Below are 72089 nucleotides of genomic sequence, written 5' to 3' on the forward strand. Positions count from 1 at the left end.
AAAACCTTTTTTTAAAACATTAAGAGTCAAGTTAAATTTTGTTACATCTGTAATGTGTAAACACAACGGAAAAACACAATTGTGCAATTTTTTTTGTTTGGTTTTTACAGCCTTCATGGTGCAGTAAAAATGAAGCCACTTTATTCTACAGGCTTTAAAAAAAATGAAATGATAAAATTGCTTTTATTTTTTCACCTGTGGGGCTGTCGGCTGAAGGCTTGCTTTTGCAGGGTGGACTATAATTTTCATGGGTACCATATTATTTTATATTTTTCATTTTGAGAGACAGAGTGACCAAAAAATGCAGCTCTTGCATTGTGTAGCTTTAATTTTATGGCGTACATTGTGTGGGATAAAAAATGAAGTATTTTTAATAGTTTGGACTTTTACAGATGCAGCAATACTAATTATGTTTATTTTTTTAATTGTTTGTACTTTTATGAAAAAAATGGGAAATGGAGTTATATTTTAACTATCAATATTTTTCAAGAATTTTTATAGGGATTTTAATGTGTGATTCTTTATGCAATACACTGCAACATTTTTGTATTGCAGTATATTGTTACATTAATATCCTTGTGTGGCGCAGAGTGCTAAGGGCTCATTCAGGCAAGCGTGTATTCGAGTGCACACACACGCCTGCACAAAAGCGTGCATCCACAGACGTGCCAAAACATGCATGAATGAAGGTTCATACCCATTGCTTTCAATTGGGCTGCTGTTGAGTTTAATGAATGGCTGAGCGCTCCCTGTGATTGGCTGAACGCTTAGCCAATCAGATACAGTCCTATCAGCAGGCGAGGATTTTAAGACCCTGCCTGCTGAAAGAGATTCAGTACAGTGCCAAGGACCAAGAAGAAGACACACCTGACCCCCGACAGTGGTGGAGAGGCGAGTGTATATATTTTTTAATTTTTTACACATGCTAGGGATGATTTTCAGGGCTTATATTTAAAGCCCTTCCCCAAAAAGCAGCCGCAGCCCATTGAAAGCAATGAGAGAACATCGCAATCCTCTGCTACAGCTGTCACAGCTGTGGCAGGAATTCTTTACTCCCCACTGGGAGTGCCATCATTACTGAATGCTGTAACAGTGCTGTAACAGTGTTCAGTGACAAGGGGACTCCCCACGGGGAATATTTACATGCACCATGGGCCTATGCGGTGCATGCATGTCCTATCTTTTGCAGGTGCGCGCATTTGTACGATTGAAAAACAGACATGTGAATACATCGTAGCAAACCAATGTTTCTAAGTCGACACCAGTTTTGTGCACACCTATGTATGCACATAAACACGCTCGTCTGAATAAGCCCTAAGGCTACGTTCAGACGAGCGTATTTACGCTGTCATTCAATAGCTGAGAGCTGCCCCTGATTGGTCCCTGTGCTCAGCCAATCAGAGGCAGCACTCACTCACCCATTCATGAATAGGTGAGTGAGAGCTGCCTCTGATTGGTGAGGGCTGTGACCAATCAGAGGCAGCCCATTCAGCAGGTGGGGATTTTAAATCCCCGCCTGCTGAATACTACACAGAGCAGTTCAGGAGAACTGCCAGCCGAATGCGGCTGAACTCCGGCTGCAGGGAAAAGGTGAGTATACTTTTTTTTTTATTTTTACACATTTTCAGGATGTTTTTCAGTGAAGGGCTTATATTTTAAGCCCTTCCCCGAAAATTCATCCAGCGCTCGCCGGCAGCCCATTGCTTTCAATGGAGCCGGCTGTATTACCGGCTCCATTGAATTCAATGGGTGAACATCGTTCTTCTCTGCCACAGCTGTAACAGCTGTGGCAGAGGAGAATGATCTTTAAAGGGGTGGTCTCGCGAAACAAAGTGGGGTTATACACTTCCGTATGGCCATATTAATGCACTTTGTAATATACATCGTGCATTAAATATGAGCCATACAGAAGTTATTCCACTTACCTGCTCCGTTGCTAGCGTCCCCGTCTCCATGGTTCCGTCTAAATTCGCCGGCAGCTTGCTTTTTTAGACGCACTTGCGCAGTCCGGTCTTCTCTATTCAGCACGAGCCGCTTCAGTGTGCTCCCCGCTACAGCTCTTCTGCGCATGCGCAGACGAGCTGTCACTGCTCGGGAGCGCGCTGGAGCGGCCATTCTGTACCTTCCTCTGTTAGAGGAAGGTGCAGAGCTGCCGAGCTGTCCGGAGAAGCCGCCCAGCTGTCCCGCCGTCCAGCTGTCCTGGTAAGTGATGGGCCGGGGGGGCTGCCGCTGCGCCGGGCTGCGCCGGGGGGGGGCTGTCGCTGCGCCGGGGGGGGGGGCTGTCGCTGCGCCGGGGGAACTAGCGCTGGGCCGGGGGGGGCTGCCGCTGTGATGGGGGGGGCTGTCGCTGCGCCGGGGGGGCTGCCGCTGTGATGGGGGGGGCTGTCGCTGTGATGGGGGGGGCTGTCGCTGCGCCGGGGGGCTGCCGCTGTGATGGGGGGGGCTGTCGCTGCGCCGGGGGGGCTGCCGCTGTGATGGGGGAACTAGCGCTAGGCCGGGGGGGCTGCCGCTGTGATGGGGGGGGCTGTCGCTGCGCCGGGGGGGCTGCCGCTGTGATGGGGGGGCTGTCGCTGCGCCTGGGGGGGGCTGCCGCTGTGATGGGGGAACTAGCGCTAGGCCGGGGGGGCTGCCGCTGTGATGGGGGGGGCTGTCGCTGGGCCGGGGGGGCTGCCGCTGTGATGGGGGAACTAGCGCTGGGCCGGGGGGGGCTGTCGCTGGGCCGGGGGGGCTGCCGCTGTGATGGGGGGGGGGGGCTGCGCCGGTTACCTTCTGCCTGGCGGTGGGTGACAGGTCGGCTGTGTTCACTCCAGGGGTCCGGTCGGCGGCTGCGGGGCGTCTGGTTGCCATGGAGACACAGCTGGTAGCGTCTCGGGAGCGCGCACGTCGGGCTACAGCAAGCGATGCGAAAAGAGCTGGCGGCCATCTTGGGAAAAAGTTTTATAAGTTGCTGAAACGCTGGAACGGTAAGTAGAAACCAGCTAGGAAAGTAATTTACAGGGGTAATTAGTAATGTATGTTTAATTAGGGGGACTGGGCAAAAAAAAAAAATCACTGCTTCCTCGAGACATCTCCTTTAAGTATATGTTCTCAATGCAGTCGCCGCTGCTGCTGCCGGCCCCATTGAGCGCATATATAGAACACAGTGATGCGCAGAACGCAGATAGGCGTGTTCTGCGAATCGTTGTGTCCTATAATTGATTGCACATCCACATAAAAAGCGGACATGTGACCGATCCCATTGGGATGCATTTGGTCTATAGATCTGCAGATCGCAAGCGCGTCTGCAGATCGGACCAAAAAACGGTCGTGTGACCGAGGCCTAAGTTGGCGCTATCAAATAACAAGACTTATTTATTGATTTTTAAATACAATAAAATATTTCTGTCTATTAAAAAGTGTAGTAAGAAACGTGACTATCTTGATCATTGTGCATAAAGTGTGACCTTAAAGGGGTTGTCCCGCGAAAGCAAGTGGGTCTATACACTTCTGTATGGCCATATTAATGCACTTTGTAATATACATTGTGCATTAATTATGAGCCATACAGAAGTTATAAGAAGTTATTCACTTACCTGTTCCGTTGCTGGCGTCCTCGTCTCCATGGTGCCGTCTAATTTTCAGCGTCTAATCGCCAGATTAGACGCGCTTGCGCAGTCCGGTCTTCTGCTTTTCTCAATGGGGCCGCCCGTGCCGGAGAGCGGCTCCGTGTAGCTCCGCCCCGTCACGTGCCGATTCCAGCCAATCAGGAGGCTGGAATCGGCAATGGACCGCACAGAAGAGCTGCGGTCCACCGAGGGAGAAGATCCCGGCGGCCATCTTCAACCGGTAAGTAAGAAGTTACCGGAGCGCGGGGATTCAGGTAAGCGCTGTGCGGATTTTTTTTTAGGTCCCCGCATCGGGTTTGTCTCGCGCCAAACGGGGGGGCTGTTGAAAAAAAAAAAAAACGTTTCGGTGCGGGACAACCCCTTTAAGCATCTAACAAAGAAATATAATAATTGTTGGATACCCGTTTTAAGAAAAGTAGCCTATTAAAGACGGAAGTGACAGCCAATAAAAGTGATAAAAAGCGAGTCTGCTAGTGGTATCGGCATTAATTGCATTCAGCATCCCTAGATAGAGATGTGGTACAGTGAGAATTTCCATACCAATAACTGTAAACAACATACTCCTATGCTACAGTCAGAAACTATTAACTTAGAATGGAAGAATGGCAAATACCTTCAGAAACTGTTACATTAACAATGTAAAAATAACGATTATTGTCATTTCCAATTCCACACCGGTATATTCCACTGTCAGCATGTTGTAGATTTGTCATATTTATCTTGAAATTATCTTTATATTTCTGAAGATGAGTCCGGTTGATGTAGTTTGGTGCAATATAATTTTGCGTTGATATAATAGTTAAACAATGGCCTTTGATCATTTTGCACCAAAACTTTCTCCCGTAGATGTTGGCAGGTATGGGATCGAAGTTGCATGATACTATCACAGAACCTCCTGGTGCTCCTGTTACTTCACCTGGTCCAAAAAGATAGCCTGACACACCTGTAGAATAGAAGGATGTTAGTACTGCAAGTATGATCTGCCTCCTAAACAAAATGTAATAAATATATGTTCACATCCTGTATGTTCTTGTATAGTTAATACAAATGGAATTAATGCTTTATAGACAGAGGGGGCAAAATAAGTAGCTATTGGATCCCACTTGGAATATAACCCCACTCCACATCACCCCATTCATGAAAAAGTGAGTTCAGGAAATGGAATGATTCTGATTATCTTTTCTTATTGCCACTTTTATTTCCCTTCCATGGCCCATATGGATCACTAGCTGCATTTTACCTCTGAGTCATCAAAAGTGCAACATTCGGGGGCGTGGCCAAGGAGGAGAACTAGATGGTCGCATCCTAGTGTAGCTCCTCTCTTAACCTGCATAGCGACAACTAAAACAGCAAAAAAAACAGCTTTAAAGACTTTATTCCACTCCTGGAAAAGGCGAACATACACCAGCATGCCCAGAAGGGTGAGAAAGATGTCCCCGAAAAAGTTAACAGACTTTTACTCCACAAGAGGCCGGGGAGAGGAGTCAAAAGATGGCGGCCCTCCGTTCCCGCACTTGGGGGGGAGGCGGGAGTCCCCGGACGCCAGGGAGAGAGCTGCCGAAGAGGACAGAAACAGCGGCGGAGGACGAAACCTGCCTAAACTGCCTACAGGCAAAAGAAATCTTACCTCTCATTCCCCGCGGAAGCTGCCTGCAAGCCCGCCCCGAGGTGACAGCACGGCCGACCGCATGAGACAGAGCTCCGGAACCTCACCCGCTTCTCCTGTCACAGGCTCCCCGCGGAGTGCCCCGACCGATGCTACGGAGGACCGCTCAGACAGGGTCTCCGGAGCCTGTTATCCCGACTCGGGCTTACCTGAGGGACCTCCGACGGCGCTACAGAGAGGGAGGGAGGAAGGAGGCTGGATCAGCGCTCACCGCGGATCCCCTGCTCCCGTGGAGCTGGCCGTGGAGCGCTCCCCTGCACTGCTCACTACAAGCGCTGATGTCCTGCAGGAAAGGGCACAGAACTTAGCCACCTCTCCTGTCACAGGTTCCCTGCAGGGTGCCCCGACCGCTGTTACTGGGGACAGCTCGGACCGGGTATCCGGAGCTTGCTTTGCCGACTCAGGCTTGCCTGAGGGACCTCCAGCGGCGCATCAGGGAGGAAGGGAGGAAGAAGGCAGGATCAGCGCTCATCATGGCTCCCCTGCTTTCATGGAGCTGGCCGGGGAGCGCTCCCCTGCACTGCTTGCCACAAGCGCTGATGTCCTACAAAAAAGAGCACAGGTGGGTGAAACACTTTTCCCACGTTCTGCCCCAGCTGAAAACTTCTCTGATCAGGCATCCAGTGCCCCAAGCACCAATGGGTGCTTCTCCCCAGCCTCTCTGGCTCATGTCACCAAGGAGCCCCTCCACCATGTCACACCACAAGGCAGACCCCCTGATCTCCCAAGAAAGCCTCCTCAGAATCAAGAGCTGAAGCCCCTATTATCCCAGGGAGTCCCATCCTAGAAGGCACTAAAGATTTTTCCTGCACTCCAAGCTTCCACGGGGATTCAAGCACTTCCCCGCGGGCATCACTCACTAGCAAACTTCCGACAAAAAGGCCTACTCCGACTGCCAAAAATCTCCCAGACCAAACTCGCAAGAACCAAAACAGTACTTCCCCTGCCGACACTGCGTCAACATGCAGCAAAAGGAGCGCCCAAGACTCCCCACCTGACGCAAGAGCAATGGAGACCAACTCAAACTCCTCTAGCCCGCAAAAACAGCGAGCCCGCTACTCATCTGGCTCTGACCACACAACTGAACTGACACTAAAAGATATGCCAGCCCACAACTATGCTGCTTCGGAGATATTCATGAAAGAAGCAATGCTGGCGCTTCAGACATCAATACAAAAAGATATTGCCAACAGCCTGGCGGGCATAACTGCAACTGTGGACGAACTAGGAGAAAGAGTGGACCATACAGAGCGTAAAATGGGAGAATTTGCAGCAGCCCATAACTCATTAGTGAACTCTCATAACAACTTGGAGGAGAAAGTAGAATCCCTACGTAACAAACTAGCGGACATGGAGGACAGAAATCGTAGAAACAACATTAAGTTCAGAGGTATGCCTGAATCAACACCTCCGTCTGAACTTGTTGCATTTCTGAAGAGACTAATTCAAGCGATCATCCCACAATGCTCAGCCTCTGACCTCATAATAGACCGGGCACACAGACTACCAAGAGCCCAATCTGTTCCTCCATCCTTTCCACGAGACACAATTGCACGAATTCACTTCTTCCACATCAAAGAGCAACTTATGCGTGTCTCAAGAGAAATAACTACACTACCAGCCCCGTTTCAAAACATTACACTCTACGCTGACCTCTCCCAAGCTACAATAGCAGCAAGGAAGAAATTGTCTCCCATAACTTCAGCGCTTCGCAACCATGAAGTAAGATACAAATGGGGCTTCCCAACAAAAATCATCGTCACAAAGAATGGAAAAACCCATGTCATTACCACACTAGACAAGGGTCTTGAGCTTCTGGAGGAATGGAATATTCCTCGTCCAACGGAGAAGGACCAAACCCAGACCAAGAGGAACAACCAATCTCCCAAGATAGCGCAGGAGTGGAGAGATGCAACCTAGAATGCTCACGTCGCTGATCACCGACTCTATAAGAACAGGTTATACCACCATATTTCTGCAGACTTTCCCCAAGTTTGCGCAGTCTAACCCACTGCACGATTATGTTTCTGCTCTTACTTTTACCTATCCAAATGTTTGTTATTCCCCACAAGGTACCTTATTGTTTATTCTTTACAAACTGCATAGCTTTGTTACTGTTTAATGATATTTCTTGCTATGTGAAAAGGTTGTTGTCTATGCACGGTTTCCTTAGCGCAGAACCACCTCAACCAAGATGGCATTGAAAATTATATCCCTCAATGCAAAAGGCTTGAATAGCCCGTTCAAAAGATCTCTTTTGTGGAGAGAAGTTAAAAGATCAAAAGCGGAGGTGGTTTGCGTTCAGGAGTCCCACTTTCAAAAAAGTGACCCCGCCAGACTAACTAATAGGGACTTTCCCCAAGTCTTCTACGCTAATGGCCCAAAGAAAAAAGCAGGCGTTTTCATTGCAATAAAAAAAACTGTTGCTTTCCAGCTACAAAAGGAAATTCTAGACGAGAGAGGAAGATATGTGGCCTTGGTTTGTAAAATTAATAACATGATCTTCACTATAGTGAACGTCTATGCCCCAAATACTGCACAACTTGCGTTTTTAAATTATCTGTTTAAACAGATCTCGCATATAATTAAAGGCAAACTTATAATATGCGGGGACTTTAATACCATCCATAGCCCAGACTTGCACTCAACATCAAAAATAGACAGAGCTCCCCCTTACCTTTACGATTGGCTACGGAAAGAAGATCTATATGATGTGTGGAGATGTAAACACGCACCAGAGAGAGTCTTCACCTTTTTCTCCAATAGACACAACACTTACTCCCGCATCGACATGTTTCTAACAACAAAATGGCTTTTACCAATGGTAACAGAGTGCGAAATAGGAGACACCACCGGGTCAGACCATGCCCCGATTACCTTATCCCTCCGTCTATCCCATTCGCCCCAAAATGCGTTTATCTGGAGAAATAATACCTACGTCATGTCTCTTAAAAACAACTCCAATTCGGCAGAGAAAATGCTCACTGAATTCTTTGCTCTTAACTCCCACCCTTCCATCAGTCCTTCAACTCTATGGAACGCACACAAGGCTTTCGCAAGAGGTCTTTTCATTCAACAGACAGCTTATTACAATAAGCAACGTAACTTAGCCACACTTGACTTACTAACAAAAGTCTCCACCTTGGCTGCGATACACAAGGCAGACCCGTCCCTAGGAAATTTACTTCCCTTAAAAAAAGCAAGAACAGAGCTTCAAGCACACCTCTCAATAGATCACAAGAACCACATAAAAAGACTTAAAATGTATCACTATCACTCACACAATAAGGCGAGTAAACTAATGGCCAACAAAGTCGAAGCAACCAAAGCAAACTCAAGAATTCCTTATCTAATCTCTCAGACAACAAACAAAAAGATTTATAGCCCACAAGAAATCGCCGATGAATTCAGTAACTACTACAACTCACTCTACAACCTAAGCCATGATAAAAATACTCCCCAACCTAATGACCTAGCAATTGATGCATTCTTATCCACACTTTCCATTCCATCTCTCTCGCAAAGCCAAATTCAAACCTATGCCAACCTATCACGCCACAAGAAATAGAACAAACTATTCGCTCACTAAAGCCGGGCAAATCCCCTGGTCCCGATGGTTTTTCGAACGAATACCTCAAACTATTCTCTCCGGTCTTACTTCCACATATATGCGAATTTTTTAACCACATAATGTCAACGGGCAAAATCCCCCCTGAAAACTTAAAAGCAACCATAGTCATCCCCAAGGAGGGCAAGCCCCCCGAATCCACAAGCAACTTTCGCCCCATTTCTCTCCTAAATTCGGATACCAAGCTCTATGCGAAAATAATAGCCAACCAATTATTTCCTATCCTACCCCAGCTTGTTAAAAACGACCAGGTGGGCTTCACAAGAGGAAGACAGGCACCAGACGGAACAAGACGTCTGATCAACCTCATAGCCAAAACTGGTGCAGCACGAATGCCTTCTCTGCTCCTCGCTTTGGATGTGGAGAAGGCATTCGATAGGGTGCATTGGGGATACATGAGACGCGTTGTGGAACGATTCAGTTTTTCCGGACCAATTCTCACGGCGGTGACCGCCCTCTACACTACCCCATCAGCTTCGGTTCTAACTAACGGTGTTCTATCTAAACCATACCAAATCACCAATGGTACGCGCCAAGGCTGTCCCCTATCACCTCTTGTATTCTCTATGATGATGGAGCCGCTGGCGGAGGTAGTTAGGTCCAACCCACATATTGAGGGCATTCCCACAGGAACAGACACGCACAAAATAAACCTATTTGCCGACGACGTAATACTAACTCTAACAAACCCAAAAACCTCTCTCCCCCAGGTGATGTCTACCTTGCAACATTTCAGTGCCATTTCCTATTACAAAGCAAATTCCACTAAATCACAAATAATGGGCATTAACCTATCCAAAACAGATGAAAAACTGTTGAGAACAACATTCCCATTCCAATGGTGTCCTTCCTCCCTGCCTTATTTAGGCATATTCTTAACCCCCTCAGTCGCCGACCTTCCCTCAACAAACTTCTTCCCGCTAAAAATACTACTACAAAAAGAACTAGGCCGCCTGGCAAAATACGAGCCTAGCTGGATGGGCAGGGTGATTCTGTACAAAATGCTCATCCTTCCTCGCATTTTATACCTTTTCAGGACCATCCCTGTGCCCATTCCAAACTCCATATTCCTTTCATTTCACCAACAAATGAATCAATTCATATGGAGAGGAGCGAGACCCAGAGTGGCATTCTCCATCCTAAACAGACCTCTGAAATTTGGGGGTATGGGTCTTCCTAACCTACGAAACTATCACAATACTTTTCTAATTGATCAGAGCAAACACTGGTGCAACATGGAGGCGGACAAAACATGGGCTTCCACTGAATCCAATCTAACGGGCATATCCAATTGGAAGGTGTATCTTCTAGCAAACTCAATTATCCCCCAGGAAGTCCCACATCACCCCCCCTCAGTAAAAGCCACACTAAAAGCATGGAATGCACTAGGCCCAGGATCAAACCTTGACCCAAGCACATCTACAAAAATCCCACTCCCATTTCTCACACTAAAGTACTTAATTCCTGATATTTGTTTAAATAACTGGCCTCACAGAGAAACCATGAAGGTCTCAGATTTGTACCTGGACAACAAGTTACTCACCTTCCCTCAACTACAAGAAAAATTCGCAGTCCCCTCCCTGGAACACTTCACCTATTTACGTGTCTGTAACTTCCTAAGAGCTCACAAAATTACTTTCTCTACGGTACCAAATCCTTTGAACGAGTTATTAAATGCAAATATAACACTACAGAAAAAACTTTCTAAATCAATCTACACCTGTTTATCTGGCACACAAACATTCAAGAAAACAATCATTTTTCTGAACTGGGAAAGAGACCTAAACAAAAAATTCTCTCAGGAAACGTGGTGCGAGGCTATGAGATGGGCTCACAAATCTACCTCCTGCGCCTCACATTGGGGACAATATCAAAAACTCCTGACTAGATGGTACTGCTCCCCATTAAGACTGTCCCAGATGAAAAGGGAGCTGTCCCCCCTCTGCTGGAGAGGTATCGGGGGAATCGGATCATTATTCCACATATTTTGGTCATGTCCCCTCTTGCACCACTACTGGAGTAAGGTCTCACAATACATATCCAATCTTTTTCCTACGTCAGGGAAACTCAAACCCGAACTAGCCCTGCTCCTACTGGGCATAGGAAACATTCCTAGAAACCACAGAGTAATAGTGTGCCACATACTCCACACCTCACGAATACTCATAGCAAGTAAATGGAGATCTAAATATATCCCCTCCATAGAGGAAATGCAAGACGCCGTTTCTCTAAATTGTGTCCATGAAAAATGTATTGCTCTTCAAAAGGATTCTCTGGCTCAGTTCCGAAAAGACTGGGCAGGGTGGCTCCAAACAATGAAACTGCCGCCAGGGTTTGACTAACTACCAAGAGGCTCTCCATCTCCTTTCTCTCACTACTCTCCCTTCCCCATCCCCCCCCCCCCCTCTCTCTGCCCTTCCTCCAAATTCTCTAAGTCTTAGAGAATTAACTCCTGAAACAACGCCATCGCCCAACAGGGTCTCTTCTCTTCCTAATAACACATATTCACTTGGAAACCACTAAGCTAATCTTGTATGACTTTAGGACGATCAACCGATAAACTAGTTCTCAGCACGTTTTAAGGTATCTTGAAATTAAGGTTTACACTTTCCCTCGGACCTCCCTTCCCTCCCCTTTCTCTTCCCCCTTATTTCCCCCATTCCCTCCCCCCCACCAAATAAAGATGTAACATGCAATGTTTATAATTAATGTTGAAGAATTACAGTATTTATGTTTGCATAATTTGTATGTATCGAAAATGCCAATAAAAACTTATTGTTATAAAAAAAAAAAGTGCAACATTCCCCAGGAACTACTTCTGTGCATTAGAAGGCACAGCTATTACTGCAAAAAAATATGGGGCTGTGTTGGGGACACAAGTCTTAGGTATTGTTGAAATAAACTATCACCAATCTAGTCAGTAGAGGTTGGAAATCTTATTTTTGAAATTTCATTTCTTAATTCTAAACAAATTTACACATCTTCTAAAAAAAAAGTAAATGTGTTTTTGATCATTTATATGGCCATTTATTAGCCATATGTTGCAACATTTTGAGAAAGACAGAAATGTTTTGCACTTCTTGGCACCATAATTTTCTCAAATATTAGCTATTTGCTTTTTTTAGTTATATACTTGTAGAACTCAGTGTGACGAATCAAAAACACCTCACACAACATGATAGCATGCTGGAGTCCAGACCTACACTAATTTTTAGTTGCGTTGTACGGCGATTTAAGTACCTGAAGATGCATCACCCGATAATGTCATACTGAGGTCGGACTCTTGTTGTTTGGTATATCTGTCCTTCCTCTTTACAATGAGATATTTAACACTGTTGTAGTACGTGTTGTATAGAAATTATTTTGATTTTAAAACTTTCAAGTTTTTGTAACACTCACTGATCCGAGTACGGTTCCGAAACTATAGATGTATTCTATGTCAAAAGAGAAAGAAGTGGAATCCCACACTAGGAGGGCTCCTACACTACAGTGATACAGTAGACCTTAAGAACCCCAAATTGAATAAAAAGGACATCAACAGCAAAAAAGACAGAGAGCAAAAAATTCAAGGAGATGATGCTAGTGACTGTCGTCACTGGAGAGAATCTTCACTGCTGAACCCCAAAGTAGCTGCCTTCTATATACATATTCGTGTCTACACAGGGGCATAATATGTGATAGTACTACTTAACTGAGAGTATATATAAGCATTTTAGTCTTAGTATTAGTATGCAGTTTCATGATTATAATATTTTAGAGTACTTACCTTGTATAATAAAATAAAACAAGATAAGTGTTGTCATAGTTTCCAAATATCACGGATCACTACTGATGAAATTCAGGACCGTGGCCAGATGTTTGATAAACTGCCCAATCTTTGCAGTAAGAAATCTAGAAGTAAAAGTAGCGCACAGCAGCTTTGATTTGTCCCCAGCACGTAGCTTTGTACTGTAACAATAAAAATATGCCTGCATTAGAGAAAACTACCATCAGCAAATATAAAACAATAGAGCTTCAAATGGTTAGAATGATGCTTCTATGCTCAGCTTTGGGAGGGGGGTCCTTCCCTGGTTTCATATTTATTGTTCTTCCTCTTTGTGGCCAAATTGTTCCTTTTTCTGGATCTGTCATCATTTCTATTGTTGTATGTATATAACTTATATATGCAATGTTAATTCAGTCCTATAAGGTATAATCCTTTTGCTTTTTACATTAAGCAGGGGGTTGGACCCGATGACCCTTGAGGTCCCTCCCAACTCTACCATTCTATGAATTCTATGTTGAGCTTGTTAGTGAGGCTACATACATTAGCGTATTGTAGCAATATTCTGAACAATATAAATATTGTACTATTATGGTGACGACAAAGCATGTCATTTTAAGATCTAATTTAGGGTATGAGTGGAGACAGCCCCACTATGTTACTGACTTCCAATGTTCTTCACTGGAGTTCTGGAAGCTGAGAAATAAGGACTTGTTGGATGGTTCCTCACACTGGAGATCTGTCAGTTACTGGTGATACCTCAATATTGTCTTTTCCTGATTAACAAAATAGTGTCCCTGCATGGCTGAGGAGTAGAGATGAGCGAGCACCAAAATGCTCGGCTGCTCGTTACTCGGGACGAAATTATCGCGATGCTCGAGGGTTCGTTTCGAGTAACGAACCCCATTGAAGTCAATGGGCGACCCGAGCATTTTTGTATATCGCCGATGCTCGCTAAGGTTTTCATTTGTGAAAATCGGGGCAATTCAAGAAAGTGATGGGAACGACACAGAAACGGATAGGGCAGGCGAGGGGCTACATGTTGGGCTGCATCTCAAGTTCCCAGGTCCCACTATTAAGCCACAATAGCGGCAAGAGTGGGCCCCCCCCCTCCCAACAATTTTTACTTCTGAAAAGCCCTCATTAGCAATGCATACCTTAGCTAAGCACCACACTACCTCCAACAAAGCACAATCACTGCCTGCATGACACTCCGCTGCCACTTCTCCTGGGTTACATGCTGCCAATTCCCCCCCCCCCACGACCCAGTGTCCACAGCGCACACCAAACTGTCCCTGCCCAGCCTTCAGCTGCCCTCATGCCACGCCACACTCATGTCTATTTATAAGTGCGTCTGCCACAGGAAAAGCAGGCACACACTGCAGAGGGTTGGCACGGCTAGGCAGCGACCCTCTTTAAAAGGGGCGGGGCGATAGCCCACAATGCTGTACAGAAGCAATGAGAAATCCAATCCTGTGCCACCTCCATCTGGAGCTGCACACGTGGGCATAGCAATGGGGAACCTATGTGCCACACACTATTCATTCTGTCAAGGTGTCTGCACGCCCCAGTCAGACCGCGTTTTTTTATAAATAGTCACAGGCAGGTACAACTCCGCAATGGGAATTCCGTGTGCACCCACAGCATGGGTGGCTCCCTGCAACCCACCGGCGGTACATAAATATATCCCATTGCATTGCCCAACACAGCTGAGGTAGTAATGTCATGTTTAATGCTGGTGGGCTTCGGCCCACACTGCATGCCCAAGTCAGACTGGGGTTCTTTAGAAGTGGAAACAGATGCATTTACAACTCCCTGTGGACCCACAGCATGGGTGGGTGCCAGGAAGCCACCGGCGGTACATAAATATATCCCATTGCAGTGCCCATCACAGCTGAGGTAGTAATGTCATGTTAAATGCAGGTGGGCTTCGGCCCACACTGCATGCCCCAGTCAGACTGGGGTTCTTTAGAAGTGGACAGATGCAGTTACAACTCCCCGTGGACCCACAGCATGGGTGGCTCCCTGGAACCCACCGGCGGTACATAAAAATATCCCATTGCATTGCCCATCACAGCTGAGGTAGTATTGTCATGTTTAATGCAGGTGGGTTTCGGCCCACACTGCATGCCCCAGTCAGACTGGGGTTCTTTAGAAGTGGAAACAGATGCATTTACAACTCCCTGTGGACCCACAGCATGGGTGGGTGCCAGGAAGCCACCGGCGGTACATAAAAATATCCCATTGCATTGCCCAACACAGCTGAGGTAGTAATGTCATGTTTAATGCAGGTGGGCTTCGGCCCACACTGCATGCCCCAGTCAGACTGGGGTTCTTTAGAAGTGGAAACAGATGCATTTACAACTCCCTGTGGACCCACAGCATGGGTGGCTCCCTGGAACCCACCGGCGGTACATAAAAATATCCCATTGCATTGCCCATCACAGCTGAGGTAGTATTGTCATGTTTAATGCAGGTGGGTTTCGGCCCACACTGCATGCCCCAGTCAGACTGGGGCTCTTTAGAAGTGGAAACAGATGCATTTACAACTCCCTGTGGACCCACAGCATGGGTGGGTGCCAGGAAGCCACCGGCGGTACATAAATATATCCCATTGCAGTGCCCATCACAGCTGATGTTATGTCAGCTGTAATACAGGTGGGCCAAAAATTTATTGGATTACACTGTAGGCGAGGGCCCAAAAAAATTGGTGTACCAACAGTACTAATGTACCTCAGAAAAATTGCCCATGCCCAACCGAGAGGGCAGGTGAAACCCATTAATGGCTTTGGTTAATGTGGCTTAATTGGTAACTAGGCCTGGAGGCAGCCCAGTTAAAATAAAAATTGGTTGAGGTTAAAGTTTCAACGCTTTAATGAGCATTGAAACGTATAAAAATTGTTTAGAAAAATTATATGACTGAGCCTTGTGGGCCTAAGAAAAATTGCACGTTCGGCGTGATTACGTGAGGTTTCAGGAGGAGGAGGATGAATATTATACACAGATTGATGAAGCAAAAAGGTCCCCGTTTTGGATGGTGATAGAGAACGATGCTTCCATCCGCGGGTGCAGCCTACGTATTGCTTAGGTATCGCTGCTGTCCGCTGGTGGAGAAGAGAAGTCTGGGGAAATCCAGGCTTTGTTCATTTTGATGAGTGTAAGCCTGTCGGCAATGTCGGTTGACAGGCGGGTACGCTTATCCGTGATGATTCCCCCAGCCACACTAAACACGCTCTCTGACAAGACGCTAGCCGCAGGACAAGCAAGCACCTCCAGGGCATACAGCGCGAGTTCAGGCCACGTGTCCAGCTTCAACACCCAGTAGTTGTAGGGGGCAGAGGCGTCACCGAGGACGGTGCTGCAATCGGCTACGTACTCCCTCACCATCCTTTTACAGTGCTCCCGCCAACTCAGCCTTGACTGGGGACCGGTGACACAGTCTTGCTGGGGAGCCATAAAGCTGTCAAAGGCCTTAGAGGGTGTTCCCCTGCCTGCGCTGTACATGCTGCCTGATCTCTGCGCCTCCCCTGCTACCTGGGCCGCGGAACTGCACCTTCTGCCACTAGCGCTGTCGGGTGGGAAGTTTACCATCAGTTTGTCCACCAGCGCCCTGTGGGATAGCATCATTCTCGAACCCCTTTCCTCTTCAGGAATGAGAGTGCAAAGGCTCTCCTTATACTGTGGATCGAGCAGTGTGTACACCCAGTAATCCGTAGTGGCCAGAATGCGTGTAACGCGAGGGTCACGAGAAAGGCATCCTAACATGAAGTCAGCCATGTGTGCCAGGGTACCTGTACGCAACACATGGCTGTCCTCACTCGGAAGATCACTTTCAGGATCATCCTCCTCCTCCTCCTCCTCCTCCTCCTCTGGCCATACACGCTGAAAGGATGACAGGCAAGCAGCATCTGTACCCTCAGCAGTGGGCCAAGCTGTCTCTTCCCCCTCCTCCTCATGCTCCTCCCCCTCCTCCTCCTCCTCCTCTGGCCATACACGCTGAAAGGATGACAGGCAAGCAGCATCTGTACCCTCAGCAGTGGGCCAAGCTGTCTCTTCCCCCTCCTCCTCATGCTCCTCCCCCTCCTCCTCCTCCTCCTCCTCCTCCTCTGGCCATACACGCTGAAAGGATGACAGGCAAGCAGCATCTGTCCCCTCAGCAGTGGGCCAAGTTGTCTCATCCCCCTCCTCCTCATGCTCCTCCCCTTCCTCCTCAACGCGCTGAGATATAGACATGAGGTTGCTCTGACTATCCAGCGACATACTGTCTTCCCCCGCCTCCGTTTCTGATTCCAAAGCGTCTGCCTTTATGCTTTGCAGGGAACTTCTCAAGAGGCATAGCAGAGGAATGGTGACGCTAATGATTGCAGCATCCCCGCTCACCATCTGGGTAGACTCCTCAAATTTTCCAAGGACCTGGCAGATGGCTGCCTACCAGGCCCACTCTTCTGTAAATAATTGAGGAGGCTGACTCCCACTGCGGCGCGCAAGTTGGAGTTGGTATTCCACTATAGCTCTACGCTGCTCATAGAGCCTGGCCAACATGTGGAGCGTAGAGTTCCACTGTGTGGGCACGTCGCACAGCAGTCGGTGCACTGGCAGATTAAACCGATGTTGCAGGGTCCGCAGGGTGGCAGCGTGCGTGTGGGATTTGCGGAAATGTGCGCAGAGCTGGCGCACCTTTCCGAGCAGGTATGACAAGTGGGGGTAGCTTTTCAGAAAGCGCTGAACCACCAAATTAAACACATGGGCCAAGCATGGCACGTGCGTGAGGCTGCCGAGCTGCAGAGCCGCCACCAGGTTACGGCCGTTGTCACACACGACCATGCCCGATTGGAGGCTCAGCGGCGCAAGCCAGCGGTCGGTCTGCTGTGTCAGATCCTGCAGCAGTTCGTGGGCCATGTGGCTCTTCTCTCCTAAGCTGAGTAGTTTCAGCACGGCCTGCTGACGCTTGCCCACCGCTGTGCTGCCACGCCGCGTGACACCGACTGCTGGCGACGTGCTGCTGCTGCTGACACATCTTGATTGCGAGACAGAGGTTGCGTAGGAGGAGGAGGGTTTAGTGGAGGAAGCATACACCCCCGCAGATACCAGCACCGAGCTGGGGCACGCAATTCGGGGGGTGGGTAGGACGTGAGCGGTCCCAGGCTCTGACTCTGTCCCAGCCTCCACTAAATTCACCCAATGTGCCGTCAGGGAGATATAGTGGCCCTGCCCGCCTGTGCTTGTCCACGTGTCTGTTGTTAAGTGGACCTTGGCAGTAACCGCGTTGGTGAGGGCGCGTACAATGTTGCGGGAGACGTGGTCGTGAAGGGCTGGGACGGCACATCGGGAAAAGTAGTGGCGACTGGGAACCGAGTAGCGCGGGGCCGCCGCCGCCATCATGCTTTTGAAAGCCTATGTTTCCACAAGCCTATACGGCAGCATCTCTAGGCTGATCAATTTTGCAATGTGCACGTTTAACGCTTGAGCGTGCGGGTGCGTGGCGTCGTACTTGCGCTTGCGCTCAAACTGTGGCGCTAGCGACGTCTGGACGCTACGCTGAGAGACATTGCTGGATGGGGCCGAGGACAGCGGAGGTGAGGGTGTGGGTGCAGGCCAGGGGACGGTACTGCCTGTGTCCTCAGAGGGGGGTTGGATCTCAGTGGCAGGTTGGGGCACAGGGGGAGAGGCAGGGGTGCAAACCGGAGGCGGTGAACAGGCATTGTCCCACCTTGTGGGGTGCTTGGCCATCATATGCCTGCGCATGCTGGTGGTTGTGCCTCCCCAGCTGATCTTGGCGCGACAAAGGTTGCACACCACTGTTCGTCGGTCGTCAGGCGTCTCTGTGAAAAACTGCCACACCGTAGAGCACCTTGACCTCTGCAGGGTGGCATGGCGCGAGGGGGCGCTTTGGGAACCAGTTGGTGGATTATTCGGTCTGGCCCTGCCTCTACCCCTGGCCACCGCACTGGCTCGGCCTGTGCCCACACCCTGACCTGGGCCTCCGCGTCCTCGCCCGCGTCCACGTCCTATAGGCCTACCCCTACCCCTCAGCATGGTGTATTAGTAGTAGTGCAGAAACAGAACGCTGTAATTAAATGTGCCGCTTATTGACCTGTGGTTGGAGGCTGACTTCGTTTACGGAACCCCAGGAAATAATTTGGCGCACGCCTGCTGTAACACTTAGCTGGCTGCGTCTTTATTTGGAGAACTACTACCCCCAGCAGACACAGACCCAGAACACTGAGCAGAGTGACAGGCAGGCCAAATAGATTTTTTTTAAATCTTTTTTTCTAAAGGACCACTGCGTATATTCAATCTATATATGTCTTCTGGCCCTGCCTACACAATTCTGTCCCTGATGTGTGTGTGACGGAACTGCAGTGTTGCACTGTTATTAACTGCAACAGAGCGGTGATTTCAGAGCCAGGAAATAATTTGGCGCAAGCCTGCTGTAATACTTAGCTGGCTGCGTATTTATTTGGAGAACTACTACCCCCAGCAGACACAGACCCAGAAAACTGAGCAGAGTGACAGGCAGGCCAAATAGATTTTTTTCAAATATTTTTTTCTAAAGGACCACTGCATATATTCAATCTATATATGTCTTCTGGCCCTGCCTACACAATTCTGTCCCTGATGTGTGTGTCACGGAACTGCAGTGTTGCACTGTTATTAAGTGCAACAGAGTGGTGATTTCAGAGCCAGGAAATAATTTTGCGCAAGCCTGCTGTAACACTTAGCTGGCTGCGTATTTATTTGGAGAACTACAACCCGCAGCAGACACAGACCCAGAACACTGAGCAGAGTGACAGGCAGGCCAAATATTTGTTTTTCTTCAAATATTTTTTTCAAAAGGACCACTGCGTATATTCAATCTATATATGTCTTCTGGCCCTGGCTACGCAATTCTGTCCCTGATGTGTGTGTCACGGAACTGCAGTGTTGCACTGTTATTAAGTGCAACAGAGCGGTGATTTCAGAGCCAGGAAATAATTTGGCGCAAGCCTGCTGTAACACTTAGCTGGCTGCGTATTTATTTGTAGAACTACTACCCCCAGCAGACACAGACCCAGAACACTGAGCAGAGTGACAGGCAGGCCAAATATTTGTTTTTCAAAGATTTTTTTCTAAAGGACCACTGCGTATATTCAATCTATAATATATGTCTTCTGGCCCTGACTACACAATTCTGTCCCTGTAGTATTACTGCAGGGCGCAATGCTCTGCACGGCCGATATAGCAAAAAAAAAAGTGCAATACTGCTAAAAGCAGCCTCCACACTACTGCACACGGTTAGATGTGGCCCTAAGAAGGACCGTTGGGGTTCTTGAAGCCTACACTAACTCCTAACACTCTCCCTGCCTAACCACCACTTCTGTCCCTGTAGTATTACTGCAGGGCGCAATGCTCTGCACGGCCGATATAGCAAAAAAAAAAAAAAGTGCAACACTGCTAAAAGCAGCCTCCACACTACTGCACACTGTTAGATGTGTCCCTAAGAAGGACCGTTGGGGTTCTTGAAGCCTACACTAACTCCTAACGCTCTCCCTACAGCAGCTCCAACACTATAGCACTGTCCCTCAGCTATCTCACAACGCATCTGAGGCGAGCCACGGGAGGGGCCGATTTTTATACTCGGGTGACACCTGATCTCCCCAGCCACTCACAGCAGGGGGGTGGTATAGGGCTTGAACGACGCAGGGGGAAGTTGTACTGCCTTCCCTGTCTTTCAATTGGCCAGAAAAGCGCGCTAACGTCTCAGAGAGGAAACTGAAAGTAACTCGAACATCGCGTGGTACTCATTACGAGTAACGAGCATCTCGAACACGCTAATACTCGAACGAGTATCAAGCTCGGACGAGTACGTTCGCTCATCTCTACTGAGGAGTTTTCCACCCAAAGACACCAATGGTATATCTACAGGTACGAGAGAGCGGTGACACCCAATTCAATCCAGGTGAGGAGGCCAGATTGAATAGAGTAATAGCTTTCATGTTTGTGATTCTCTCTGTTGCAATCTATGGGAGTCAACAAAGCATTTGAGCAAGCAATATATTAATTGTCAGTTATGCCCCTACCAATTAATGAGTGATACCCTTAAATGGAGAAAGCTGAAGAAATATGCAATTGTAGTGTCCCAGAACATCGTTCTGGACCCCTCCAAATTGTCATACATGTTTGTCCTATGTAGATGCACTGTGCAAAGCTGTCATGTTTAATTTTCTGTATGTGTGTTGCACAGCTGCAGTTTCTGAAGGGTTAACTACACTAAAATCATTGCTGTAAGTTTGGTTGCATGTTTCTTGTACCTATCTTGCTATGTTATGTGACGTGGTGTGCATTAATCTATAAATACGGGGGATTAGGTTGGAGTTCAGATTTCCATCTTGTCTGCTGAGGAGCGCCCATCTACCATCTGAGGGTTTGCTACCACAGAGGCGCATGAGGGCACCATTAGCTCTTGTGCCACTGAAGATAGACAAAAAGGAGAGACCATCAGACCGTATATGAAGTGCATAGGAGTGAGTGAACCTAAATGTTTTCCCACAAAGTCCCAACACAAGAGAGAGCCATTGTGAGTTACTACCGCTTCAAGTGACAAGAAGTTTATACAGTTATGTAACAGTGCAGACGTCTACTAAACCTCTGAAGATAATATTGACATTTATTGATGATTTCTATGCAGTCATCTGAAGTATAGATCACCCTACAGTGGTACACCCGTAACTGACACCCACGCATGCTGAAGTCTATGAGAGCGGGGTGATCATTATAGCCATTCTGTGGCCATTGACTTTCATGTCAAGTTGCTGAATATTTACTAAGTTTTTCCTGCATTGTAAACTCTGCATACTGAAGTCTACTGTATTTCCAAGAAACGTCACTAGTAAACTTTTACCGGGCCTCCCCCGTTCCGGAGGACCCGAGATACTATACGCTTGTCCAGTGTCATTAATGCACCGATCATGAATGTCGGTGTAGGGAACGGTGGCGCCACGAACTGACAACTACTACCCCCACCATTGCCTGCCATTATAGGTAACAAGACGTGTGTATATAGTTTATTCCTCGGCCCCGTGTACAATTTCTGGCAGTCACGTAACAGGATGTATACATTTTACATAGTTGTTCACCACACAATCACCTCTCCAATCAAAGCCTCAATGTGGCACCTCATCTGGCAGATCAAAGTGTTCTTATACATAAACTTTGTTAGCTAGTTTATGCCAGTCTGCAGTGACATGTCCATTTTTTATTCAGAGAGGAATTTTTGACAGTTGTAGCAAAATTATGGTTAAAAATGTCACAAATATTGGCGCACACTTGTTTTGTTATTTTTCCACAAAGAAGTAAAGTGGACAGAGAATATACATCTCCAAATATACACAGAAATGTTAGACGACTAATGTTATTTCCGTGGATATGCAATTAATATCTTTGACGCAAAACTTCCTTTAAGAAATCATTTGTCTTAAAGGGGTTTTGTTATTAAAACAAAACCCTGTTCCCCGGCTGGGCCCTGCCTAAAATAGAAAAAAACAGAGCATACTCACCCCTCCTGGAGCTCTGGGATACAGGTGATAGCTGCCCCTAGTATCAATGGTGACTTCCTGGTAGACAGCTAAGCGGAAGCATGTGACCGCTGCGGCCAATCAAAGGCCACAGCATTACGTCTCCAACCTCCTAGCATCAGGGCGCCCAGGATATGAAAGCTGATGCTAAGAGAGCCGACTGTGATGCTGTGGCCTATGGTTGGCCATTGGTGGTGACTTGAGCCATCTACCCTGAACTCACCACCGATACAAGCGATGGATGTCAGCTGCGTCCCAAGGCTCCAGGAGAGGTGAGTATACCCTTATTTTTTATTTTAGGCAGGATCTAGCTGGGGGATGGAGTTATATTTTAATGGCAAAACCCCTTTAACCTAAAGAGCCACTAACTTGTTAGGAAACAAAACCACAGTGACCGCTGAGGTCTTTGAGCTTATTGGGTATTAAACATCATTATCTTAAATTTGACCACTTACAGCCTAAGGGCGCCTACCCACTGGCGGTTGCGATTTTCGTGCGTGAAAAACACAGCGTTTTCCGCGCGTTTTTGGCGGCATTTTCGTGGCTTTTTCGCGGCTTTTCCGTTAATTTCCATTGACATTCATAGGTGCATTAAGAGAAAAATAAGGACACATATGCAACTGACAGTTCCTACGTTAAAAATTGCAACGGACCGAAAAAAAAAACGCAAATAGACAAGAACATTCTATCCTAATTGCTCTTCAGAAAAAACGCAAAATGCAAAGGAAAAAAAATCGCAAGTGGGTAGGCGCCCTTACTCTGATATATGGCGATCTCGGTGAAGCTGAATGAGCATGTGGCTCACCTAACAATCATGGGGTCTTCGGTTACCGACCTCCACAGACAACTCTTTGATATCTCAGAACTTTTTAAGATGCAAATAACTTTAAAATATGTAAAACAGCTTAAACGACCCTCTGGGTTCTGAATACAATCCTGTCCCGGGACCAAAGGAGGGGAGTTGTATTACCTGCAGTTGTTCTTCTCCACTGCGCTTCTGATCCACCAGTTCCAGTCCTTGTTTTCAGCTGTCCAAGATGGCTAAAGCAATTTTCTACCTACCTAGTGCACACTGAGTACTCCTCTCTGATTGTCCAGTGCTGATGACGTGAGCTGCTCTGGCCAATCAGAAAACAGTTATAGGGCATTGGTAGTCTAACACTGCCAATTCATTATAGGAATTAGGTAGTTTGAAGATTGTGTTGACAATCTTAAATGGCTGAAAACAGGATCTGGAACTGGTGGAATGGAGGGAGGGCTGAGAAGAACAACTGCAGGTAATGTTTCCAGCTGCCCCTTAGGTTCCAGGACAGAATTTTGTCCTGAAAGGGTCACTTTAATAAAATCAATTCAACTGCCCTAGAATCTTTACTACTATAGGTTAATTGGTCTTGATCTGCAGATCAAGAACTTTAGTATACATATACATCACTAGTGCTGATATAAACATCAATGCAATAAAAAATATATAAATATTGAATTAAAGTTCCGTAAAATAATTACAATAAAAATTGACCGAATTACCTTCAGGTTCTATGTCTCAAGCCAGTGATGTGTACCACAACGTAGCCACAGAGGGTTTCTGAATGCTGTGTGAATTAATCCTATGTTGACAGAGGAATTTTTCAGACAGTAATAATAGATCGGAACTTTGGGCAGACAGAATAACTTTCAACTTCCCATTTACATCATATGACCTTATTACAGATTACTGAATAACGGAAACATGAAAGTTCCTATTACTTGGTTAGTATTTTGCCTTAACATTGTTCTTCATTATCATTTCAATCATTAACATCATTTTTGTTACATAATGTATAATCGATCAATAATAAGGAGATAAATATGCGCAGAGTATTTTTTTAATTCTATACATAATCAAAATTTATACTCTTAATAAATAAAACTAAATAGACGAACAATAGATTTGACTCGATCATTTAATATACTGTTTAGGTCCCATTACATGGGACAACTATTGGGCACATTTGTGCCTGGCAGCCGTCCCAGCGACTATCAGTCCTGTGCTTTTACACAGGAGCAATAGTTATTCTGTGAATAGAGACAGAATAGCCAGGAGTCGTTCCAGCTGCCTGGCGCCTTCACAGTGTACAAGCAGTCGCTCAAAGATTGAACGACTCTGGTTTACACAGTCCAACAGTCTCTTGGTTTTGAGGTGAGTCGTTTGTACACGAGGCGCCTATCGCTTGAATTCATTCTTTCCAGTGATACTTCAGGTAACAATCACCCCTTGTAGAGGTACCTTATGCTATACACAGCCTGTAGATGCTGAGTGTAATGCTTGCTTATGTATCTCTTCATGAAGGTAAAGGGGAAGTCCTATCTGGCTAACCCCTTCTCAGACTGGAGCCACGTAGATGATCAGCTGATTGCATTGAGTCCAGATCCTTTAAGAGTTTGTTTAGACCTGCTGATTTGTTGTTTGAATGAGCGAATGATGTCAGAATTCGATCTCAGGCAGCCTATTTATACTGGCAGATACATCGTTGGCTCATTCAAATAAGAAACCATTCAGTCATCACATTTGCTGTATAATTGGATGAGAACGGCTGAACAATTGGTATTTAAACCAAACGATTAGTGAATAAGCCAACGATGATTTTTATGTCAGCATAAAATGAATGCTGAATAGAGATGAGCGAGCACCAAAATGCTCGGGTGCTCGTTACTCGGGACGAAAATTTCGTGATGCTCGAGGGTTCATTTCGAATAACGAACCCCATTGAAGTCAATGGGCGACCCGAGCATTTTTGTATATCGCCGATGCTCGCTAAGGTTTCCATTTATGAAAATCTGGGCAATTCAAGAAAGTGATGGGAACGACACAGCAACGAATATGGCAGGCGAGGGGCTACATGTTGGGCTGCATCTCAAGTTCCCAGGTCCCACTATTAAGCCACAATAGCGGCAAGAGTGGGCCCCCCCTCCCAACAACTTTTACTTCTGAAAAGCCCTCATTAGCAATGCATACCTTAGCTAAGCACCACACTACCTCCAACAAAGCACAATCACTGCCTGCATGACACTCCGCTGCCACTTCTCCTGGGTTACATGCTGCCCAACCCCCCCCCCCCCCCACGACCCAGTGTCCACAGCACACACCAAAGTGTCCCTGCGCAGGCTTCAGCTGCCCTCATGCCACGCCACACTCATGTCTATTTATAAGTGCGTCTGCCATGAGGAGGAACCGCAGGCACACACTGCAGAGGGTTGGCACGGCTAGGCAGTGACCCTCTTTAAAAGGGGCAGGACGATAGCCCACAATGCTGTACAGAAGCAGTGAGAAATATAATCCTGTGCCACCGCCATCAGGAGCTGCACACGTGGGCATAGCAATGGGGAACCTATGTGCCACACACTATTCATTCTGTCAAGGTGTCTTCATGCCCCACTCAGACTGCGGTTTTTTATAAATAGTCACAGACAGGTACAACTCCGCAATGGGAATTCCGTGTGCACCCACAGCATGGGTGGCTCCCTGGAACCCTCCCGCTGTACATAAATGCATCCCATTGCAGTGCCCTGGACAGCAGAGCTAACGTCAGATTAAATGCAGGTGGGCTTCGGCCCAAACTGCATGCCCCAGTCAGGCTCAAGTTTTTTATAAGTATACACAGGCACGTACATCTCCCTAATGGGAAGTCCATGTGGACCGACAGCATGGGTGGGTCCCAGGAAGCCACTGGCGGTACATAAATATATCCCATTGCAGTGCCCAGCACAGCTGATGTAACGTCAGCTTTAATGCAGGTGGGCAAAAAATTAATTGGATTACACTGTAGGCGAGGGCCCAAAAAAATTGGTGTACCAACAGTACTAATGTACCTCAGAAAAATTGCCCATGCCCAACCAAGAGGGCAGGTGAAACCCATTAATCGCTTTGGTTAATGTGGCTTAATTGGTAACTAGGCCTGGAGGCAGCCCAGTTAAAATAAAAATTGGTTCAGGTGCAAGTTTCAACGCTTTAATGAGCATTGAAACGTATAAAAATTGTTTACAAAAATTATATGACTGAGCCTTGTGGGCCTAAGAAAAATTGCCCGTTGGGCGTGATTACGTGAGGTTTCAGGAGGAGGAGCAGGAGGAGGAGGATGAATAGAATACACAGATTGATGAAGCAAAATGGTCCCCGTTTTTGATGGTGATAGAGAACGATGCTTCCATCCGCGGGTGCAGCCTACGTATTGCTTAGGTATCGCTGCTGTCCGCTGGTGGAAAAGAGAAGTCTGGGGAAATCCAGGCTTTGTTCATCTTGATGAGTGTAAGCCTGTCGGCACTGTCGGTTGACAGGCGGGTACGCTTATCTGTGATGATTCCCCCAGCCGCACTAAACACCCTCTCTGACAAGACGCTAGCCGCAGGACAAGCAAGCACCTCCAGGGCATACAGCGTGAATTCAGGCCACGTGTCCAGCTTCGACACCCAGTAGTTGTAGGGGGCAGAGGCGTCACCGAGGACGGTCGTGCGATCGGCTACGTACTCCCTCACCATCCTTTTACAGTGCTCCCGCCAACTCAGCCTTGACTGGGGAGTGGTGACACAGTCTTGCTGGGGAGCCATAAAGCTGGCAAAGGCCTTGAAGAATGTTCCCCTGCCTGTGCTGTACATGCTGCCTGATCTCTGCGCCTCCCCTGCTACCTGGCCCTCGGAACTGCACCTTCTGCCACTAGCGCTGTCGGATTACCATCAGTTTGTCTGCAAGGGTCCTGTGGCATAGCATCACTCTCGAACCCCTTTCCTCTTCGGGTATGAGAGTGGAAAGGTTCTCCTTATACCGTGGTTCGAGCAGTGTGTACACCCAGTAATCCGTAGTGGCCAGAATGCGTGTAACGCGAGGGTCTCGAGAAAGGCATCCTAACATGAAGTCAGCCATGTGTGCCAGGGTACCTGTACGCAACACATGGCTGTCCTCACTAGGAAGATCACTTTCAGGCTCCTCCTCCTCCTCCTCAGGCCATACATGCTGAAAGGATGAAAGGCAAGCAGCATGGGTACCCTCAGCAGTGGGCCAAGCTGTCTCTTCGCCCTCCTCCTCATGCTCCTCCCCCTCCTCCTCAACGCACTGAGATATAGACATGAGGGTGCTCTGACTATCCAGCGACATACTGTCTTCCCCCGCCTCCGTTTCTGAGTGCAAAGTGTCTGCCTTTATGCTTTGCAGGGAACTTCTCAAGAGGCACAGCAGAGGAATGGTGACGCTAATGATTGCAGCATCCCCGCTCACCATCTGGGTAGACTCCTCAAAGTTTCCAAGGACCTGGCAGATGTCTGCCAACCAGGCCCACTCTTCTGTAAAGAATTGAGGAGGCTGACTCCCACTACGCCGCCCATGTTGGAGTTGGTATTCCACTATAGCTCTACGCTGCTCATAGAGTCTGGCCAACATGTGGAGCGTAGAGTTCCACCGTGTGGGCACGTCGCACAGCAGTCGGTGCACTGGCAGATTAAACCGATGTTGCAGGGTCCACAGGGTGGCAGCGTCCGTCTTGGAGTTGCGTCACACACGACCATGCCCGGTTGAAGGCTCAGCGGCGAATGCCAGCGGTCGGTCTGCTCTGTCAGACCCTGCAGCAGTTCGTGGGCCGTGGGCCTCTTCTCTCCTAAGCTGAGTAGTTTCAGCATGGCCTGCTGACGCTTGCCCACCGCTGTGCTGCCACGCCGCGCGACACTGACTGCTGGTGACGTGCTGCTGCTGCTGACACATCTTGATTGCAAGACAGAGGTTGCGTTGGAGGAGGAGGAGGAGGAGGGTGGTTGAGTGGAGGAAGCATACACCGCCGCAGATACCAGCACCGAGCTGGGACCCGCAATTCTGGGGGTGGGTAGGACGTGAGCGGTCCCAGGCTCTGACTCTGTCCCAGCCTCCACTAAATTCACCCAATGTGCCGTCAGGGAGATATCGTGGCCCTGCCCGCCTGTGCTTGTCCACGTGTCCGCTGTTAATTGGACCTTGGCAGTAACCGCGTTGGTGAAGGCGCGTACAATGTTGCGGGAGACGTGGTCGTGCAGGGCTGGAACGGCACATCGGGAAAAGTAGAGGCGACTGGGAACCGAGTAGCGCGGGGCCGCCGCCGCCATCATGCTTTTGAAAGCCTCCGTTTCCACAAGCCTATATGGCAGCATCTCCCGGCTGATCAATTTGGCTATGTGCACGTTTAACGCTTGAGTGTGCGGGTGCGTGGCGGCGTACTTGCGCTTGCGCTCAAACAGTTACGCTAGCGACGTCTGGACGCTGCGCTGAGAGACATTGCTGGATGGGGCCGAGGACAGCGGAGGTGAGGGTGTGGGTGCAGGCCGGTAGGCACTCGTGCCTGTGTCCTCAGAGGGGGGTTGGATCTCAGTGGCAGGTTGGGGCACAGGGGGAGAGGCAGTGGTGCAAACCGGAGGCGGTGAACGGCCTTCGTCCCACCTTGTGGGGTGCTTGGCCATCATATGCCTGCGCATGCTGGTGATGGTGGCTCCCCAGCTGATCTTGGCGCGACAAAGGTTGCACACCACTGTTCGTCGGTCGTCAGGTGTCTCTGTGAAAAACTGCCACACCTTAGAGCACCTTGGCCTCTGTAGGGTGGCATGGCGCGAGGGGGCGCTTTGGGAAAGAGTTGGTGGATTATTCGGTCTGGCCCTGCCTCTACCCCTGGCCACCGCACTGGCTCGGCCTGTGCCCACACCCTGACTTGGGCCTCCGCGTCCTCGCCTGCGTCCACGTCCTCTAGGCCTACCCCTACCCCTCAGCATGCTGTATTACCAGTAGTGCAGAAACAGAATGCTGTAATTAAATGTGCCGCTTATTGGCCTGTGGTTGGAGGCTAACTTCGCTTACGGAACGCACAGCAGAGCCAGGAAAGAATTTTGCGCAAGCCTGCTGTAACACTTAGCTGGCTGCGTATGAATTAGGACAACTACCCCCAGCAGAGACCCAGTACACTGAGGACGGTCACAGGCAGCCCAAATAGATTTTTTTTCCCAAATGTTTTTGGAAAGGCCCACTGCCTATATACACTAAATATGTCTTCTGTCCCTGCCTCACCACTACTGGCTCTGCACTATGTAAAATTACTGCAGACTGTTTCACTGTGGACAGGAATACAGCGGTGATGTAACAGGCAACACAGAGCCAGGAAAGAATTTTGCGCAAGCCTGCTGTAACACTTAGCTGGCTGCGTATGAATTAGGACAACTACCCATAGCAGAGGCCCAGTACACTGAGGATGGTCACAGGCAGCCCAAATAGATTTTTTTTCCCAAATGTTTTTGGAAAGGCCCACTGCCTATATACACTAAATATGTCTTCTGTCCTTGCCTCCCCACTACTGCTCCTGGACAATGTAAAATTACTGCAGGACGCAATGCTCTGCACGGCCGATATACAAAAAAAAGAAAAATGTGCAACACTTGAAAAAGCAGCCTCCACACTACTGCACACGGTTAGATGTGGCCCTAAGAAGGACCGTTGGGGTTCTTGAAGCCTACAATAACTCCTAACACTCTCCCTATAGCAGCTCCAACACGATAGCACTTTCCCTCAGCTATGTCAGAACGCATCTGTGGCGAGCCGCGGGAGGGGCCGATTTATATACTCGGGTGACACCTGATCTCGCCAGCCACTCACTGCAGGGGGGTGGTATAGGGCTTGAACGTCGCAGGGGGAAGTTGCAATGCCTTCCCTGTCTTTCTATTGGCCAGAAAAGCGCGCTAACGTCTCAGAGATGAAAGTGAAAGTAACTCGAACATCGCGTGGTGCTCGTTTCGAATAACGAGCATCTCGAACACGCTAATACTCGAACGAGTATCAAGCTCGGACGAGTACGTTCGCTCATCTCTAGTGCTGAACAAAAAGCAAATAAATCATTGTTCGCTGTTTGATCGTTGGTTGCTTTTGTGCTAAACAATTCACTGGGGAACACAATTTTCGTTGACTTAGATCTTACAGTTGTGTTTTACTAATGTTTAGCTTCTAAATCCAAAAATTGCATTTTTTGTCTTCTTCAGTGAATATTTTTGGTGTTTTGCTCTCGCCTCTGTGATTTTAATGTAGTTAATAGTGAGATAGCGTAGGTTCTGACGGACGCATGGTGGCCTTGCCGGGGCCAGTCAGCCTATGCACTTTGGCCAAAATGCAGAACTAACAACCGCATTTATTAGTATGCATCAGTATTTTTTGTAGATTTTGGGGGAGCGCAAGATGTCAGCCAGTGCGGCCCACTTTGGAGAGACAGGGTAACCCACTGCTATATCAGTGAGAGTTGCTATCTTGTATGTTGGGGCATACCCATCTTTGGCTGGCCTCTTTGGTATCATTCACATGTGCAGGCTATGTTTGTTTGTGGTCCCTCCTCCCCAATCTGGGCTGGGTTGACTGGGTGACTGCACATTACTCTGCATTGAACAATTTGCTCCTCCATATCATAGTCTGGCTGATTGCATTCTATTAGGCCTCATGTCCACGGGCAACATAGGATTTAAAATCCGCAGTGGATCACCCGCATGCGGATCCGCATCCCATAGGGATGCATTGACCACCCGCGGGTAGATAAATACCCGCGGATGGTCAATAAAAGGGAATTTTTAAAAAATGGAGCATGAAAAAAAACATGACATGCTCCATCTTCGTGCGGGTCTCCCACGGGGACGGCTCCCACAGGCTTCTATTGAAGCCTATGGAAGCTGTCCAGATCTGCGGGAGACCTAAAATAAGAATAACTTACCCGCAGCGGACCGGGCAGTTCTTCTCTTCTTCACGGCCGGATCTTCTTTCTTCGGCCGGGCGGATGTGCACGGCACATGCGCGCGGCACGCAGCCGGCGTGACGAGCACAATCGCCGGCCAAAGAAAGAAGATCCGGCTGTGAAGGAAAGATCTGCCCGGTCCGCTGCGGGTAAGTTAATTCTTATTTTAAGCGCTCATGTCCGCGGGGCAGGAGGGACCCGCTACGGATTCTCCATGGAGAATCTGTAGCGGGACTGATTTTCCCCGTGGACATGAGGCCTTAGGGTTTATGGCGATTGCGCCTGCCCTATGGCGAATGTGCCTTTGGCGATCCAGGTGAATCCAGCCGACTGCTGCGGGATTAGGAGAGAGGCACGTTTCTGGCGTCCCCACATTCATCTCACAATTAATGGGTCCACGCGGTAGACCTTTATTAGAAAATGAGCAGTGTGAGCAGTCTATCGACCACCCAGAGTTCTGCGCCGTCCACTGCTGCAAGTCTGAATCCTCTGGCTGATGCTCCTCCTTCCTACCAGCCTCCTCACTCCATTACAATGACACATTCTGAGGAGCAGGCAGACTCCCAGGAACTGTTCCCGGGCCCCTGCCCAGAATGGCCAGCAATGGTTCCTCTCCCACCGGAGGAGTTTGTCGTTACCGATGCCCAACCTTTGGAAAGTTCCCGGGGTCCGGGGGATGAGGCTGGGGACTTCCGGCAACTGTCTCAAGAGCTTTCAGTGGGTGAGGAGGACGATGACGATGAGACACAGTTGTCTATCACTCAGGTAGTAGTAATTGGAGTAAGTCCGAGGGGGGAGCGCACAGAGGATTCGGAGGAAGAGCAGCAGGACGATGAGGTGACTGACCCCACCTGGTTTGCTACGCCTACTGAGGACAGGTCTTCAGAGGGGGAGGCAAGGGCAGCAGCAGGGCAGGTTGGAAGAGGCAGTGCGGTGGCCAGGGGTAGAGGCAGGGCCAGACCGAATAATCCACCAACTGTTTCCCAAAGCGCCCCCTCGTGCCATGCCACCCTGCAGAGGCCGAGGTGCTCAAAGGTCTGGCAGTTTTTCACTGAGAGTGCAGACGACTGACGAACAGTGGTGTGCAACCTGTGTCGCGCCAAGATCAGCCGGGGAGCCACCACCACCAGCATGCGCAGACATATGATGGCCAAGCACCCCACAAGGTGGGACGAAGGCCGTTCACCGCCTCCGGTTTGCACCGCTGCCTCTCCCCCTGTGCCCCAACCTGCCACTGAGATCCAACCCCCCTCTCAGGACACAGGCACTACCGTCTCCTAGCCTGCACCCACACCCTCACCTCCGCTGTCCTCGGCCCCACCCACCAATGTCTGTCAGCGCACCGTCCAGCCGTCGCTAGCGCAAGTATTGGAGCGCAAGCGCAAGTACGCCGCCACGCACCCGCACGCTCAAGCGATAAACGTGCACATAGCCAAATTTATCAGCCTGCAGATGCTGCCGTATAGGGTTGTGGAAACGGAGGCTTTCAAAGGTATGATGGCGGCGGCGGCCCCGCGCAACTCGGTTCCCAGTCGCCACTACTTTTCCCAATGTGCCGTCCCAGCCTTGCACGACCACGTCTCCCGCAACATTGTACGCGCCCTCACCAACGCGGTTACTGCCAAGGTCCAATTAACAACGGACACGTGGACAAGCACAGGTGGGCAGGGCCACTATATCTCCCTGACGGCACATTGGGTGAATTTAGTGGAGGCTGGGACCGAGTCAGAGCCTGGGACCGCTCACGTCCTACCCACCCCCAGAATTGCGGGCCCCAGCTCGGTGCTGGTATCTGCGGCGGTGTATGCTTCCTCCACTCAACCACCCTCCTCCTCCTATGCAACCTCTGTCTCGCAATCAAGATGTGTCAGCAGCAGCACGTCACCAGCAGTCGGTGTCGCGCGGCGTGGCAGCACAGCGGTGGGCAAGCGTCAGCAGGCCGTGCTGAAACTACTCAGCTTAGGAGAGAAGAGGCACACGGCCCACGAACTGATGCAGGGTCTGACAGAGCAGACCGACCGCTGGCTTGCGCCGCTGAGCCTCCAACCGGGCATGGTCGTGTGTGACAACGGCCGTAACCTGGTGGCGGCTCTGCAGCTCGGCAGCCTCACGCACGTGCCATGCCTGGCCCACGTCTTTAATTTGGTGGTTCAGCGCTTTCTGAAAAGCTACCCACGCTTGTCAGACCTGCTCGGAAAGGTGCGCCGGCTCTGCGCACATTTCCGCAAGTCCCACACGGACACTGCCACCTTGCGCACCCTGCAACATCGGTTTCATCTGCCAGTGCACCGACTACTGTGCGACGTGCCCACACAGTGAAATTCTACGCTCCACATGTTGGCCAGGCTCTATGAGCAGCGTAGAGCTATAGTGGAATACCAACTCCAACATGGGCGGCGCAGTGGGAGTCAGCCTCCTCAATTCTTTACAGAAGAGTGGGCCTGGTTGGCAGACATCTGCCAGGTCCTTGGAAACTTTGAGGAGTCTACCCAGATGGTGAGCGGTGATGCTGCAATCATTAGCGTCACCATTCCTCTGCTACGCCTCTTGAGAAGTTCCCTGCAAAGCATAAAAGCAGACGCTTTGCGCTCGGAAACAGAGGCGGGGGAAGACAGTATGTCGCTGGATAGTCAGAGCACCCTCCTGTCTATATCTCAGCGCGTTGAGGAGGAGGAGGAGCATGAGGAGGATGAGGAGGACGGGGAAGAGACAGCTTGGCCCACTGCTGAGGGTACCCATGCTGCTTGCCTGTCATCCTTTCAGCGTGTATGGCCTGAGGAGGAGGAGGAGGAGGATCCTGAAAGTGATCTTCCTAGTGAGGACAGCCATGTGTTGCGTACAGGTACCCTGGCACACATGGCTGACTTCATGTTAGGATGCCTTTCTCGTGACCCTCGCGTTACACACATTCTGGCCACTACGGATTACTGGGTGTACACACTGCTCGACCCACGGTGTAAGGAGAACCTTTCCACTCTCATACCCGAAGAGGAAAGGGGTTCGAGAGTGATACTATACCACAGGACCCTGGCGGACAAACTGATGGTAAAATTCCCATCCGACAGCGCTAGTGGCCGAAGGCGCAGTTCCGAGGGCCAGGAAGCAGGGGAGGCGCAGAGATCAGGCAGCATGTACAGCACAGGCAGGGGGACACTCTCTAAGGCCTTTGACAGCTTTCTGGCTCCCCAGCAAGACTGTGTCACCGCTCCCCAGTTAAGGCTGAGTCGGCGGGAGCACTGTAAAAGGATGGTGAGGGAGTACGTAGCCGATCGCATGACCGTCCTCCGTGACGCCTCTTCCCCCTACAACTACTGGGTGTCGAAGCTGGACACGTGGCCTGAACTCGCGCTGTATGCCCTGGAGGTGCTTGCTTGTCCTGCGGCTAGCGTCTTGTCAGAGAGGGTGTTTAGTGCGGCTGGGGGAATCATCACGGATAAGCGTACCCGCCTGTCAACCGACAGTGCCGACAGGCTTACACTCATCAAGATGAACAAAGCCTGGATTTCCCCAGACTTCTCTTCTCCACCAGCGGACAGCAGCGATACCTAAACAATACGTAGGCTGCACCCGCGGATGGAAGCATTCATATCAAAAACGTGGACCTTTTAGCTTCATCAATCTGTGTATAATATTCATCCTCCTCCTCCTGCTTCTCCTCCTGAAACCTGACGTAATCACGCCGAACGGGCAATTTTTCTTAGGCCCACAAGGCTCAGTCATATAATTTTTGTAAACAATTTTTATACGTTTCAATGCTCATTAAAGCATTGAAACTTTCACCTGAACCAATTTTTATTTTAACTGGGCTGCCTCCAGGCCTAGTTACCAATTAAGCCACATTAACCAAAGCGATTAATGGGTTTCACCTGCCCTCTTGGTTGGGCATGGGCAATTTTTCTGAGGTACATTAGTACTGTTGGTACACCAATTTTTTTGGGCCCTCGCCTACAGTGTAATCCAATTAATTTTTTGCCCACCTGCATTAAAGCTGATGTTACATCAGCTGTGTTGGGCACTGCAATGGGATATATTTATGTACCGCCAGTGGGTTCCAGGGAGCCACCCATGCTGTGGGTCCACAGGGAGTTGTAACTGCATGTCTCTACTTCTAAAGAACCCCAGTCTGACTCGGGCATGCAGTGTGGGCCGAAGCCCACCTGCTTAAACATGACATTACCTCAGCTGTGATGGGCAATGCAATGGGATATATTTATGTACCGCCGGTGGCTTCCTGGCACCCACCCATGCTGTCGGTCCACACGGAGTTGTAACTGCATGTGTCTACTTCTAAAGAACCCTAGTCTGACTGGGCATGCAGTGTGGGCCGAAGCCCACCTGCATTTAATCGGACGTTACCTAAGCTGTGATGGGCACTGCAATGGGATACATTTATGTACAGCCGGTGGGTTCCAGGGAGCCACCCATGCTGTGGGTGCACACGGAATTCCCATTGCGGAGTTGTACCCGCCTGTGACTATTTATAAAAAAACGCGGTCTGACTGTGGCATGCAGACACCTTGACAGAATGAATAGTGTGTGGCACATAGGTTCCCCATTGCTATGCCCACGTGTGCAGCTCCTGATGGCGGTGGCACAGGATTATATTTCTCATTGCTTCTGTACAGCATTGTGGGCTATCGCCCCGCCCCTTTTAAAGAGGGTCGCTGCCTAGCCGTGCCAACCCTCTGCAGTGTGTGCCTGCGGTTCCTCCTCATGGCAGATGCACTTATAAATAGACATGAGGGTGGTGTGGCATGAGTGCAGCTGAAAGCTGCGCAGGGACACTTTGGTGTGCGCCGTGGACACTGCGTCGTGCGGGGGGGGGGGGGGGGCAGCATGTAACCCAGGAGAAGTGGCAGCGGAGTGTCATGCAGGCAGTGATTGTGCTTTGTTGGAGGTAGTGTGGTGCTTAGCTAAGGTATGCATTGCTAATGAGGGCTTTTCAGAAGTAAAAGTTGTTGGGGGGGGGGCACTCTTGCCGCTATTGTGGCTTAATAGTGGGACCTGGGAACTTGAGATGCAGCCCAACATGTAGCCCCTCGCCTGCCCTATCCGTTGCTGTGTCGTTCCCATCACTTTCTTGAATTGCCCAGATTTTCACAAATGAAAACCTTAGCGAGCATCGGCGATATACAAAAATGCTCGGGTCGCCCATTGACTTCAATGGGGTTCGTTATTCGAAACGAACCCTCGAGCATCGCGATAATTTTGTCCCGAGTAACGAGCACCTGAGCATTTTGGTGCTTGCTCATCTCTAGAAATTAACGTTTGTACACTCCGTATAAAAGGACCTTAAAGGGGTTGTCCCGCGCCGAAACGGGTTTTTGTTTTTTTTTAACCCCCCCCCCGTTCGGCGCGAGACAACCCCGATGCAGGGGTTAAAAAAACAAACCGGGTAGTACTTACCCGAATCCCGGCGATCCGGCGTCTTCATACTCACCTGCTGAAGATGGCCGCCGGGATCCTCTCTCTCTGTGGACCGCAGGGCTTCTGTGCGGTCCATTGCCGATTCCAGCCTCCTGATTGGCTGGAATCGGCACGTGACGGGGCGGAGCTACACGGAGTCGGCATTCTGCACGAGCGGCCCCATTGAAGACAGCAGAAGACCCGGACTGCGCAAGCGCGGCTAATTTGGCCATTAGAGGCCGAAAATTAGTCGGCACCATGGAGACGAGGACGCCAGCAACGGAGCAGGTAAGTATAAAACTTTTGATAACTTCTGTATGGCTCATAATTAATGCACAATGTACTTTACAAAGTGCATTAATATGGCCATACAGAAGTGTATACCCCCACTTGCTGCCGCGGGACAACCCCTTTAATGTGAATAGAGAACAGAGATGGGATAACATCGGCATAAACTATAGAGATGTTTTTCACAAGGTAGTGCTGATGTTGTAGTGCTAGAACCCACGCTGCAAACATGGGATTTTAGAATAGTGTGAAGCCCCTAAAGGTTTTTTTTTCAGGAAATAAATGGTTTAATTTCTGATACATAAATATTTTGTTTTAAAACAAAGAAACTTTGAAACTCTTTAGTTCCTATTAATTATCAAAGTGATGGGATTTTCCTTTAGGGAGTTTAATGATTTACCAATAATGAAGTATTCAGAAAATGACACAAATCCTCATTGTTTTCATTCATAAATACTTCCCTAAAATGCATAGAAACCCTCACCATAAAATGGAAATAGTCAAAGTTGTTAATAAGTAACATACTTCATTTTATAATTCACAAGAATCACAAGAACATTTAATCTAAAATATACTAAAACGAAGAGACTGGAGTATCCTGACGCTGTACTTATTTCTGTGACATATCACATCGAATTACAATGGTAAATTGATCTTGCCATGTTTACATTGAGGTAAAAAAAGCAAAGATAAATGCACCAAGCTTTTACAAACAATGGTCAACTCTATATTCATGCCTATGGAATGGAATGCAAAACAAACTGGTAAAAGTGCTAGGAGTAAGGCTGGGTTCACACAGGGCGGATTTGCCGCGTAAATGTCGCGGTTTTACCGTCGCGGTTTTGCCGCAACCTCGCCGCATCTGCGGCAAATCCGCATGCAATGTCCAAATGTAGACGCGGTTTTCACCTCGTATTTTTCAGCGGTTCTACCGCCGGTAAATCCGCAGCGGCTTTTTTTTGAGAGGCGCGGTTTTAGTTGCAGATTTGCTTGCGTATTTTACTAGGTGCAGATTCTAAAAAAAACCCTTTCCTGTGAGGTCATCGTTCCCGCCCATTTCTGCACAGGGTAGGAAGAGCCTTGTATTTGTGGCCATTTTGTCTTGAGCTTTACCAGACATGGAGCCTACAAGCAGAATCCGGCTGAGGCGCGCGTACCGCCGCACACTGATTGCGCTAATGCTCTTCATGCACGGAGAAGAATCAGAAAAGGTGAGCAGTGATTTTATGGACAGTGTGTGCTTTGTTTCCTTGTTGTTTCTTAGATGCATTGTGGACTATAGTGCAATTGCTGCCATGTTCTTTAATTCCTGCTAATATTCTTTTACAGACTGATCGTGCTTCCCGGCGTCGGAGGCGCTATTGGGTGTATCCCCTACTCCAAGAGAGGGGGACGAAGGGCCATTTCGCGAGCCTGTACCAAGATTTGAAAAAGTAAGTGAAGTGTAGCATGTGAATAGGTTTGAGGTTGCGCACAGAATTTATATTTATTTTAGCCCGCTCTCCCTTTCTCTCTCTCTGCAGCCATCCGGAGAAGTTCGTAGCCTTCTGCAGGCTGCCTATGGAGGCCTTTGAGTGCCTTCTGGAGCTGGTGCGCCGGGATCTTACGTACCAGGATACACAGATGAGGAAGGATACACTGCAGAAGAAAGGCTGCTCATCACCCTTCGGTAAGTAACCTTTGTTATCCTGTCACAGTTGTTTTATCTGTAATTTATTTTGCAACTGTATTTTTTTTTCGTTTGTTTTTTGAATTTTTGCGCAATACATATTTTTTTTCTCATGCGATGCTGTGATTGCTCCGGCAGTAGGACGTAATGCAATCGCAAAACGTCACACTGCTTTTGGACAGCTTGGCTATCGAGCACCCCTTTCATTAGCAACACGGCCATAATGACACGTGCACGGCATCCCCGAACTCACCGGTCGGGTGGGTGTTTGGTTGCCCGTGCGTGACCCCTGAACACCATTCGTAGTATGTAAATGCCGCTGTCAGAATTGCCAGTGGCATTTAAAGGGTTAACCCTTTCCAATCGATTTATTTTTTCTCACCCATTCTCCCCAGCTCCAAATAAATTGGTGCTGGGGAGAATGGGTGAAAAAAATACATTTTCCCTCCACCCTCCTGAACTGACAGAGTTCAGGAGGGTGCAGGGAGGGAACTGCTTACCTGTCCGGCGTCTTCCGCATTCTCCTTCTGCCTCCTGGCTCGGCGATGATGTGACCGCTGGGGCCAGGTGGCGCCTGGCGGTCACATGATGGCTGGGAGACAGAAGGGGAATGCGCAGGAAGCAAGTCAGGTAAGCAGGTCCTCCCACAGTGCAGGCTCCTGGCTCGGCGTTCATGTGACCGCCGGGGGTAGTGTAACAGCGGCGGACACATGATCGCCGGCCGGCCGGAATCTCTATACATTACATAGCGCTAACTGAGCGCTATGTAATGTGTAAAGGAGAAGGCAGAAATGGTTGAAAACCTGCTGCGTGGAGTGAGACAGCGCAGCTAGCTGCCAAGATACACGTTCTGCAACTGCTGGACATAGCTTTACTTTTCTGACGCCACAAAGGGGTTCATACAGCGGAAGACAAACTCCATTGTTTAATTCGCAGGCGACGTTGTTGAAAATGTTTTTCGCTTTCGGGTTCTCATCTGGTAGCTTTCGGAGAGGCCGGTTGAACAGTTCGTTGTCTTCGGCATTCTCTCTTCTGGCACATAACACAGCCATCATCATCTTGTGGCTGGTTGACTTCCGAAACAAATTGGCAGAAGACAGATTGTTGAACTTACCATACCAGCAAACTTTGGCAACCATTGTTGCGCACCGGCAGTCAACGGACCCTTGTTATGTTCCTGAGTGTGGCAGGAACATGTTTGCATTTTCTCATTCTCTCTCCCCTATGTTGTGGATGGGGAGAATGGAATTCTGAACCATGTGTGGCGTGTAAAGTGAAAATTTAACCTCCCCCATGGCTACCTCTGCAATGCTCATGTTTTTTTATTCACATGAATTATACTGTGTTGTCTTATAAATTTCGTGTTGAGATCAATATCTGAATACTTAACCCCTTAGTGACGAAGCCTGTTTGCGCCTTAGTGACGGAGCCAAATTTTGGAAATCTGACATGCGTCGTTCAACGTAGCATAACTCCGTAAAGGCTTTACATATCCAAGTGATTCTGACACTGTTTTTTCGCCACATGTTGTACTTCATTTAGGTTGTAAAAAGAGACCAATATCATTTGTGTATATTTATTAAAAGTACCAATATTGGAAAAATTTTGAAAAAATTGTCATCTTTTCACATTTTCAACCGTAATATCTCAAATATGTCCAAACATACTGTACAAATTTTTGATAAGATATGTATTTCCATCTGTTTACTTTATTCTGAATGCACACTTGAAAAACTTTTGTTTTTTTTAACCATTTAGAGGACGTACAAATTTAACATTACTTTTCAGCATTTTGAGGAGCACTTTGTGTTCCTGCACCAAGCCAAGTTTGCAAAGGTTCATAAGTGTCAAAATAATAGATACCCCCCCCAAATGACCCCATTTTAAAAACTACACCCCTTAATGTATTCACTGAGGGGTGTCATGAGTATTTTGACCCCACCGTTTTTTTTCAGGAATTAGTTCAATTTAGGGGAGAAAAAATAAAATTTCATATTTTTGCAAATATGTCATTTTAAAGATATATTTTTTTCCTATAGAACCCATGAAAATGAGGCTTTACACCCCAAAATGGATACCCCCGTTTCTCCCGTGTTCAGAAACATACCCATTGTTGCCCTAATCTTATGTCTGGATGCACAACGGGACCCAAAATGAAAGGAGCAGTCGGTGTCTTTCAGAACATAAGTTTAGCTTGAAGGCGTTTTAGGCCCCATAGCACTTTTGTAGAGCTCTTGAGTGGCCAAAACCAAAGAGAACCCCCACAAGTGACCCCATTTTGAAAACTAGACCCCTTAACGAATTTATCTAGGGGTGTACTGCCCATTTTGACCCCACAGTTTTTGAATGAATTCAAGCCAAGCAAAAGGAAAAAATTGTGATTTTCGTTTTTTTTGTCAATTCTGTCATTTTAAAAACAGCTTTTTTTGTACAGCACACACATGAATGAAGCCTTTTAACCCAAAATGGATACCCCTGTTTCTCCCGTGTTCAGAGACATACCCATTGTGGCCCTAATCTTATGTCTGGATGCACAACGGGGCCCAAAACGAAAGGAGTAGTCGGTGGCTTTCAGAACATAGATTTTCCTTGAAGGCGTTTTAGGCCCCATAGCACATTTGTAGAGCTCTTGAGCGACCAAAATGAAAGAAAACCCCCACAAGTGACCCCATTTTGAAAACTAGACCCCTTAACGAATTTATCTAGGGGTGTACTGCCCATTTTGACCCCACAGTTTTTGAATGAATTGAAGCAAAGCAAAAGGAAAAAATTGTGATTTTTGTTTTTTTGGCAATTCTGTCATTTTAAAAACAGTTTTTTTGGTACAGCACACACATGAATGAAGCCTTGCACCCCGAAATGGATACCGCTGTTTCTCCCATGTTCAGAGACATACCCATTGTGGCCCTAATCTTATGTCTGGATGCACAACGGGACCCAAAATGAAAGGAGCAGTCGGTGTCTTTCAGAACATAAATTTAGCTTGAAGGCGTTTTAGGCCCCATAGCACTTTTGTAGAGCTCTTGAGTGGCCAAAACCAAAGAGAACCCCCACAAGTGACCCCATTTTGAAAACTAGACCCCTTAACGAATTTATCTAGGGGTGTACTGCCCATTTTGACCCCACAGTTTTTGAATGAATTCAAGCCAAGCAAAAGGAAAAAATTGTGATTTTCGTTTTTTTTGTCAATTCTGTCATTTTAAAAACAGCTTTTTTTGTACAGCACACACATGAATGAAGCCTTTTAACCCAAAATGGATACCCCTGTTTCTCCCGTGTTCAGAGACATACCCATTGTGGCCCTAATCTTATGTCTGGATGCACAACGGGGCCCAAAACGAAAGGAGTAGTCGGTGGCTTTCAGAACATAGATTTTCCTTGAAGGCGTTTTAGGCCCCATAGCACATTTGTAGAGCTCTTGAGCGACCAAAATGAAAGAAAACCCCCACAAGTGACCCCATTTTGAAAACTAGACCCCTTAACGAATTTATCTAGGGGTGTACTGCCCATTTTGACCCCACAGTTTTTGAATGAATTGAAGCAAAGCAAAAGGAAAAAATTGTGATTTTTGTTTTTTTGGCAATTCTGTCATTTTAAAAACTGTTTTTTTGGTACAGCACACACATGAATGAAGCCTTGCACCCCGAAATGGATACCCCTGTTTCTCCCATGTTCAGAGACATACCCATTGTGGCCCAAATCTTTTGTCTGGATGCACAACGGGGCCCAAAATGAAAGGAGTAGTCGGTGGCTTTCAGAACAGAAATTTAGCATGAAGGTGATTTAGGCTCCATTGCCCACTTGTAGAGCCCTTGAGCGGCCAAAACGACAGAGAACCCCCACAAATGACCCCATTTTGAAAAGTAGACCCCCTAACGAATTTATCTAGGGGTGTACTGTGTATTTTTACACTACAATTTTTGAATAAATCTAAGCAAAGCAGTAGGAAAAAAATTACAATTTTCATTTTTTTGGCAGTTGTATCAATTTAAAAACTGTTTTTTTTGTACAGCACACATAGGAATGAAGACTTTCACCCCAAAATTGATACCCCCGTTTGTCCCGTGTTCAGAACCATACCCGTTGTGGCCCTAATCTACTTAAAGGACACATGGCTAGGCCTATAGTGGAAGGAGCACCCATTGGATTTTAGGGTACAACGGAATAAATTCCAGGCCCCATTGCCCACTTATAGAGCCATTGAGCGTCCAAAACTATAAAGAACCCCCACAAATGACCCCATTTTAAAAATTAGACCCCTTAATGAATTCATCTAGGGGTGTACTGCGTATTTTGACCCCACAGTATTTGAATAAATTTAAGCAAAGCAGAAGGAAAAAATTACGATTTTCAATTTTTTTGGCAATTTTGTCAATTTAAAAACTGTTTTTTTTAGTACAGTGTACATAGGAATGAAGACATTCACCCCAAAATGGATACCCCCTTTTGTCCCATGTTCAGAAACATACCCATTGTGGCCCTAATTTACTTACAGGACCCATGGCAAGGCCTGTAATGGAGGGAACACCCGTTGGATTGCAGGGCTCAACTGACTAAATCCCAGGCCCCATTGCTCATTTGTACGGAATAAAAATTGACTCCCTAAAAATATCCCCCCCCCCCCTCCGCGCCCTTTTCGGCGTTCCCCAAATCTTAGATAAAAGTAATAATGTGAACTGTGTGGTTCTTCCCAAAGACAGGGGTAATTACGGAGGCTGGTTGGGATGGGTACATGGGGCAATAAAACCATGTATCCCCCCTCCTCTCATGCTTTTTGGGGGTATTTCTTGACCTCAGTGGCAAGTATGGGGTGTAAAAAGTGGCGCTCCGTGAATCTCCGTAAGCTTGATGAGGTGCGGCAGTCTCACATAGAAGGCGCTCAACAAGCTGCTCCTGGAACTGCATGAAGGCGAGCGTTCCCGGGGCTTCTTGTAAAATATGTATTACAGGTAGCAGTCTGAATAACGCCGGGCTCACGCAGCCGTAGGCGGAATCCGCTTGCGGAGGCCCGCAGCGGATCCCAGCTGTGAGCCCGGCTGTGACCCTGCGTACGGCTACATAATGTACTGCGCATAACTGCCTATTCACACAGGTGGTCATTCGCAGTACACTTTTTTTTTTTTTTTGTTGCTTTTATTTCCCGCACCGTCGCTTAGCGATGACACGGGTACCCGCAGCCCGTATACAATGTAGTTGCATATGGACTGCGGTTATATCCACGACCATGGAGCACAATGGGCTCTATGTTGCGGATATCCGCGGTAAAATAGAACCTGCTGCATTCTCTTTTCTGCGAGTGGATTACATAATTCCAACCCACTAATGTGAGCAGAATTGTGTAATCCGATGTGATTGATCTGCGTATTACCGCGGATCAGACGCATGCGGAATCCGTAATTCCTATCCGGTCATGTGAGACCGGCCAAAGGTAGATCGCTACCTTTTTATCACGTGACCGGGGACAGCTCAATGAGGCCACCCGTCATTGCTCCAGGCTCTCGGCGACTGATGGTCGCTGGGAGCAAGCAGATTTTAAATTTCCTGGGCTCCCCGCCTCCTGCGCATGTGTCCGGTGTTTTGCCGGTGGTCGCATGCGCAAAATACGGGAAAGTTCACGGAAGAAGATTGCGTCGGGGTGCAAATATGGAGGCCTCTGGTAAAAAGTTTCATCTCCTCTCACCGATCACATCGGTGAGGGGAGATGAACCTTCACTTTTTTTTACTTTTACGTGATCACTATTATCCATTGGATAACGGCGAACACGTGACCAGGAACCGCTCACCATGGCCCCCCGTGAAATCTCCAGGCTCTCGGCTAAGTTTTGTAGCGAGGAGCAGGGAGATTTTAAATTACCACGGCTTTTGCGCATGCGCCTGCCATATTGGCGACGGGCACGTGAGCAGAAGCTGGGGTAAGGTCCGCAGATAAATCCGCGGGCCTTAGGTACGTCATTTCATCCTCCCTCACGGATATGATCCGTGGGGGGAGATGAAACGCAAGCTTTTTTTAACTTTTTAAAACTTTTTTAAACTTTTTTTTTAACTTTTTGCACTTTTTTTTTTAACTTTTTACCCCTTTTTTATTTTTTATTTTTACTTTTTGCACTTTTTTTTTTTACTTTACATGATCACTGCCATCCATTGGATGACAGTGATTATGTCCCCAGTGACATCCCTCTGCTCTTGGCTACACATGGCAGCCAGGAGCAGAGGAATTTTGAATTTCCCGGGGCTCGAGCCCCTCTGTGCAAGCGCCCGATGTCAATCATCGCATGCGCAGATGGGGATTTCGGGTCCCGGGACATCGCAGAGGACCGGGGGTGAGTATTTTCACCTCCCCTCATGGATCCGATCCATGAGGGGAGGTGAAACTTCACTTTTCTTTTACTTTTTCAACTTTTTCGCGATCGCCGGTATCCAATGGATAGCGGCGATCGCGGGCCCGGGGACCGCTCACAGCGGTTCCCGGTAACACCTCCTGGTTCCCGGCTACCTTCAGGAGCCGGGAGCCAGGAGATTTTAAATTTGCCGGGGACACCTGGGCTTCTGCGCGTGCGCGTGACGTCATCGCCTGGCGCGCATGCGCAGAAGGCCGCCGGCGGGTCCGGGAGGACCCGATCTCCGGGGGACACCGCGGACAAGCCGTGTGAGTATTTTCAGCTGCCGTGATGGATCCGATCCATCAGAGCAGCTGAATTTCTACTTTTTTACACAGTTTTGTTTACTTTTTTGCGATCGGCGCTATCGATTGGATAACGCCGATCGCAATGCCGGGGGGGACTGCCCGCATCCTGGGATGACAGCTCCATGCTGTCGGCTACCTGCGGGCACCGACAGCATGGAGCTGTCACGTCCTCAGGCCAGTGGGCATTAATCCAAAGAGGATGCATAAAATTACGTCCTCTAGGATTAAAGCCCACTTTCTGAGGATGTAGTTTCCCGATGGGGCAGTCGTTAAGGGGTTAATTGTTTGAAGTGTTGATGTAATGCAAGTCTTCAGTGCGTACTAACTTTTGTTTCTCTTCTCTGCTTCTTTTCAGCTTCTTGGCCACAGGAGAGAGCTATGCATCCCTGCATCTCCAATTTCGTGTTGGTAAATCTACCATCACCGAAATTGTGAGGTGCACATGCAGCGCCATCTGGCAGAAGTTGCAGCCCATCGTAATGCCTTCACCTACCGAGGATACTTGGCAACGTGTTGCAGCAGGTTTTCAAGATGTTGTCAAATTTCCTAACTGCATAGGCGCGGTCGACGGCAAACATGTGTGTGTGCTTCAGCCAGCGCACTCAGGCTCCAAATTTTATAACTATAAAAAGTTTTTTTCAATTGTACTGATGGCGGTGGCTGATGCACATAGCAAATTTGTTTGCATCGACGTCGGCGCCTATGGCAGCACTGGAGATTCTCGGGTGCTGCGAACTTCACAGATTGGGATGCAAATTCTCCGAGATGGCGTTACGCTCCCAGCCCCACAACCTTTCCCGGCAACCACACATCCAGTCCCCTTTGTGATGGTATCGGATGAGGCTTTCCCGTTGTTGCCAAACCTGTTGCGCCCATACCCACGAAGAGGACTGAATGCCCGGAAAAGGATTTTTAATTATCGGCTGAGCCGGGCACGTCGCGTGGTTGAGTGTGCCTTCGGGATCATGGTAAGTCAGTGGAGAGTTCTAGGGACTACCCTTATGGTAGACCCTACCACAGTTGATGACCTTGTCAAGGCATGTTGTGTTCTTCACAACTACCTCCGGGACTATCGCCCCGAGGTAGATGTCGAAGAACTCGATCCTGCCTTTGACACGGTCATCAACTGGGGGGCAGGTCGCACGCCTGCTACCGCATTGCAGGTACGAGAACTCTTCACTGACTATTTCCTTAGTCACGAAGGCACCGTGCCATGGCAGTTCTCCTGTGTCGGTGGTGTGCAGCCCTAACTGCAGTGTGATCCTCCCCCTGCGCCCAGCCCCAGAAGGACGCAGAAAACACATATGGCATAAAGTGCGTTTATTCAAGACCCAGCAAAGGCGGTCCATGAAGAACTTTCAGATTGGTCACTCAAGTTTACAAAATTGTTATAAAAAAGGTTGCACAATAAAATGTTAATATATTTAACGAAAAACATTACTCTTCATTTTTGGTTGTCACACAAAATACGTGAACTTTATGTTAAGTGTAGACAATTGTTAGGCTATGTTGGTTTTTCATAAGTAACATAATGAACATTGCAAGTGTATAGGTTTTGAAACGTTAAGTGCTTAAATGCTTCAAAAAGGTAACGATAACAACTACATGAGTAGGAGAATAAATTTTGCCCAAGCAATGGAACCCCATTCGCAAGCTTGACGCCACACCACTACCTAGCGTTACATTAGCCATGCACCAGGAGCACATGCAAGCGTCGTATGTGACCCTTTTTTATCCACTAAAATCCTGACATTATTTTACATCGCTGTTGGATAGCGGAATTCAGGGTTTGGTGTTATATTTCTAGCCACACAGTTCATCATTTGGCACGTGGTGACAGTATTTTTTTTTTTTAGGGGTGTAACGTTTTTCTCTGTCGCAGGGCGATCCAATACCAATTTGGCTTTCGCCACACTTGACGGATATACCGCAAGCGGAAATGCTGATGGGAACAGGCCGACAGACAGACTGCCCCTCTTCTCATCAGCATTTCTTTGAGTTTGTTTCATGTTCGAACTCCGGTAACATGCATTACACTGGAGCAAACATGAAAATACACATGAAAATAAATAAAGTAAAACAACAAAGAAAGACAATGACCCCGAGAAGTGAATTACCCCAACCTTGAAGGACAGCGAGGCAGCGGAAAAATCACTCTAGACGCACATACACAATCCTTCACGTACAGTCGCACAGCCTGCGAACAATTTCACGGTCATGCCACTGACGGGAAGGAATGTGTGTGCCTTGCCTATTTTGAAGCAAAGCAGATAGTAGCCGGCAGTGAGCGATGTAAGAAATAGCACCACAATCTTTCTCATGACCATCCGTTATGATTTGTGGGACAGCAGGCAACTCAATGCAGCGTTACAAAAGGCAGCATCACTACGGAACCAGCACTTTACAATGGTTGCGTATAAGACATTGCAGTTATCACCATGCAACAGCTGTGATCACTGCAATGTCGTATAACTGATAAATGAGCCTTCTCCTGTACTGGATTGAGATCCGGTTGGTGGCGAGTACAGTACCGAGGTTGTGTGTTGCGAGGTCTGATGCAGAGGGCTGCTCATCAGTGAGAGAAACGACGGTTGGGAAGGGGAAGGGGACCCGCCAGAGACCGTGTCGCCGTAGTCAGTGTCTTGAGAAACATGGTGCATGGGGTATCCCGTTGTCCTAGAAACCCTGCATGGTTGGTCAGGGAAAGATTGGGGTGGAGGCAACATGCGGTTTGATTGTGGTACTGCAAAGGCTGCATTTCTCATTGCCGAATTAATGGTACAGCTATCAGCAATGGGCCTTTGAGAACCAAAAATCTCTAACACAGTGTAAAGAACGGGCGGAATAGCCCACTGATGCTCCGAGCTCAGTTCACGAATGCGTGCCGCAATGGTGGCACCCACTGTGTCCCACTGATCCTCCGTGTCAGCCCGCCGCAATAACGTCAACGCCTCTATGGCGGCATCTGGCTTATCCTTCCGAAGCGGACGAGCCGCAACGTTGCGGCTCGTCCGCTCGGAACTCACCTCCCGGCTACTGCATGCTCTGCTGCTAGGGCCAGCACTACTGCTACGCGACCCGTTTTGTTCCCCCACTTCCGGTGTTACTGAAGTGGGGTACAAATCAGGCGTGCTCCGCTGGCTGTCTTCCAAGGTTGGGGTACCTTCTCTGATATCATCATCCCGCGACTCCTGTTCCGGCCCTTCTGTGTCGGCTGTAGCGGTTTCGACCGTGGGAGGGGCGGCAGTGATGTTCCCGCTGGATCTGTGGACGAAACAAGAGTACCGTTTAGAGACATAGAACATCAAAATGCAACAACAGTGAAGCTGAGCTGTAAGCTCGCCGAAAATATAGCACTTACAGACGCAATGTTCGACTTGTTCTGAGGAACTGCAGTATTTCCTGGTTTGGACACTTTTTCTTAGACGGGGACATGCCGCTTTTTTCACACTCTTTTTCGTGTTTCTTGTAGCGGTCCCGAACTGACCGCCAGCGATTCTTGATGTCTTTAACTGCAACATAATTAAACATGGTTTTTAAAAGCAGAATGCAAAAGTATGTAATCCACCGAATGCTGCAATAAACAGTGTGGTTAGATGCAGTACAGTTCAAAGTACATCGAAGAAAGAAACACCAAAGCGTTACAACCAATAGTGTAAACTTACGGATTTCACTTTGGATGGCAGCTGTAGCGGAGTCCCAATCGGGATACATCCCAGAGCAGACCGCATTCCAGGCGTCCGCCTTTATGTCGCGGTCACTGTAGCCCGGCTTGGCTGGGTCCCAAATCTCCGGCCTACTTTCAACCTGCAGGGGGGGGGGGGGAAAGGAAAAAACAAGTTGAATTGCATTCCGAGGGGGGTGGATATGGTTGAGTCAGCGGAGACTACACTCACCAAGGTTATCATCCTGACGACGTTGATCCCCATTCGTTGATACCAGGACATTTTCTGGAAAGTGGGTTGACGTTTGCGAACGGAATGCACTTGTCGACAGCAGAATATCTAGGTAGTCCTGTGAGCAATAAGAAAATGTTAACATTTCATCATATATACATCTTTGGCCACTAGCGCACAATTGCAAGTCGCCAAAAATATCGCCAATGAAAACATCTACACAAGTGACAGGCCAAAGTGAGAGCAACTATATAAAAGGAAAAGTGGTTAAAAAACTGTGGGTCGGCTATGCAAAAATGGACTAAACGCGTGTCCTTGCTCGTGCAAAGGAATGCCATGCAACCGGGTATGGGGCCATACAATGGTGGAAATGACCTATGTTACACCGAGCGTGAACCTTCGAAAGGTACACCATGCAAGAGTAGAGCAAAGCAAGGGAGGCAAACAGCGAAAACCGTGGGTTGCAATGGCCCAAAAAAGGACGCAAAAGGGCGAAAGCTGCGAAGAGAGAGCACAAGAAGGTGGGGTGGGTGGAGCTGGACGCGTGTTGCCTGCAATGCATAATGTGGTGAAGTAGTTACTTACCTTTTTTAGCAGAGGTTGACGATTTTGCCGATGCTGCTGGAGATGGTTGCGATGCCGTTGGTGAAAGTGCTGCTGCCGGTGGTGGTAGCTGTGGTGGGCCTGCTGCTTGCCCCGGTGCGGGTTGTAGTGCTGCTGCCGGTGGTGGTAGCTGTGGTGGACAGGCTGCTTGCCCCGGTGGGGGTTGTAGTGCTTTTTGCCGGTGGTGGTAGCTGTGGTGGACAGGCTGCTTGCCCCGGTGGGGGTTGTAGTACTGCCTGCCGGTGGTGGTAGCTGCTGTGGGCCAGCTGCTTGCCCCGTTGGAGGTTGTAGTGCTTTTTGCCGGTGGTGGTAACTGTGGTGGACAGGCTGCTTGCCCCGGTGGGGGTTGTAGTGGTGCCTCCGATGGGGCTAGTGGTGCCGCCGTTGCTGGCGTAGCTTTTCCCGCCACTGGGCCTGGTCACGCTGGGGGTAGTAGTGCTGCTGTGGTGGGCCAGCTGCTTGCCCCATTGGGGGTTGTAGTACTGCTGCCGGTGGTGGTAGCTGTGGTGGGCCAGCTGCTTGCCCCGTTGGGGGTTGTAGTGCTTTTTGCCGGTGGTGGTAGCTGTGGTGGACAGGCTGCTTGCCCCGGTGGGGGTTGTAGTGGTGCCTCCGATGGGGCTAGTGGTGCCGCCGTTGCTGGCGTAGCTTTTCCCGCCACTGGGCGTGGTCGCGCTGGGGGTAGTAGTGCTGCTGTGGTGGGCCAGCTGCTTGCCCCGTTGGGGGTTGTAGTACTGCTGCCAGTGGTGGTAGCTGTGGTGGGCAGGCTACTTGCCCCGGTGGGGGTTGTAGTACTGCTGCCGGTGGTGGTAGCTGTGGTGGGCCAGCTGCTTGCCCCGTTGGGGGTTGTAGTGCTGCTGCCGGTGTTGGTGGCTGTGGTGGGCCTGCTGCTTGCCCCGGTGGGAGTTGTAGTGCTGCTGCCGGTGGTGGTAGCTGTGGTGGACAGGCTGCTTGCCCCGGTGGGGGTTGTAGTGGTGCCTCCGATGGGGCTAGTGGTGCCGCCATTGCTGGGGTAGCTTTTCCCGCCACTGGGCGTGGTCGCGCTGGGGGTAGTAGTGCTGCTGTGGTGGGCCAGCTGCTCGCCCCGTTGGGGGTAGTGGTGGCCCCGGTGGGGGTTGTAGTGCTGCTGTGGTGAGCCAACTGCTTTCCCCGCTGGGGGTTGTGGTGGCCCCGTTGGGGATTGTAGTGCTGCTGTGGTGGGCCAACTGCTTGCCCCGCTGGGGGTTGTGGTGGACCCGGTGGGGGTTGTAGTGCTGCTGCCGGTGGTGGGAAACGTACTGGACCCGATGTGGGTAGCGGTGGACCCGCTGGGGTTACTGGTGGTGGTGCCGCCGCTGCTGGTGGTGCTTTTCCCGCCACTGACGGGGTTGGGAGTTTCCCGCCTGTTGGCCAGTATTTTCCCCTGGGCGTCAGTGAAGTGCCTACCGGTGGTGCTGATAGTGCTGCTGGTGCTGCCAATGCGTGTACTGTTGCCCCTGGGGGGGGGGGGGGGCTGGTGCCGCTGGGTATGCTGCCGGCGGAGCTCCTGCTCCCTGCTTCCTCTCTCCATGCAGTCCAGGCTGAAATGGTGCCAAGCGGCTAAAATGGCCGCTGAACCACTTCCTGTGAACAAACTTTATTGCCCCTCCTTTCTCATGCGAACAATCAGCTGCGGAACCGCTTTGAAAAACCTCGACAAAATAAGCAATAGTGGTTTTCATTGCGGTTTTTGCTGCGTCCATGGGGCCCTATGGAAAAAAAAACGCTGCGGAAAGGTCGAAAGAATGGACATGCTGCATCTTTCAAAACCGCGACACAGTTGCTTATCCGCACTGCGGCTCTGCGGTTAATTTTACGCCCTGTGAGAACATTTGGCCAAACACATTGGCACTGCATTGCAACCGCGACGGAGTGAGCAGTATGCAACGGCAAACTGCAGCAAATAAGCATCAAATACACCCTGTGTGAACCCAGGCTAAGAGTTCTGCTTTGGTTACCCAACAAGGTAATAGTATCCCACAGTGTAATTGTTGAGGTGGTTCTGGGATTGCTTCCTTTCTAGATAGTCTAGTGCAGGTTTTGGGTGTGTTTCTCTGTCTTCTGGTATTATGAGACATGCTTGATCTCACCTGTGAGCAGTTTCTCAGGGCTATTTAGCCTGGCCTGGTGCTTGGCTTGAAGGCAGTTTATTTTCAGTCATCTGCTGAGTCTATGCAAAGCTAAGCTCTTGTTTGTGGTAATACACTAGTGGCCAAGGTATCTGGTCAGGTTATCCCTAGGTAGGGATTGTAGTGTAGTATTTCAGGTTATGGATCCAGCGCATCCCACTTAGATGTGACGGTAATAGTGTCAGGGCTCGAACCCAAGACCTTTGCACTCCAGGCAGCAGCTCTCCATGCTGAGCTATCCAGCTGTCTGGACAGCTCACTGCTGGACTTAGCCATGATCCTGTACTCCTGGTCTGGTTGCCCGTCCTGCCCTTGATTGGGCAAACTATAAAAGCCTGGCCCTTCCACTGCACCAGTGCATGATTATTGTTCTCCTGCCAATAGTGTACCCCCTTCTCCTCAGGATCTACTATATCTACAAGCTGTTACCAACCTCTGGTATTCCTCTGACTACATTACCTACCTGCTCCCTTTGTACAGCAAACCAATACCTATCATTACGAACCCTTGGCTAATCCTGACCACGCTATCTGTCTGCTTGGGTTACAACACTGAGACTCCAAACCAGATCAAGACGGCTTACAAAAAGTGGTTTCTCTATATCCTCACAAGTAATGGTGGTCGTGGTCCAGCTTTGCTTCCCCAAAGTAAGAGTGGTCCTTTCGTTTCTCCGCAAATTTGTAGTTGTCCCTCTATACCTCCACAGTCATGCTGTTGTGGTCCCACTGTGCCACCCCAAAGTAATAGTGGTCTCTTTGTTTCTTTCCAAACTAACAGTGATCCCCTACATTGTAATAGTGGTCTCTCAGTGTCCCCACGATGTAATCGTTGTCCCTTTGTGTAACACTCAGTAATAGCGATCCTATGTGCATATCACCTCCCTCAGTTTGTCTCTGATACTTTCATATCTTTACACTCTTATCCTTCACAAAGTGTGTGAAACCCGCACCCTCCTCCTCATTGGCACCTCTGAGATACAGCAACAAACCAAAGAGGTGGAGTCAGCACCAGACTAGGGTGCCTAGGGCACACTACTAGAATTGACACTGGGAAAGTTACATGCTAGTTTCCCATGGGAATCGCGGCCCGATATCGCACTTTCCACCATGTGAAAGCCACATGGATGCAATCCATTTTTATGTGAAAACAGCCTCGTATCACTACAGGAAATCTCTTCATCCCAGCGGAGATGAAGGGATTCCCCCTGCTGGGGATGAAGGGATTGCCCTGCTGGGCATGAAAGGGATCCCCCCTGCCATGGAATTCCCCCATTGCTTTCAATGGGGTCAGCGCTGCTGCTGCCCACACCGTTGAAAGCAATGGGCAATATCGCCGGAAGATTGAACATGCTGTAATGTATTTTCCACATAGCATTGCATCATGGTGCCATGCGGGAAAACATTGCTCATGTGCATGAACGCATTGAAATGAATGGGGTTCATATTTGTGCGAGATTTATGCATCTCGCAATGCACAAATTTTGAGTGATCTTCTCTGCCGTGTGAAACTTGCCTAAGGGCGCCTTCACACTGGCGAGAAAATTGTGTGACTTTTGCATAATATGAAATTGAGTGAAAATGCAGAATTATAAAACCCATGATTTTCAATGGTTTCATTCCTATCTGCGATGTTTTCCCTCATGCGATGTTGCGTGAATAAAAAAATCACTGCTTGTTCCATCTTTTTGAGATATCACCCATTGTCTTCAATGGGGCCGGCAGCAGCAGCGCCGGCCTCATTGAAAGCAATGGCAGAACTTTGTGATCCTCTGCCATGGCTGTGATAGCCCCAGCAGGGGATTTCTCTATTCCCGCGGGGAATCCTTTCAGATGCGGCGGGGAAATCCCCTCAGCTGTCGCTGGGGTGAAGACATCCCCACCTCCATAGGAACTCAGCCTTTCTGCTTTCAGTGACCGCATTTCCTTTGTGATGCACACTGGGAGCTAGAGAGGGAGTGAGAGAAAAATGGCTCAAGGCGCAATGACTCCAAGAAATGGTGATGATGGTAAGATATAAAGATTTTATTATGTGAGGAGTAAAACCAGGAAAAACCTCTTCTTCAGTAATTGCTGAAGATATCTACACTTCAGAAGGCCCAAGCTTAGGGGCCCAGTTGCTATGGGCCCCTGCCAAAATCTCTTTTGAAATAACAATAACATCAACATTTTAAATTGCAAAAAGTCCCACAGTGTTCTGCTTACTACAGTAAGAAGGTTCTACTACCACCACCAGGAAAAGACAGAATACCATTCAAGCGTTACACTTGATATTTTGTAATGTAAAACCTTTAAATGAGAGCAATATTTGTGAATTCAATACATGTCAAAGCTTGCTTATATGATGCACTGCGTGTAGCTTTCTTACACTTTGTATTTAGATGTGAGCAGAAACAAGCATCATGTTGGAGTTTAACCTTTCTAATCTTTAGTTTCCCTAGAGATAAGCAGAGCCAAAGATGCCAAACACTAATTACACTACAAGGAAAAGCCATAAGGCACACTAGCCTGATAATAACCCACTAAAAATTAACCTTAAGGGTGCCTACCTACTTGCGATTTTTTTCCTGCAATGTTTTGCGTTTTTTCTCAAGAGCAATTAGTATAGAATGTGTTCTTGTCCATCTGGGTTTTTTTTTTCCGTTTCGTGGGTTTTTTTCACATAGGAACTGTCAGTTGCATATGTCTCCTTATTTTTCTCTTAATGCACCCATGATTGTCAATGGAGGGCTGCAAAAAACGCGCAAAAATGCCGCGAAAAACGCGCAAAAAAAGCGCAGAAAACGCCGCGTTTTTCACGCGCGCAAATAGGCAACGCAAGTGGGTAGGCGCACTTATTATTAATATAAAACCATCTCATTTATTTAAAATATACAGTCAGTGCTTGCAAGGTATACCAGACCCATAAAGGCTCCTATAAACTCTATATTAGGATTCAACCAATAAAGGTCATGATCCCAAACTGACTATTTCAGAAAGTATGCAAGTGCTAATTTCCAACATGATTTGCTGCAGCAGTGTCTTCAGAAAGCAGCGCTATAAGCACAAGATGCCAAACAAGCATGATCATCGAATCTCCATCTAATATCTATTAATATCTAGAAGCGCAAAGTTGTTTTTGGCCACTTAAGTGTTCGCCAGGCTCCAGCAGAGGCTGTATGTTTCCTGCAAGTATTGGTAACCACAGCAGTTTCAAAAGTCTATGTTTAGACTACTGAATTTAGACTGCAGACTTATTTCCAAAATATTTGATTGAGGGGGGCATGGCTTAAACTCTGCAGAGAGAAGACAGAGTAATTTTGCTCCTGTAAAGTTGGGCTAAATTCATAGTGATTTCCACTACTTGTAGGCCCCTTCTCTTCCCTGGCTAAATGGAGAGCTGCTCCATGAGGCTCTCTTCATGAAGCAAGGTATATGGACATCCCTGACCAGTTCAGGCCTACCTGAGTACCGGATCCCTGACCTTGCTTGCCTTCCTGTATGGGTATGATTGGCGGCCCAGAGCACCCAATTAGCAGCCTGTGCCCTCTGCAGGAGCTGGGTGGTCCTGATTACTTCTCCCAGGCTTCTGTGGCATGGTCCCAGCTCCTTGTGAACTTGGTGATGTGGAAGAGTGGAAACCTGATAGTAGGTACCATCTTGGATTCATGACAGTGGAAGAGAGGTGTCCGGCAGCCCTAAATATTACTGGTGAAGTCTCCATTCATGGACATCGGAGCTTCTCCACTGGGCGCCAGCATACAGGGGACCAGCATGCCTCCTCACGCAGTTGTAGTGGCCCAGAACACCATCCTGGTCCCCTCCATAAATGTCTTACATGTTTTGTCCTATGTAGATGCATTGTGCAAAGCTTGTCCTGTCATATCCAGTGTGTGTGTTGCACTCTAATTGAATCATTGTGTGCATGTAGATGTATCAGTTTGTCATGTGATGTGGTATGGATGAAGGTATAAATAGGAGTGCTTGTAAGTGCGAAGAGGTCTTTCATCTTGTCTACTGAGAGAGTGCTAACACAGAGCCACATGAAAGCACCTTCAGCTTCCAAGTAGGTGAAGATGGAGGAACATGAGCGATATCCTGTAGCATTTGGAGTGTGACTGTGAATGAAGTGAGTCCCAAGATCCTAGAAAGAGAGAGTAAGTTCTAATCATTCTGTATAGAGGAACCCACCGTACAGGTACCAATTCACACTACAGGCTTTTTCTGTGCAGCCGTCCAAAGTCAGGATCACCACACAGAATTATGCTACTGAGTCACACCCATGCTCCTGCCATGCGAGATGTTATTGCTGAAGCCTTCCTCTGAATAATTGTCTGCCGGAGTGTCTGTGGAGTGACCCCTACCCCCCTTCCTCCTCTGGAGTGCTCCCCATCCAGGAGCGGTAACATACATCATCATGTGTATCCTCCCTACCTCTGAGCTCTAGCCTGGTGTCACTTAAAGAGAATTGTACCTGCATTGCCGTGAACATCTGTTTGTAAAAATTTATTATTAAGTAAAAGTTTTACCTGGCCCTAACCGTTCCTGGGGACCCGAGGTGCGATACACAAGTCTCTGTGTTCTTTTCTCCGCCACATAGCATACCGGTGTGTGGGAACGGTGGCGTCACAAGTAATAACTACTACTACCTTCATCAACCAGTTTATTGGCATTCCCTATCCTAGGGTTGTCGAAGCTGGCCTGCGATCCTGCTCTGGCCTTGGCTACGTGTTATCCCTCAGGGACCAGAGCCTGGTAAGTGCTGCCGTGACAAGCCAAAACTTATTCCTCCCGGCTCCCAGGTGAAAAGATCATGGTTATGCTGCACTAAAGATCATGTGAACGGGTGAATTCCAGCCATTTTAATTAGCCTGTTCGCACTATCGGAGGTGCATGGTGCATGTTATCCAGCCCCCATAGGAGTCTATGGAAAGCACGCAGCAAAGATAGGTCAGGTCGTATCTTTTACCGCACCATGGACCTTAGATGCGAGCTTTGCAGTTGCATGTCCTATCTTTGATTGGTGTATTTTGCACGTCTAAAATTCCTTCATGTGAATGCCTCTATAGAAAACCATTGGTTCTTATAGAAGCGCTCTTTGCACGCGCCTCTAATGCACGAAAATAGATCCCATGTAAAGGAGGCCAACCCTGAGAGGACTGTGCTTGCCTTCACTGTCCTCATTTATTTGCAGTGCAGCTTGATAAAAAGCTAGCAATTCTATAGCCCACACTGTCTTCTCTGCCATAACTATATTGTGGCAGTAAGAGACTTCACAATTAACTTATTTAATTTTTCCGACATTCACACCAGATCTTCACAATTACTAAGCCATAGCTGCCATCTAGTGGTCTCTTATGAAATACCATTCCCTGTGTCATAAAGTGATTTTTCCTATAGTAGTTCTGCACCCATAGAGTGGACTACTGCCGCCATCAGGTGGTCACTATAGACTCAATGGCTCACCATAGTCTGATATCTACATGTGTTTGCTGATGTAGTGAAAGCTTCATCTGAGGACTCCCATGTACTACTATAATAGTTACAGTTTGGCATTATTCCTACTCTAGATAATTTCTTCCTGTTTTCTGTGTGTCTCTTCATTTTGTATGGCCCCCACTATCACGATCAGGCGCAGAACTGGAGTCCCGTGTTGAAACGTGGTCAAGGAGGAAACTGGGGTCTGGTACATGGGATAAAAATGCAGCACTGAGGATTTCAGCGGGGGCGTACACAAGGTGGAAGATCAGTTTGTAGAAGAGCAAGTATGCAGGAGAATTGCTTGATTAGAGGCACAGGACACAATAAACACACAAGGAATGAAGGGAGGTGGCCAGGTTTATATAGAGGGCTAATTGGAGAAGGAACAAGACATGGGCTGGAGCTAGACAGGAAGACATGGAACTAGGAACAAGGGAAAGGAGACAAGGTATCATGACTCTGGGGAGCTATCCAGCAGGCTAGTCAGCTCAATAGACTGGGCTACTGCTCAGGGTGCAGGAGCTTGCCGGTTTAAATCCTGACAGTAGCCTGCTCCTTCCAAGAAAGCCTTTGGATGTTCCAGGGCTTGGCTTTCCTGGGTATCTTCTGTGAAAGTCTGCAGTGAGCCCTGGAGCGTGAACATCCCAAGCTTATTCCCACCAATTCTCCGTTAGGCCATACCCTTTCCGATGCACGATGTACTGTAACCCCCCTCTCTGCGTCTTGGAGGAGGTGGTTAAGAAAGGGGTTTTATTTAAAAAGTTTAAGGAGAGTTGTATTGAACACCAAATAGATCTCTAGATTGTTGTGCAGGCCCAGATGGACTGTTACTTGGCCCACCTTTGCCGTGATTCGAAATAACCCCAGAAGAAGGAAAATGGCTTTTTAGGTTCTGAGTAAACAGTCACACCTTGCCCCCTACCAGAAAGGCAGGGGAGGCCCTGCAATGGCAATCTGCACTCATTTGTTATTCGCTTGAGCCTCCTGCAGTATCTTCTTCAATTTTTCCTGCGTTTCCTGTAGGGTTGCTAGTCTGCGATTGACTGTGGGAACAGGCATTTCGACTGGGAGGGACGGAATAATAAACACTGGATATAATTTGTTGTTTGAAAAAAATGGACTCTGCCAGGTAGACCAATGTTTGGCATTGTTATATGTGAACTCCGCTGTTGCATTGATTATAATATATAATTTTGTGTCATCTGCAAATATAGATATTTTACTGTGCAGTCCCTCTATCAGGTCGTTGATAAATATATTAAACAGAATGGGGCCTAATACTGAGTCCTGTGGCACCCCGCTAGCGACAGTGGCCCAATCAGAGTATGAACCATTCATTACTACCCTCTGCTTTCTATCTCTGAGCCAGTTATCCAGATACACACATTTTCACCCAGTCCGTGTTCTGGTCAGACACGATCGCCCCTTCATGAATCCATGCTGGTGAGGAATTATACCATTGTTCTCCTTTAATGGTGTCTCTCAGAATCCCCTCGAATTTTTTTCCAGTTACTGAAGTGAGACTTACCGGCCTGTAGTTACCAGGCTCACTTTTGGACCCCTTTTTGTAAATTGGAACCACATTGGCAATGCGCCAATCCAATGGTACAACCCCGGTCTTGATAGTATCCATAAATATTAGATATAGCGGCCTAGCTATCTCATCACTTAGTTCCCTTAGTACCCTTGGCTGTATTCCATCTGGGCCTGGCGATTTATCGATTTTAATCTTCTTTAACCTGTTCCGCACTTCCTCCTGCATTAGGCATGCGATATTTTGTGAGCGGTTCATTTTGGTCCCCTGCATGTTATGTGGCATTTCCTTTTCATTCGTGAATACGCTTGAAAAGAAACTATTTAATAGGTTTGCCGTCTCTCCATCATCTTCAATGATTTCTCCTGCATTATTTGTTAAAGGGACAGTGCTCTCGGTGCAAATCCTTTTGCTGTTAATATAGTTAAAAAATAGTTTCGGGTTGTTTTTGCTCTCTTTGGCGATCAGTCTTTCTGCTTCCTCCTTAGCAATTTTGATCTTATCTTTGCACATTTTTTTTTTTCCTTGTACGATTTTAGCGCTTCTTCGCTGCCTTCTTGCTTTAGTAGTTTGAACGCGAGCCACAGTTGTCGAGCCACATTGGTTTCCTTTTACTTGAAGTTCTTTTATTTTTAAAGGAAATGAACTGCTCACATGAGGTGATTAGGATCCCTTTGAACTTTTTCCATTTGTCCTCTGTACTGATATGTTTGAGGTGTTGTCCCAATTAATGTTACTGATAGCAGTTCTAAGCTGATCAAATTATACTTTACTACAGTTTAGTTTATTTGTCGCTCCCTGATAAGGCTTCTTATTGAAGGACAGCTAGAAGTTGATTATATTGTGGTCACTGTTCCCCAAGTGCCCCTCAACCTGTACCTCCTTTATTCGGCCCGGTTTGTTTGTTAATGTGTTTTGCTTTTATGATAGTTTGTTACTGTGAATTAATGAACCTTGTCCTTTACAGGGGAGTTCTTTTTCTTCCCCTTTATTGGGTCCTTTTTCTTCCCCTTCTCTCTTTTTCCTGTGCCTAATTTGTGGGCCTTGCACGCTCCCCTTTAGTTTTGATGGTTCTGGGATTCAACCCTGTACTTAGTTGGCTAGAGTGGGAGGGGTTGTTGTTCATTGACATTAACAGTTTTGTCTTCAATTTTTCCCCACAGAGCAACTGTTTTTATGGTGTTGTGTGGGTGCCTTATGCTTATGCATTTTTTTCCTATATCCCAATGGTTGACATTAAACTTAAATTAGTCATCTGGAATGTCAGAGGCCCTAATTTCAAAATTAAAAGGGTCTTAGTATTTCATTTTCCTAAAATGTATTCGCCTTATCTCTTCTTTTTGCAAGAAGAGCAAGAGCTCTAAGGATAGATGTATTTTTGGGGTCTCTGGAATGTGTGTGTTGTTTCATATTTGCCCCTGATGTCTCAGATCACTTGCCACTGCAGTTAGTCCTTGCTTTTGGAAGGGTAGGAAGATGGAGACTTAGTTCCCTTTGGTTAGATTAGACAAAGGTTTGTGAGTATGCTGGGCATGAAATAGATGTGTACTGGAAGGCTAATATCAATTAGGCATCCAATTCTATGGTCTGGGAGGCCTTTAACCCCTTAGAGACGGAGCTTTTTTGCTTTTTTCCATTTTTGTTTTTTCCTACTCCCTTTTAAAAAATCGTAACTCCTTAATTTATCCATCGACGTCGCTGTATGTGGGCTTGTTTTTTGCGGGATGAGTTGTATTTTTCAATGGCACTATTTATTGTACCATATAATTTACTGAAAAACTTTTTAAAAATTCTTAGCGGAGAGAAATGGAAAAAAAACGACATTCCACCATCTTTTGGTGCGTCCTGTTTCTACAGCACACAAATTGCAACAAAAACGACCTGATATTTTTATTCTATGGGTCAGTACGATTGCTACGATACTAAACTTGTATAGTATTTTTTTTGCTGTAGTACTTTTATTTTTTTTAAAAAGATATTTAATTTTTTTCAATTATTTTCTGCGGTCATTTTGTGCACGCAATACCTTTTTTATTTTTCCGTCGACGTAGTTGAGCAAGGGCTCATTTTTTGCGGGATGTCCTGAAGTTTCCGATAGTATCAATTTGGAATACATACGACTTTTTGATCGCTTTTTATTGCGTTTTTTCTGGGAGACAGGGTAACTAAAAAAGTGTATTTCTGGCTTTCTTTATTTTTTTTTTCAGACGACATTCAACGTGCGGGAAAAATAATGCACTACTTTGATAGATCGGACTTTTACGGACGCGGCGATACCAAATACATATAATTATTTTATGATTTTGATTTTTTAATAATGGATATGGCAAAAGGGGGGTGATTTAAACTTTCATAACTTTTTTTTTTAACAATTAAAAAAACTTTATTGATTATTTTTTTTACATTACTTTGAAGTCCCCCTGGGGGACTTTAACATGCGATGCTTTGATCGCTCCTGCAGTATGACGTAATGCTATAGCATTACGTCATACTGCTTTTTTACAGGCAGTCTTTCAAGCCAGCCTGTGTGGATGGCTTGATAGGCAGTCTGCTAAGGCAGCCCTGGGGCCATTCATTAGGCCCCTGGCTGCCATGACACCTGCACGGCTCCCCCGATCTCACCGCGGGGGGGGGGGGGGGCGCTGTTCGGGGGATTTAAATGCCGCTGTCAGAATTGACAGCGGCATTTAAAGGGTTAATAGCCGCGATTGGCCAAACGGCCGAGCGCAGCTATTGCCCGCGGGTGTCAGCTGTAATAAACAGCTGATGCCCGCGCTGTATGGAGGGAGATAGCGCCGCTACCTCCCTCCATACACATCCTGCAACAGCAGGACATAGTTTTACGATAGGACTGTCACTAAGGGGTTAAGGCCTTAGTAGAGGATCTTTTACTTTGGCCATCTCTATATATAGAAATTCCCTACAGCACGCTAGACTTCATTTTGGTGCACTGACCTTCTAAGGTGGAGGCCAGTTATGGTATAGATCCTAACACAGCTGATCATTCTATCCTTGATGGCCTGCAGGGAATACAAATTGCTGTTAATTAAATATACAAAACAAAAACTCTGGAGGGAGCAGGATTGGCCTTTCCTCACTTCTACTGTTATTACCTGGCTAGCCAGTTCGGGTGGTAGCTGTCTTCCTCAGATTGTAACCCAGTGGTGGGCTTGGAGCGCAGAGTAGTGGGTCCTGACCAGAGTCTAAGAAGCATGTTGTTGAGGGGCCCTGCTTCCTGCGTGGCTACTTTGCCCATACGCATGAGGGTTATACTAAAGATCTGGAATATTGCCCTCCATTTAATACCTGATGAGACGACTAAATAGTCTTTCAATACTCCCTTGTGGCAAAATCCATGTCTTCTGCACTTGCAGCACTTTTCAGACTCCACGTTCTGGCAACATTATGGTGTGACTAGCAGCTCAGATATTGTGCAAGGAGGTTACTTCTGTACCATTTCATATGCTTTAACCTACTATGTAGCTCATTTTTTAGATATTTTCAATTTCATCATGCCATTAGGGCACAGTTTTGTGGTTTGGTTGTGCCCCTCACCCTGACTATGTTGGAGGGTTTGGATTAGATGACCACTCTAGCTTTTATAAACATTTGACACAAAGCTTTTTGATGCTGAGGAGGAGGGTCCTTCAGAAATGGGAACTTGATATGCCAGACCTGGACTCAGATATTCAGAGAGATTTGTTGGCTAGCCCTACTCCTCCTTTAATTAGCGCTACAGATATAATACAACTTATACATAGGATCTGTTACACTCCCTTTCAACTGCATGCTATGGGTTTGTCCCCTAGTGCAGATTGTCTGAGATGTTATTGATACTACTTTAGGGTACTTGTAACTCATTGATTAACTTTTATTGATTTTTTGTTGGGGAAGCAACAGCAATTACACCATAGGTAGAGTCTAAGAGACAAATGCACTGGGCAGATGCAGGGGGCTTTACTAGCTCCCTGACTACCATGGCAACCCTTTGGCACCCCACATTCATGTCACAGGGGTGAAAGAGGAAGTCCCCTCCTCTTCTTAACTTCTCAGGGGCCATGTTGGCCATTGTATGTGACATTTAAAGGGTTAAAAAGCCAGAACTAGAGTTATCTCCAATCCCAAGCATTACAGCCAGCACCCACTGGTGATGGCATCTAAGGGACTTTTTAGGTTGAACAGAATAGGCCTCATGACACACCATAAGTTGTGGTGAATTCCTTACCAAAATCTGCACACTACCTGCAGACTTTGATGCGGAATTGAAAATGGCTTAAAACCTGCCTACAATTCTACATCAAAATTCACATTTAGACCTGTGTGGAACTCCGCAGCTACGAATTGGGGCTTCCTGTGATGTAATTCTGTCCCATGTGGAAGGTCCCTAAGACTTTCTACACATAGTGAAACACGATATCGGGCTGTGAAACTTGGTCCACTACGGAGCTCCCCAATGTGCGAGGTATCTACAGATGCGAGGTATTTTTGTGTGAAAAATGCCTCCCATCACCTTAGTACAGTTGCAATCCTCTGGCATGGTTTTCAGTCACATTGGGGGATCGGCAAGTGTTTCCCATTGTTTTCAATGGGAAAACTAACATTGCACACTGTGCAATGTGTTTCCTGGTCCTACTGAAAGCAATGGGCAATGCGTTCCAAGGAGTGTGCAAAAATAAAGCTTGCTGGGAAAAAATTGCTCATGCATATGACCCCATTCAAAAGAATTGGGTTCATATTCGTGCGAAACGTGTGCGTCTAGCAACGCACAAATCTCATGCGATTTTCTTGGCAGTGTGAAAATGGCCTTAAAGCTACAATCTTTCAAGTTGTTTTGCTAAGAAAGTTTTCTACCATTGAATTGCTTTACCAACAAACCCTATAAGTGTGAGAAGACTGAAATTCATTAAGTCTGATTCCCCTCAAAGCATTTTGCTGCAAAATGGCAGGATTTCATTGCAACTTTGTGAGTTTTTGGTTTCTTTAGTCTAACAAAAACTCACTGCATACAAAGTACTGTGGTGGGGTTGTGGAGGTTTGGGGTGTTCTCTCAAGACACAGCATGAGCTGACTATGGTGTTTTGTCTGGTGTTTTCCCAACTAGCTTCTCTGTAGGACTTCAAAAGCACCAGAAAGAAAATATGTTATAAATATAAGAAAATGAAAAACACCACCAAAAATGTTTGCAAAACCTACTATGAAAAACACTATTTTCTAAAAAGAAAAAAGGTTTGGTGCCGTGTTAGCCAGAAGAGCAAAATGTGATTGTTTCCAGTAGGATAAACCAAGGCTCGCTATAACATCATGTACTTTTGTTAGACAGTAAAAGGTATCTTATCTGCAAGATTACTTGGTTTCTCGTGCTGAGAACAATCACATTAAACACAATTTTCTTACACAAATTTATAAAGGCTGTAAAAATGTGTGAAGGAGCCTCATTGCAGACCCCCTTTTCAGCCTCCTTTGCCCTATACAAAGGAAATATGGTGCTGTCTTCACCAACTGGCAAAATGTCAGCAAAGGAAGTGTTCTCTAATTACTGCTCACCAGTCTTGGATTGCTCAAATTTTTAGTTGAAGGTTGAACTGGTACTGAGCTGGGATTAAATCTGGGCACTTTGGTTCTACACAAAACAAGGTTTTATAAAAAATGTTCTGCAAAATTAATTTAAAATTAAAGAGGGAACAACTAGTTTATGGCAGAGACATTACTGTAATTGAAATGTGTGTTATGTGATCAAAACCTTGTGTAACCATTACAACCTGCTCATGTATGTTATTCCTTAAAAATGTTAATAAAAAAGAGATTAAAAAAAAAAAGATGGAACAATGGTGTTCAGGTGTATTTAATTGCGATAACTCTAGATAACAGGTACTGCAATACAATTGAAATGGACACTCCAGGCAAAATCTATGTACATTGCATGTGCATGGGCTTGTGTGATACAGGTGCAGCAAGCATGACCGAACATGGACCAGTGACATGGGTAAAGCAGCGGGGAAAAATAAAGAGGATTCATGGTGGCTCTGCTGCTTCCCTCCAACTTCGGAAATTGCGGTCACTGTTGGTTTGTCACATGGAGTGGTAAAAAATAGAAATAAAATATGGTTAACATAAAATAAACATTAATCTATCATGACACCAGTCCGTATATGGGCAAGGACACATTCCAGACAAAAACAAATAAAAATAAAATGGGGCTAGACCAAAAACAAAGTTGTGTGGTACCTCAGTGTAGTTGTTACAGATGGTGGAAAGTAATGCAGCAGGCAGTCTTTAGATAAAAACAATTTTCAACTCTTTATTGCAGTGGAGAGAAGGAATAGTGCAACTTTCCAGCAGACAACCACAGTTCAGATTCACTGGCACTAATCATTTGCATCACACTGATTTGTGGTAATATCGAACTTGAAGTCACATTGGCAGACATGGCATTGAAACATTTCCTTAGGGAGGCTGCGGCAGCATATTGCAGTAAAACACTTCCAGCTTTCATCCCTGGCTTTGACTAATATGGAATAGACACATCACTGCCTCGATTCTTTTCTCTCTCTTCTGTCTGCTTCTTTCTTCTCCTTCTATCTCCATTTAATGAAACTCAACTTCTGTTCCTTCTGTTTCTAACCTCTCTCTTTCCATAATTCCTTTGGGCTCATACTCACACTTTGCATTCTTCTTCCCACCACACTGGTTTAGAATAGATGACCTCCTTCTTTCTCCCAGTTTCCTTCAGTCTCTATTGATCTGGCTAGACTTAGATGGAACTGCCTATCCCCACCCTCTCTCTCTTTTATACCCTCTGCATCTACCAATCCTGTGCGAGAAACCAACTAACTGTCCTATACCCACACTACCTAAGGATGATTGATGGGAGTAAGAGGGGGTTAGTTGAAATTCTGCTGAATCATGCAGAGTTAGCTAATGGGAACATTAGAAATTAACCCCTAATAAACCAAGTATTCTTGTTGCCTGATAATTATAAACATTCACCTTGACACAGTGAAAGATGTGCTGGGGTACTACACGGGCTCATTATTGTTGGTGGTCCATAATGGCACCGCTGGTGCCGGTTTCTTCAATGCCCCAACATCTGGTCCAGGGTGATATCACGATATCTGCTCCGGATCAGGGGGTGCACCAGCTGTGCATACATATTTCAGTTGGCCCTAGACTTTGAGGGTTATTTAAATTTTTCCCTTCTGCTGTTTAGCTAACGAGCTGGCTGAGATGATTGACAACCAAGCCAGACGGTCAGTAACATTTAAACCTACTTCCCCTTGCATGTGGCCATGGCTGGATTGCAGTAACTTTATCCTTTGTACTGTCTTGTGTTGGTAGCGTGAGTGGAGTTGCCATTCTGAGCCTTGCTGTTCTACATTTGTTTGTATCCAGATTCCCTGTGTTTTGTTCTAAGTGCTAGTGTTTATCTCTGTGTTTTAGTTGTGTTGCTCTGATTCCTTTCTGACTCCACAAGCAGTGAAATAAGAAATTATTAGCGCTGTATTTAAATTTTCCCTGAATTAAATTTTATGTGTAGGCAAGTATGACTTCAACTCAACCATTCATACTGGATTGGGGTTCCATACTAAGTTTTGCTATAGAGTTCCATGCTTACTTGTTATGTCACTGAACTTACCCCTGATAAATGCCTTGTGAGAATTTATTATACTGATGGGGCAAGTGGTTAACATGAATGGCATAATGTGTTAATCCAATAGGTAAGTGCTGTATGGCTTGCTGAAGAGAGGCACCATAACGCTTTAAAGGCTTTCCCCAATTGTAAGAAAGAATGAGCGAGATGTTATATCCCACTTTCACCAGCAGAGGACACATGAAGATGTCTTACACAATGCGCTAACTCTGATTACAGCTGTTAACTGCTCACTGCTGTCAATTCTGACAGTGTGACCAAATGCTGTTTTCAGTTCTGATAGTGGCATGTAAATGTCCCAAGCATCCCCCCACCTCCATAATAAGATGTAAAACAGACATCCAAATTCATAGGGAGATATATATAATAAATAGTATAAATCTTGATCCACCAGATGTGTCGCATTTGCTAATGTCACACAAAGTCCAGAAGAACCAATGATTCCACTCACTGGGGTTCAAACAGCCCAGGGTATTGGCATAGCTGATACTTTATGTTTAATTCTACCCTTTGGGTTAAGAAAGTGGCCACCCTCCTCAACAGTCAACAGACCGTACCATCAACCAGGTAAACAGAAAAATGGATAGGAGCTAAGTATCACACAAAAAGCTAGTGACACATTGGATTGGAAGGAAAAATTGCACTACATATGCTGAGGAGGGGAAGTGGCCATCTCCTCACTAACCCCTGGATGCCAATAACAAGCTCAGTGGAGCCAAGCCAAACCAGATCAGGGAAACGGTTATTGAGTTCACTTTTGGCATCTATGGGTTAGAGGGGTGGCCACTTCCTATTCCGCACATAGGTTGATGCATTTTTTTCAATCCAGTAGGCATTTAGTTCTTAGAGTGTAACTTAGTGCCTATCATTTTTCTTTTTGACTGGTTCCTGGGTGACTCAGTCGGTGACACTGCTGAGATGTCACTGACCTGAAGACTTTAATTTTTTTTTTATGTCTTTCACCATTGTGATCTTTTAATAGTTCGGATTTTTATGTACATGACGATACCAAATATGTGGAGATTTTAATTGTTTAGATTTTTATGAGGAGAATGGTGTGGAGGGGTGTACTTTTATCTTTTAAACTCGTTTTACTGTTAAAACTTTATGAAATCATTTTTTTATACGTTTATTTAATCCCCAAAGGGATCTTCAACTTGCAATCATTTGATTGCTTGTTCTATATACTGCATAATTCAGTATTTAATGTTGCCTATAAAGCCCAGGCTGCCATGCTAGCCCATTGGCACCCCCCAATCGTATAGTGGAGTGTGCCAACGTGGCACAAGGAGTCCACCCTTTCCACTGACTGTTTTGACACAGCTTTGACCACAGCATCTGAACAGTTTAGTACAGTGATCAGGACAGTTGCTGGCAGCTGTTGGCTGTCAAAAACAGCTGATAGCCACCAGGTAGGAAGTAGACTCAGCTCTGTATATTTACATGATACAGTCCAGAAGGGGTTAAGTAGGATTTATTGCTATGAGGACAGTGTGGGGTTTTGCTCCCGACACCTTTCTTCACTCTTACTCTCCAGCTATCTGCTGGTACACACTCACAGTTAGGAGTCACACTCAGCGCTGCCTGGCGGTTCCTCACACACTCAGCATGTTATAGTAATACTCAGGTTTCCTGGGTGAAGTGGGCCCAGGGCAGATATTAGGCCATCACTCAGCCTCTTCCATCTTGGGGACCCCCGTAGGACGAGGCACAGTTTTTCTTGCTCACTTAAAATCTTGCACTTCTTAAGATTCCAACTCACTAGCTTCCACAGACTACCTTGGACTGACTTGGGCTGCTTTTTGCAAACAGATATATACAACATGATCACATGACATACAACAAGATACATTTTCCAGATATAACCCAGACGTTAACCCATTCAGTGCTGCAGAGGTGCAATACACATCAAATGCACACTGCATAAAAGACACTAACAATACAATTGCAAAAGACAAACACATTCATACTTATGGAGGGGCAGGGTTAACTCTGGGCCACTGCAGACAGTTGCTTAAGTTACCATTTGTTCTGTGTTGGGAAATAAGTAGGAACAAAAAAAGTTTAAAAATTGTGCATTCCTGTGGTCAGAAATAACGGACTCTATCCCAGAATGTTTTGTAATGTTAATGTAAAATAAGCTTTTGGAGTGATGAACTGTAATTAATATTTATGTTTAGTAAAAGTTTATTTTTGCTGCATTAAACTGCCTCCACCTCTGTCCGTCACTGCTGCGCCATCACACGCCATCCGCCTGCATCTCACAGTTCTATTGATTTAAATAATTTGGGGTAATTATAATATTAATTGGAATTAGGTTAATCCTCAAATAAGTTATATAATACTTATTTATAACTTACGAAAGCCAACACAGGAATTAGTTTTTGATCTGTTGCAAAGTATTACAAAAAATAATTTAATCATACACATTGAACTATCATTCCATACACGGAGTCTCATACACAAGGTGACTGTATTTGAATTTGCATGAAATTAGCATTAAATTGACTAGCTTTATACTAAACATTAATTAAGCATGAATATGCAATGACTTTAAGCATATAAACGTTAAGCAGAAAAATTGACTTTAAGCATAAAGAATTGACTGTAAGAGAAAGGTGACTTTAAGAGAGAGCACATAATCAATTAGACTTTTAAACTGTATACGCCTTTACTCCACTAGCACATTTACTTGAACATTATTAAATGTTGCATAACTTAATAAAACTTTTTAGTCCTTGCATTAAAGCATTTCTGGATAACGTTAGCAATGTCTCTGGTACGTTGGAGTCTTTAGAAAAAGCATGAAAAACAAGAAAAATAAGAAAAACACAGAGCAGTGTTTCTTACGTAAAGATTTCTTATGGCTGATAGTCCATTTTAGAACTGGAAGTGGCTCTTACAGCACTGGATCACTTGGGCGACAAGATCTCCTCTTCTTCTGCTGTGGGTCCAGCCAGAGGGTGAGGCAGCACTACTACAGGAGTGCACCCCCAGTGACGCGACCGAAGAAGGGCTGTCTGGATCTCGCTTGTTCTGTGCCACTGTCCTGAGTGGCGTAGCTGGAGAATGTTCCTCCATAGCGGTTGGCCTAGACAAGGGAGGGAGTAGCTTCCTCCTAACTTGCAAGTGCTCTTGGGCACTGCCACAAACTTGTACCCCGGGATCCTCAAAACCCCGTAGAATGGGGTGCAACCCTGGGGACATAACTGCATGGTCCGTCCAGCCAGGATCTCTCTGGGGTCTGGACGGTTGGAGAGATCTCCTCTGGAGCCACCATTTCTTTCTTGATGGTGCCGGATTAACCTTCTCCAAGTCCATACTGTTGCTAGTCTGGCCAATAATGCTTTGAGCCCAGGAGTCTGCAGCCGCAGTTAGCTCCTCCAACTGTGGGCTCCAGCAAGTCCATGAAGCAGGGGTAGTTTCCCCCCCCCCCCCCCTCCACTTTACGCCAGACCAGGGCGCTGTCATTTTGACACCAAGCAACGTGGGCGGGAGTTACTTGGCGGGAGTGAGTCACAGAGGAGAGCATAACAACATGGGCGCCATCTTGGGTGGCCCCACTGAAATTTGCATTGCAGTCCATTAACTTAGGCACATAGGGTCAGATTCTGTTCATAGGACGCCAAATTTTTGTAGTGTCACAGAGAAATGAACATTGTGGGTATGGCCGGAGGCCTAGTCCCTGTCATGGTGTAGCTGAGTGGTGAAACTGAGGGGGAATGTTTGTGTAAGTATATATATATGACATCTTGACGCCACCATTCCTACACCATTATTCTATACGGCAGAGTAATAAACACAGAGACTTGTGTATCGTACCTCGAGACATTAAATATAATCTGGAGGAGGTAAAAAGACAGGATCCTCTCCCCATACTCTCTGGCAAGAAATCACTTAGAAGAAGGTTTAGCCCAGATGCACCCTGCACATTCTCCGGATGGGTTTCACAATCATGTACCTCTGTGTTGTGATCCTAATGGCGGAAAAATAAATGCCTGTAGTGTGAACGGGTACCTGTTTTAGTGAATTGGCATTTGTTGTGATCGCTCTCTCACTGAACTGGACTCACTCATATATCATCCATACTCAAGACGCTACAGGATGTCAATCCTCTTCCTCCATCTTCACCAACATGGAAGCTGAAGGTGCTTCTATGTGGCTCTGTGTCAGTCCCCACAGCAGGTAAGATGGAACCCTCCTCCAACACAGATAGAAGAAGACCGAACTGAACTCCTTCCCGCTCTCTCATACTCACTTTTATAACCTCACTTGTACCACATGACACAGTAGGATAGATACTTTCAGCAGCAGACAGAGCTGACTGGCAATGATTTTATGAGAGTTAACCCTTCAGGCGCCACAGTGGTGCAACAGAAAATTAACATCACTGTTTTGCACAGTGCATCCACATAAGACAACACGTGTATGACAATTATGGAGGGGACCAGGATGTTGTTCTTTGATGCTACAGTTCCCCCCTTACTTAAAAATAAGCCCACCTCTAAAACAGAGTGTATACATCCGGGGACACTGGGACACTACAGCTCTACAGTCTAAGCAAATAAAGCTAGTGATCGTGAGCAGTCTTGTCTCATATCTTGAATTATTGGGCTTGGGCGGGGGGGAAGGAAGCTTTTGCCTTCTCCTTTACAGACTACATAGCTCTCAGTGGGCACTATATAGTGCAGAGAGAAAGCGGAAGTGTTATTTCTGCTATTCGACCTGGCAATTACATTACCAGCAGGTACCCCCTGGCACAGCAGAGCTGCAGGGTCCTAGCAGGCACAGGTCAGCACTGTTAGTGACTATTGCCCCTACAGGGGGATGTTTTCCCCTGTAACTGGGGCTCCAATGGATGCTGCTCCTATGAATGCCCCAGCTACAGTGGAAAAGTATGAAAAAAAGACAATATGAATGACCCCCAGATGTCTTATATGATGTCATGGAGGACAGAGATGGTAAAAAATTGTTACAAAAATAAGTATTTAAAAAAATTATAGAATAAAATAAAAAAATATACATATATAATATATATATATATATATATATATATATATATATATATATATATATATATATATATATATAAATGCCACCACCACCACCCTCTGTAATATGAGATAAAACAAACTATATATCAAAACGTCCAAAAGCACAAAAATACTAATTTTAAGAATAAAAAAAACAACTATACATATAAAAAAATATTTTTTTCCTTTTCACCCCTGATAAAACTAAAAAATGGGGAAAAAAAGTCAGTGAAAAAAGGTATGAAAACTAGACCTATATGTCACAGAAAAAAAACACAGAAAGAATACTTCTGGTAGCTGAAGATAAAAAAAAAAAAAACAGGTCAGTAAAACCACCACATGGGTAAAATCCCTAAAATGTGTCTGGTTTTTAAGAGTTAATTAATAAATGATCCTGAAAAACCCATCTGATCTAGCACTGTAAGAATTAGGCCCATGATAAACTATCAAAGGCTTTTTCAACGTGTAGTGCTACGATAGTGACCAGCATAGAGGACTGTTGTTGGTGCTTACCTCCTGGGATAAATCCTGCTCGGTCCTTCACTGTTACATTTTATTTCTCTACATTTGATATTAAATATAAAATGAGATAGAATAAGAACATAAAGAGAGTGGAATATTTGGGAACTCATTGCTGCGGTTTATTTTCATGCACTGTTTTCCCAAAAATCAGCCCTACCATTATTTTTAGGATTGAGGATGCTTGAAATATAAGCCCTAACCCAAAAATAAGCCCAAGTTACAGTCAATAAAAAAGTAAATTT

General features: G+C 47.0%; 1 protein-coding gene across 1 annotated transcript; it reads left to right on the top strand.

Moving 5' to 3' along the window:
- The first annotated feature begins 8961 nt into the window (after nucleotides 1-8961).
- Nucleotides 8962-46411, top strand: LOC136626535 (uncharacterized). The gene is made up of 3 exons (XM_066601589.1): nucleotides 8962-9424; nucleotides 38272-38326; nucleotides 45367-46411. The coding sequence occupies exons 1-3, from the start codon at nucleotides 8962-8964 to the stop codon at nucleotides 46259-46261; spliced, it is 1413 nt and encodes a 470-aa protein (XP_066457686.1). The 3' UTR covers nucleotides 46262-46411.
- The last annotated feature ends 25678 nt before the right edge of the window (nucleotides 46412-72089 follow it).

The sequence above is a fragment of the Eleutherodactylus coqui genome, chromosome 4, assembly GCF_035609145.1.
Source record: "Eleutherodactylus coqui strain aEleCoq1 chromosome 4, aEleCoq1.hap1, whole genome shotgun sequence".
NCBI lineage: Eukaryota > Metazoa > Chordata > Amphibia > Anura > Eleutherodactylidae > Eleutherodactylus > Eleutherodactylus coqui.

Bases quoted from the DNA above. Each gene is read 5' to 3' on its own strand.
- LOC136626535 (XM_066601589.1), top strand. From the start codon at position 8,962: ATGTCAACGGGCAAAATCCCCCCTGAAAACTTAAAAGCAACCATAGTC. The intron at 9,425-38,271 runs GTACGCGCCAAG...CTTACGTACCAG, and splicing joins ACCATACCAAATCACCAATG to GATACACAGATGAGGAAGGA. The intron at 38,327-45,366 runs GTAAGTAACCTT...GCTTCTTTTCAG, and splicing joins AGGCTGCTCATCACCCTTCG to CTTCTTGGCCACAGGAGAGA.